The sequence below is a fragment of the Cupressus sempervirens genome, chromosome 3, assembly GCF_028749045.1.
Source record: "Cupressus sempervirens isolate cs-2001-9-10 chromosome 3, ASM2874904v1, whole genome shotgun sequence".
Lineage (NCBI taxonomy): Eukaryota > Viridiplantae > Streptophyta > Pinopsida > Cupressales > Cupressaceae > Cupressus > Cupressus sempervirens.
This window is the reverse complement of record NC_143120.1, coordinates 437602380-437674468: the sequence shown is the minus strand read 5'-3', so window position 1 is coordinate 437674468 and position 72089 is coordinate 437602380. Positions and strand designations below refer to the sequence as shown.

At 35.1% G+C, this 72089-nt stretch overlaps 1 long non-coding RNA gene across 3 annotated transcripts; it reads right to left on the bottom strand.

The window, feature by feature from the left end:
• Window positions 1-14822: 14822 nt before the first annotated feature.
• On the bottom strand, window positions 14823-35867 carry LOC149566929 (uncharacterized). Of its 3 annotated transcripts, XR_016362315.1 has the most exons (4): window positions 35715-35867; window positions 35025-35227; window positions 34085-34165; window positions 33052-33330 (listed from the first exon to the last, which is right to left on the bottom strand). It is a non-coding gene; the product is annotated as an uncharacterized LOC149566929 (long non-coding RNA). The 3 variants fall into 3 exon arrangements; XR_016362314.1 differs by lacking the exons at window positions 33052-33330; window positions 34085-34165 and adding an exon at window positions 14823-15273; XR_016362313.1 differs by lacking the exon at window positions 34085-34165.
• Window positions 35868-72089: the final 36222 nt, after the last annotated feature.

Here is a 72089-nt window from a genome sequence, read left to right as displayed (position 1 = left end):
GCTCTGGAAAACAACTCTTCTTGTTATTGTATTTTTGTTGGTGAACTTGAAGGTTATGAATGGTTTATCCAATGTACCAATGACATGTATGTTAAGGTATGCCATCTTCTTTCATTATTTTACTCGTAGTTCCCTTACAATTAACATTGGGTTCGTGTAGCAATTAATGTTCTTTAAATTAATAAATTATATTTTTGGTCGTAGGTTGATAGGTGAGTGTTTGTTACCACCATCAAGCATTCTACCTCGCTCTTACCAAGAATTATCTGCCATCGTGAAAGATATTGGAATGGAGTATCAAACAATACATGCATGTCTGAATGATCATATTATATATCGTAAACAACATGAATTTACAACACAATGCCCTACTTGTCATATCAGTAGATACCAATCAGATTTATTAACAAAAATGGTGCCTCGCAAGGTTCTTTGGCATATTCCCATTATTCCACGTCTGCAATGATTATTCACGTGCAATAGCTTGGCACAATTTATGGATTACCATGCATGCAATAGAAGTCAAGATGAAATTATGTGAATGCTTGCAAATGGTTTGGCATTTAAGGAAATAGAGAAAAAATAGCCACACTTTAAAGAAGAACCTCGTAATCTCAAGCTTTCATGGGCAATAGTCGGTGTCAATCCTTTTGAAGAGATGAGATCTACTTACTTGGTGTGGCCTATTTTTGTTATCAACAAAAACATAACTCCTCGGTTGTCTATAAAGAGAGAGCACATAATGTTGACACTGATTGTTCTAGGTATTTTTTGATTTAGTGGTCATCTTTAAATTAATTTATTATTACTAATCCATCAAATGGTCATAATAATTATGTAATGTTTGTGTTCATTCCACTAGGTAAGTACCAAGTTAAAGATATCAACATATATACTGAAACCCTTATCGATGAGTTGATGATGTTATGGAATGGGGTTACTATGTATGACATCTGTAGACCAATAGGACAAAGACAATTTCAATTTCATGCAATGCTTGTATGGACAATACACGATGCCCCTGGGCTAACACATTTTTATGGTATGTTCTCTTCTTGACACCTCTTTTTTGGTATGTCAAAGTTAACACATTTAATCCAATTATACACAATCTTGCAGGTCTTCAGACAAAGGGAAAATTCGCATGTCCATTTTTTGGTCCAAAGATGAAATCTCATCATTCAAAAAGTTTAAGAAAGCAAGTGTTCGATGAGAATAGAAACTTTCTGCACTGCAATCATAAGTACCAAATTATTGAAAAACATCTTTTCAATGGTCTAGAAGAGACTATGTCAAAGCCATAGAGAATGACACCTCGCCTATGGAAGTTGGCATACAATAAAATAAATCATCGAGGTAATATCATTCCATTTGATGGTTTTTGTTTCAAATTTATATTTCGATATTGTGTTTTGTTTACTGATGATGTAATTGATGCTTGTGAAGGTCATCAAGGCATCAATGACCAACTTCCAAAAGGACTAAAAATTTATCCTACATAATTTACTAGGTTGCCGTACTATGAGCAACTCCCAATTGTGCATTTTTTTGATCCTATGCATATTGGAAAGAATGTAATAGAGACATTATGGAAAATCTTGGATGGAAGGTGCGACAAAGATCAAATTGTCAAAACTTGTAGTGACATTGAAGAATCCAACCATGCAATGAAAAATGGCATTCAATCAAATAAAAATGGAGACCAGATTGATACAAGTGCGCTTAGTTGGTTATTGTCAGAGGAACAGAGCAATGCTATAAAAGAAGTCATTAAAAAAATATGATTTCCCACAGGATTTGCTGCGAACATAAACAATCTCATATCAAATAAAAGTGAATTTGGGCCAAGGTTGAAAACACATGATTGGCATACATTTATTAAGGTAATTCATGTTAATTTTTATTTACTATATATTTATATACTGCATGTAGTTTCAATTGCATTCTTTTATAAATTATTGACAAATTATTTTACAAATATTGCAGTATGTTCTACCTCTATCTCTCCCACACCACTTTGCCAACAATGTCAAACAGGTTATATATGATCTTGGAAAATACATGAGGTGGTTGTCATCTAAAGAAATGAATAAAGAAGATATAAAATATTGGAGAAAGGAGAAAGGGGAACTTCCAAAAGAAAGTACACCAACAAATTCGAAAAGGTATGCAATAGTATTAACTACTAGTACATTAATGAGCAAATTTAGGGTTCAACTTCAGTATCAACAATTTCAACCAGCTCAATTTAATCTATCTATTGATGAAAGATATGTAATTCATATGCTGACACAATTGCTTTCACCTATTATGAATGCTCTCTTAAATTTGGCCATCTAATAAACTATGGTGGTTGATTGCACATAGAATGCCCATATACAACTGTATATACTTCAATCTGGACATAAATCCTACATAAGATATAAATAGTGTGCTTATAACTTCACATATAGCTATATTATGTCTTGAGAATATAGTAATGCTCAACTACATGTACCATAGTTGTATGTGTTAGCAGTATAAGTGATAAACAATATTTAGTCAATGTAATGACAAGTACAATTTTTTTGAAAAACTTTGCAAGAATTTTACTAATGGTCACTCTCCTATAAGCAATAAGAATCACATTCAATGCTAGAAACACAAGTTAATGACAACTAAGAACTCTCCTGACAGTATGGTATAGTTAAGTTATAGGATGCTAAACTGGTATTGTACCTATAGGTGTCTAAGATGTATTTTATTCGGCTACACTAGTACCTGATATCTACTAAGATGCATACTATCTAATTGATGGTCTACCAATCATATAGTTATGTGTAACAAAGATAAATAATGGGTGAGAGTTAATATCAAATTCATGAAGTTTCCACAGTCCTTATGATTTCAAGATTTTTTCCCCTTTTGTATTAGACCATCTAGATTTTTTATTGCCTACATTTTGGATCAAATTCTACGATTCATCATCAGGGCAAATGGCAAGAGAAGAACTAACATTGTTTGTAATCCATATGGTGGCAAAAATGCTATAAGAAAATAACTGAATATGATTTTGGCATGAATGTTTTGGTTCACTTTTTGGGATCTATCAGATTCATATTTATATGCTTGTTTAGTTTAGTTTATGTTCTCATAAACTATACTGTAAAAACCCTTTGATGAATATTCCTTAATTCAATCAAAATATGTTTTACTTCCCAACCTCTTAGCCCAATTATTTCTTGGACAAATGTACCACATACAAACATCTGCATGTGGCACTAGCATCTTGTGAAAAATCCCCAACTGGGTTGAATGCTGAAACATTCCACTTTCAAGTGTTTTGGTAGTGTAACACCTCTGTCAACCCTCCCAAGCATCATAGATGAATCTAGACCTTCTATATTGATGGTAAAACCTCTATTTTTTTTCTATTCAATCATTGATTGAGACTCTCTAAAACTCCTTCACAATTGCTCTAGCATTTATTTGCATTGTTGCTCCTCTCCCACATGTAGCAGCATATCAGAATTCTTATTGCCACATTGAGATTATTGTTGAAGTTTTGAGATTGCCCTTTCTTTCTTGCAACATTTCTGTGAAGGAAACTCTATCCTTGGACATTTGGTCTTCCTCTTCTAAAGGATTAGTAATTTGCACATTTGAAGCTTTCTTAGGTGATAACACCTTGCCTTTTATTTAATAGTATCTCCATCTATCTTTCTTGTCCATGGAGGTGGGAACACCAAAGTGGTGATTTGACTATGGCAAGATCCTATTCAATCATCACAATACAAACAGAAACCTCCAAAACTTCCTAAATTAAACCACAATCTTATAATTAATTAAAATCAAACAATTATGTTTCTGAGTTTATTGTAGGATTCGAGCTCTCAAAAGATACTTATCCTTTGTAGTGGTTCACTTCCCACAACCTACAAGTCATGTAATTGCAAGAGATTGGATCAGTTTTTTAAATTTTTTTATTATAAATTGTTCCAAAAATTATCCCCTATACGTCACAAACTCCATGGATAAATAGCATGATTGCACATGCCAATTAAAGGTATGATGCTATAATTTCTTTCCCTTTTTCATATTTTTGGTGGAACATGCTACTTTATGCTAAAACCTTCATACTAATATATAATAATCCACTAATTAGTATTGATCTTTATATCTATATCATCTAACATATTTCAAACTTTTCATAGGTTGTAGGACACATCAAAGGCAACAAAGGCAAGGTTGGAAAAGGTTGGCCAGCATAGACTTGGCTCTGGGGGATATTCAAAAATCAAAGCATGCGTTGTAAGTAGCAATAAATGAATTGCAAAGAAAAATTATTTATAAAATGCAAATAATTTTTTTAATTAATAAAAAAATGCAAGACACTAATTTTAATTTGGAGGCCACAAAAGAACACAAAAAAATTGCCTTCAAGCAAGGCTATGTAGTGGTGGTTGAACGCCTACAGCAAGCTTCCATTGCCCTAACCAAACAGTCTCTTGCATCATGTGCATAGGTAAATATGCCAAAAAATATATTAGAAATTGAATACTTGAGGAACAATTTATTTGATAATAATGTGCATGACATTGCAATGTAGCCTATTAATTGTGACACAGATCATACATAGCATCATGAAGCCCCTAATGTGCATCATACTGTTGATGGAGGTGCTCATTTGTTATTTTAAACTAATTATGTAATTATTAATACAATTTAACATCTTTAATTGAACTTAGTGTAACATTTTTGTGTTGAGGATATAGAATCATTTTGTGCTAAACGAGTGCCAGAGGATGTTCAGACTGATCAGCAGGTAGATCATGTTGCACATTCATGTAAAGAAAATCTATGTTTTGTTCTTTTAAATTAATTTTTTGATTTATAGTTCTTTTACTTAAATAAAAACTTGTAATTCACTAATATAAAATGGTGCAAATTTAACTCACGAAGTACTTGTTATTACAGCAGACCCCCCTTTGGTGCAGTGGCCTTATGATGTTCCTGAACGGATGACGAGGAGACATGTGTTAGAACCAATAGAGGAGGGGGATGACGAGGACATTGATATTCCTCTTAGAAATTTTATGAAAAAAAGAAATGGCAAGAAAGCAAAAAAGATGTGATTATTCATGAATGACTTACTCTTGAATGTTGCTTGTTAATGAATTTTGTGTTAATGAATTATTCATGAATGTTGTGTGTTTATGAATTTTATGTGTTAATGAATGTTATTATGTGATTATAATGATTGAATGTTATATTTCAAAAATGGATGAATTGAATGTTATTAAATGTTAATGCAGAATTTAAAGTGATGTTAGGGGGGGGTGGGGGGGGAGGGGCCAAATGAGCTTCCACCTTCACGTGGTTGGCCCTGTTAAGTAGAGAATATTTAACTATTCTTGAAACTAAGTGAAGCTCAAACTTTAAAGATAAGCTTATAGTTAATAGTGACAACCAATTACCAAGTTGAAATGAAGTTCTTCATTATATGTACCTTTTTAGTTTTTAAAGCACAATGTCATGTTTTAATATTGTATAGTTTTTTTTCTTAAGTTAAAGTATTCTTTTACTATAGCAACATAATTTATGACCATTTTAGTAACTATTCTAACATCGCTTTATGAAAAATCCTGTTTTGGCAAAGATGGCAATAAGTGGTGTTGTCTATTCCTTGGGAGATTGGATTGCATAGGTCTGCATCTCAACATCATTTGCATGTGGTAGAAATGCATACTTACAACCATTTCATTCTACATTTAAAAACATTGATGATAATATCGCTTGTTTTAATTTATATTTTTGTCTATAGTCATATAAACGTTGCAACCTTAGTCAACTTTTATAGGCTGTGAAGAACATAATTGAATACTACAATAATTTTGTGGTTAGGTAACGATAGCGATTCTTCTAAGCCAAAAGATGAGACAACTATGTTTCATCTTAAGATGGTAGCAGAGTTATTCATGTATGATTCCTTTCTTTAATGGTGATTTGGATGTTTGACTAGTTCTAAATATGTTGATATAGTGCCTATTCAACCTTGTCTATGTATATTAATTTTTCTGTAGTGTAAAGTATATAATCAACATCTTCTTTTAGCTGAAATGTTCAGAGAAGTTGGGAAATACTCCATCCACATGCATATTCCATAGCATACTGCCTTTGCTTGTCTTTGGTAACCTTGGTTTCTTGAGCTTTTTGTTCTAGTCATGATCCTTCAAACTATTTGGTTATAAAAATATCTTGTGCCAATATAAGTATTGCAAATCTAAAGGTAGTTTGACAATAACTCATAGCCATTGTTTTTGAATAGGATTAGTTGATTTTCATTTTAATTAAATAAATAACCATCTCTAGTAGTTTTGGTCTGAAGCATGCTAATGGTTGTTTCTTTTCTATCCTATATTTTCAGTTTAGAAATGCTTGTTGGTCCTGATGGTGAGCTTCCTAATAAGTTGCATAACTTGGAACCACATCTAATAGAGCATGTTAGCAATGAGATAATGGACTAGAATCCCAACGTTTAGTGGGATGATATTGATAAATTTAATATGGCTGAATGAATTGATGATAATATTATTCATGTTTATTTCTATGTACCCATTAACATTAATATTTATTTTTCCAAAATTATACTGAAGCAGGGCTAGAGCATGCCAAAAAGTGTGTGATGGAAATGGTCATATGGCCTCTATTATGACCTGACATCATTCAAGGTTATTGCTCTCTAGGAAAAGGGCTCCTCTTATTTGGCCCTCTTGTAAGTCAGTTTGATTTATTCTCTATTCTTTATATGTTGGAAATTCATTTTTGTTTCCAATAAAGTACATTTAATTTTCTCTTAGGGTACTGGGAAAATGCTGATTGGATAAGCTATGGTAGGAGAAGCCAAAGCTACTTTCTTTTATATTTTTGGTAGTTCATTGATGAGTAAGTGGCTAAGTTCCTAATAAAATCATGCTTTCAAGTTCTTTTATTGTTTTGATTCTTGAATGCAGAAAGCCTTGTATAATTGTTTTTCAAGGGAAGCACTTGTGCTTAACAGAAGTCTTACATAATAAAGATAACATCAAAAAATATAACAAATGGTTTCTTTTTGTGAGAAATTAGACACATATAAGGATTGCATGTGTAGGTGCAATTTCTAAATCATATACCATGGCAGGAGTTAATGACCAACAAATTTCAATAACAAAAAAAAAATATTTTCCTATGATTGATTGCTAGAATTAAATATTGATTTAAGGGAAGAGCGCAAATTGAAAGAGGGTATTGTGCATCTGTTATCATTTACTTTTCTATTTTGGGTGACAATACAATACTATTAGATAAGGGTATTGGGCATTTGTTATCATGATATTAGAACATGGAAAATGGAGTGAAATTGTGCATTCCTTAGTCGTGGTTGCAAATCTACTGTACTCTTTCATTTGAAAAATGAATAGAAATACCATATCTAGTAGCTTCTCTATGTTGTATTCATTTATTGGTAATGCTTCAATGTCATGCCATTTGATGGTAGCTTCTAGAGTTTCATTTAGTTGTAAGGTGTGTCTTATCTTTTCAAGTTTGTATACCCCATTTGGTAGTTTGGTATTAATTGATGATGTTTGGGATCTTCTACCTTCATTGTAATCTTCATCATCATCCAACTTTTTGTTTGGTATTTTCCATGTTATCCTCTATTTCCATGGTCTTTAGCATGGTTGTGTATTTTATCTATCTAGGTCAAAGACTCTATGTGCCTAAGGTGGAAGCCATTTAGAACTAACAATTGGAGAGATCGTGTTTCCCCTTGTAAAACTAGAAAATGTCACGAGTTTAAGGACAAGAAGGAAGAAGTCATAACATTTTGAGTAGCAAAATATGCTTAAAGATACATATTTAGTTGATTCTTTGGTGAAGTTTCTTATTTCAGTTCAATTGATTTTGGTTGTCAACCAAATTCCTAACTCTAATGTATATTGTATTTTAGTGCTACATTTTCATAGGGATATAAGTAAAATGACAGTTGACTATTATTTATATTTGAGAATTTGTGTTGTGCCTTACTATGATATTACTTAAAACTTGTATCATGCAGATGTATAATGGTTTCACAATTTATTATTGTTTTATATTTGCTTGTTGTATCTGTTGGCACATTATATCAACATTACTTATTGTTATAATTATTGTAATATCCAACAATAACTTCATGAAAGAAGGATTTAGCATACTAAATTTTTTTGTTAGCTAGCATTTGTTAGAGAAAATAAACATATGGTCATATACATGGATATACTATTTTCATAACTTAGGCAAGAACCTACAACACAAGGATAAAATTGCGAGCCTCTTATGATTTTTGGTTCAAATCTACTAGAATTTAATAAATAATAATGATAGTAATTAATAAAAACATATAATAATAATTAATCTTAGCTTCAACCTCTTATAAATCAAAAAATAAACATCAGAATTTACTGATATCTTGTACTTACTATTTACATCTTTCACTACCATAACTAGATCATCCATTTTTAGTTATCAGACTCTTTTATCTAGTTAAGTTCTGAGTAATCTATAACTTGCAAATGATTCTAAAAACCAAAACATGCATTTCTCAACTTCAGCTACCAAATTTGTGCTCTCATTTCTCTACAAATAGATATCAAGATATCTAGAAAGTTAATGATGCTCACATTGATAGTGAGGGATTATGCTTCTATGCTCTTCATTAATCTACAAACTTTCTTATAATACAAGAAACCATAAAATGTTTTTTTTTTTCCAGTTTTATCAATGCATGTTCTTCATCATTAGGTCAGGTAATCTATCCACATATTTCCCCTATGTGGTACTATGATTACCACATGTAATTATTATTTGCTAGAAATTGTCCTAAAAAATATTGTCCAAAAAAATGGATCAAGAAGATTTCATGTCTTTCTCATGGAAACTTTGGTTATTAATAATAGTGTAAAATTGGCCTCATTCTTTTAACAATTATTTTCATGTATTCGTAGAATTTTTTTTATCATTTAAGTTTCTTGTTCTTGCAAGATGAACTATGAGATGCAGTGTTACTAGTGTTTGCAAATAAGTACAATATTCCCAATGCAATGAATGCTGCAGAGATCATGATAAAATTAGGTTGCATTCTCTTAGGTAGTGACACTTATGAGTATTACATTTTTTATAATTTTCAGTATTAAAAATTGTAGATACTAATCATCTATTACGTTGCACTATTTCTACTTTGCATATAGTTTATCATCACTCTTGTAAACGAGAAAAAAAATGGAATGTAAGTGTTGCTTGTGAAATAGCATGTATCATGTCCTAAGGTATATACAAAGCATCTATGATAGTTTGTTAGAAATAAATCCTTTTATTTTGTATTTCAAAAATGTTTTATTTCTTTATTGATATAGATAGATTGAGGAGGTAAAATTTTAGTTTTAATGCATACTCATATGTAGGATGCAAACTTATTTTGATGTGACACTATGTGTGTTCTCTTTCACATTTTACTATCAATTTTCTATCCAATTTAATGACCCAAAACTACTGAGAAAAATTGTGAAGGTCACAATTGCTATTTAAATCTTGTACTACCTTTTTATGTTTATTGCTTACCTATCTGCAACTCCACAATCAATATTGATAGTCTTTTGCCCTCACTATGCAACTAAACTACTTTAGTTTTATTGATGTAGCTAAACTACAAGTGCCTTTTGTGTTCTTGACAAATTGTAAGCTTTCAACTTTTGTGAAGCCATTATGGATGCAAATGAACAACTAGGGAGGTGTCAATTTTAAGGCAATTTTTTGTTTCTATAATGTATAGTTCAATTGCTAGAAATATTTCATCTAGATTGTTCATTGATAGATTGTTAACTTTTCATGTTATTTTCTACTTTGGTTGGGTAGTTCTCCTTGCATTTGTAAATCATAAATCTTGCTATAGTCTTTAGCCTAATGACAATTTGGTATTACATCTAGGGCAATAACATAGTTGACTTAAAACTTTGCATTAAAGAAAACATCAAGGGATGATATTTGAATTGTGGATATGTGTAAATTATGTTGGTTTTAGACATAGTTATAGTTATAGTTATATATGTGCTCTTATGATGATGTGATTGAGACTGTAAGTTTTTTTGTCATGTTTATCTATTTGAAAAATAGATGAAATTATTGGCTTTCATTCTTGATAAATAATTCTTTCCTAATTTTATTCTTCCCTGCAGGAACCAAAATTTAGATGCCTTGTGCCAATTATTGCAAAGGCTTTGCTCTCATAGGAGTCTTCTAAACTACACAAAATTTGAGTTGTAAAGCATAATTGCTCAGTGGAGACTCAGGATATCGTGCACATTTCACTAGTACAAAAATAGCAATATATGATTTTAAAAACTACTAAAATTTGTATATATGTGACTAAAATCAGTCATGTGACTAATAGTAGTTAATATCTAGTAATTTATAATGCTACTAAATATACTACTAAACGATTTTAGTCACTTATTTGATCACTGATTTTGATCATCAATTAAATCACATATTTAGTCCTATATTTGATAGTGGATTTAGTCACATATATAGTGGTATATTTACTCACATATTTGGTAGTGTATTTAGTAGCATATTTAATAGTATATTTAGTCACATATTTAGTAGTATATTCAATAGCATATTTAATCACATATTTGGCACATATTTGATAATGTATTTAGTAGCATATTTAATAGTATATTTGGTCACATATTTAGTAGCATATTCAATAGTATATTTAGTCACATATTTGGTAGTGTACTTGGTCATAATAGGGCACAATGGAATCGAACCACCATCCTCCTACTTGTAAAGCAGGTGCTCTTCCATTGAGCTAGCACCCTTTGAAGAATACATAAAAAATTATTATTTGTTTCATTTCATTCTCAATATAGCACCCAAAAAGGTTATATAACAAAGAGTCAAAGCTAAGAAATTCACATTTCATGTACTAAGAATTTAAGAATAATCAAATGAAATCTTACACCTTAGCAACTATTTGGGGCCACAGAGACATTATAGCAACTATCATTGAATAGAACAAAAAATTATATCCAAAATTCACCTTCAACTAATGAAGAATGAAAAACATAAAAAAATGACCCATCTTGATGCAGAACACCCCTGTAATCTACCTCATCACCCTATACATGTGAAAGTAATTTAGTTAATGATAAGCATGGAAATCATCCGTAGAAAGAGATACAGAAACATAATGTAATTTTCTTTAAAACGTATTGATACCAAGACCATCTCACTTTTACAATTTGAGCCTCCCAGATTAAGTGTCAAGCTTAAATGACTACAAATAATAATGATAAAATTTAATGAATTAATTAAGAAGTTCAAACAACACAAAATTGAATTCCTTTAGTCGAGACATAGGCTGGGTAGAAGTACAAAAAGAAATAATTAAACAAGACTTCCACTGTGGAAAAATAAACACAAATATAATTTGAAATGGAGAATATCAAACAAATGGGAAAAGGGAAGTATAAAGATTCTACAAAAACTAAGCCTACAAGAATAAAGTGTAACACACCTTCTGAATGGGAAGTTGGTTGGTTCTCCTTTGGAAACCAAAGTAGTGGCAGTGCTTCTCCTAAAAAGGAGCCTATCAAAAGAATAGCTTCTAAAATACCAATACTAAATTTAAAAGAAAAATGATGATTTAGAAAAACATCAACACCATAAATGTACAAAAGAGCTAGTTGCAAGCTTACCACTCCTTTCTCGAGCTTGGCAGCTTGCATTCCAAGATTTGCAAGTCTTCTACATGGATCTATCTACTCTTCTGGAGCTTCCATCAAGGAAACTAGAATTTGTCTATATTAAACAATGATTCAACTCTCCTTAAAAAGATTAGTGGAAACTCCCAAATGTTTATAATATATATAAATAATATAATCTAAAAAATGATACTCGAATGGCCTTACAAATGGTGAATGTCCTCCTACAAGTCATGATCTTCCACTGGGAGTTGATGGCCTGCCATATGGATGTTATCCAACTTGTGGGGATGGTATTCTCATATTTGCTACACCCATTGACCACCAATTTCTAGGTGCACTCCATCCTCATGTGTGGCTCGACCACTCATAGTAGGCCTACATGAGCAACACAAATGATTCTACTAAATACATTATTTGAAGCCTCCAACTCAAACATATTAAATTATTGATGGCTTACCTAGATTCAAATGGCCTCTATTGTTCAGCAACAAAGCCTAGTCCTCTGAACATAGGGCCATTTCTAGAGAATATAACAAAAAAATTAATACCTGAAATAAATTAGGAATACATTAGTATTTCAAGATACATATTGATGTAACATGTTTTAGGTGACAAGATAAATAGAAGTCTAAACGTTGCATCTCCGACTTTGGGTCTTTTAAGCTCTGCAAACAATACAGTCAAAGGTTGATTGCATCCCTCAAACAATATATTTGCATAAGGCTAAAATGTAGTTTATATTTGAGAACTATATCAAAAATAAGCACCCACTAAAGGAAATATTAGCAATTGAAAACATAATGTTTACCTTCATTGTGAAAGCTCCATGTAATTTTTTAATAGTTGCCGCATCCATTTCTCTAGATGGATATTTAACAAATGCACATCCTACGCATATAACTTAACAGTTAACAAAGCCAATATCAACCCTGAAACACTTTTATGAATCAAACTATTAAAAATGGTAAAAGTTGCCCCACCTTTGTTCTGTTTCTATTCATCTTTCATGATATATATGTCATCAATAGGACCAAACTTAGCAAAGATCTATCTATCAAAAAATAAAGGATTATGTGAGCATCAGCACTAAACTACAATGCCCAATATTTTAAAATTTCAATTATCCACATTTCTCATTGATCAATGCATTCAGTACTTGTGAAAGACTTTATAAAGATTACCAATACCATATAGGCCTCAAGAATCAGAAAAGGAACCCAAACATTTCAACTTGCCCAACCCATATATTTATTGATAGTACACTTAATTCACAAAAAGGAGGGCACAAAAAGGAGGAGGTGTTGAAAACAAGTAGTGAGAAGGTTAAGGTCAATGCAGTTTGTATTTCAGTTGAACCAGCTTTAAATTCCTCCATGTGCTTAAAAAAACGCTGTGACACTTGAGGCAAAAAAGGAGGAGAAGGAGGTGACTGCCAGTTTTGAAGAAAGCAAGATTGATATTATTCATGTTTCAGATGAACCAACAGTGAAACAAAGAGAAAAAAAGAGTGGAAGGAAGGAAAAGTTAATTGTAACAAACAATATTGAGGCCAAGAACATAGTAACTGGTGTTCCTATTGAAGCCATCATGAATGATTCTGGATCTCCCAAACGAGTGATCACTTGAAAGGGTTGTAAGCCTGAGCACAAGAAGGAGATGTTGCAAACTAGTAGCGAAGAGGATAGTATTGATGTAACTTTTGTCTTAGTTGAGCCTATTACAAGTTCTTTAAAGTCCCCAAGACAAATTGTGACTCGAAGGGGACAAAAGTCGAGCCACAATGAGGAGATGCAAACAAATGCTAGCTCTAAAGAAGACAAGATTGATGTGGTAAATGTTTTAGATGAATTTGCTCTTAATCAAAGAGGACAGAAGGATGGGAGGAAGGGCGAGCTAGTGGTAGCCAACAATGTTGTGGAGGCCAAAAACATTGTACCTAATGTTCCTGTTGAACCCACTGTGCATGTTTCTGAATCTCCCAAAGGAGTGGTCACTCACAAGGGCTGTAAGGGTGACCAGAAGGAGGTGTTGAAAACTGGCAGTAAAGAAGACAAGTTTAATTTAGTTAAACCCACTTCAACTTCTGTGGAGTCCCTGAAAAAAGTTGTCTCAAAGGGGACAAAAATGCGAGGAGAAGCTGATGAATGCTAGCTCTAAAGAATACAAGATTGATGTGATTACTGTTCCAAATGAACCTACTATTAATCAAAGAGGATGAAAGGGTAGCAAGAAGGGAGAGCTATTTGTAACTAATAGTATTGAGGAGGCCAAGAACACTATAACTAATGTTCCTGTTGAAGCCATTGTGGTTTCTGAATTTCCCAAAGGAGTGGTTACTCACAAGGGTCGTAAGGGTGAGCATAAGGAGGATTTGAAAACTAGCAACGAAGAGGATAAATTTAATGCCTTTTGTGTCTCAAATGAACCTCTATCAACTTCTTTGCAATGCCTAAAACAAGTTGTCACTTGAAGGGGACATAAGAGCAATCACAACAAGGAGAAGGTGGTCAATGCTAGCTTCGAGGATGTTTTTGATGTACCTGTTGTTAATCAAAGAGGATGACATGGTGGGTAGAAGAAAGAGTCAATTGTTACTAAAGGTTCTCAAGATATCAAAAACATTAGAACTGATGTTCCTATGGAAGTCACTGTCAATGTTTCCAAATCTACCAAACAAGAGGTTACTCGAAAGGGCTGTAAGGGTGAGAACAAGAAGGGAGAGTTGTTGAAAGCTAATGTTAAACTAACTATGAATTCTTCTAAGCCCGAAACAAGCAATAACTCAAAGGGGTGTAAGATGTGGCAAATTATTGGTAAATGATACTATCAAGGAGTCCAAGAATGACACAACTGAAATTTCTATTTAAGATAATGCGAGCACTTCTGAGTCTCCTGAGAGAGTGGTGCATGAGAAGGTATTGGATGTTGAAGAGAGAAAGGCCTACGCAGTTAGTATCCCAGTAAAACCCACTTTTAAGTGTTTTGAAAATCTCAAGCATGTGGTCACTCGAAGAGGAAGAATCAATAAACAAGACGGGAGTAAAGTAGTCACTATGATTTCTCGTGAGTGTTGGACACTAGCAGTGGTAACTCATTTATCAAAAGAACATTAATAGGTTACAAGAAAGTCTCCTTTTCATATTTGGCCAAACAATGGGTCTCCATATTCGTAATCATAGAATAAAAACTTATCCTATGTGTGTAATTTCAGAAAGGAGAATACACCAAATGTAATTGCAAGAGAAAAATGCTAGAAAGTGGTACATTCTTAACAAAAAAACCTCTAGAGTATTGTCAACGTGACCACTCAATTCAACAAGAGAAATATCCCTCTCCATATTGGAGCAAGGTGCACTTGTGTCCTCAAATAGTGAATCAGACTGATTGTGTGAACTACCAAATACATCTTCATAGTATTCAAATGTGAGATCAACATCTAACATATTAAGACCATCACCATTATCACGCCATCACAGAGGCCAAGATCTTGCATGTGGGAATCCCACAACTGCAGATTCCAACAAACCAGAGCTTTGTTAGACAACACCAAAACATATAAGAGGCTAATCCAAGATAGAATATGTTATATAGCCCTTTTCAAGTGCATATTTAGAAGTATATTATATGGAGAATTGAGGACAAGGAAAAGTAAAAAGAGATGGAAATAAATAAAACTCCTATCTTATCACAATTTTAATTTGTACGACTACTTTATCAAAAACATTAAGCTTTCAACTCCAATGGACATCGAAATAATTTATGCTTTATCAAAAAACATTCAATTTATTTTATTTCTTCAAAGAGAACAAGCTATAATAACATATATACTACCACTTTAGGAATCATATTTCTTCTTAGTTTAAATCAATTTTTCCAAGACTATCATTAAGTTATCTATAGGGTAATGATTCTGAAAGTAATTTTCATCATTCTAAAATATTTGAAGAATTCATAACTAAATCGGTAATATAAATCATCAAGAATATCAAATATCTACTATACTTGTAATACACCTAGTTAGTATCATTTGCAAGATTGCATCGCCAATATGTGTCTCTTTCATTATATGTTCAATATTAGCATCAAGCTGTAGTTGTTGTGTTCCTGGCAAAAATAATGAAACTGATGGACTCTCCTTCCACACTGATGGTAGAAATAATATTGAAACATGACTGGGATCACTGCAACTTCTATGCAATCTTGGTAGCATGAAGCACTATTGAAGTCACTTGTAAATCCTAGCTCAATTAATGAGATGAATTATATCTATAAGACTACAACAAGTCTCTTTACAACTGATTTTTTCCCTTCTATGTTTTTGGGAACAAGAACAATGGCCCTAGAGTTTCAACTTCATTTACTCTTCTCTACAAACTAGAACTACATCCAATGTTTGACTTCAGATAACCAAAATAATTTAGCACTAACATTTTGTATGTTGTAGGAATGTGACACCTACAATGAGAAAACTTTACTTCGAAGTATCTAGATTGTAAGCATTAAAGAGATATGTTATTAATCTCATGTCTACATCAGAAAAATTTGAGAGGGTTACTGTCAATGAGTTTCATTGCTTTGATGACTCCAAGCTCAATCCAATCCAAGAGGCTTTGGAGTGCAAAATAGAAAAATTACCTTTTACAACCCTTAGATGCTTTGCAACAACATCCAAAGTCATTCTTTTTTTAGGATCTTCAAATTCGATAACACAATAATTGCTTACGCCTTATATAATAAACTAGAGCAGGGCATCTATATATATAATACATAAAGCATGCAATTATGGAATCCAAATTTATGATATAAAAGCATGAAATAAAAGAAATGAAATGAATTTTTCAAGAATTACCTTTACAAAGAGGTCCTTGAATTAAATTCTAAAGTTCAAGGTCCATATCCTCCAAATTTAATAAATCATCATTTAGTATTTGAAATCCATATTGAAAGGAAATACATTTGTACTATTTCATGAAATCTTCTTTTCTTGACTAAGAAAGAAACATGGATAGTAAACAAACCAAAAATAGAAAACTCCAAAAAGGAAAAAGTTGTTGAAACTAAAAGAATTACCATACCCCTAATGCCCAAGTCAAATGAAATCCTATGATGAAGCAGTAAAAAGGGTTAACAACAAAGTACACATAACTAACTTGCAACTATTCAAGTTGAAGTGGATCTAAAGTGTTAACCATCGATCATGCACTCTAACATTGTGTAAATCTTCAATAAGCTCCATTATCTTATATAGAAAGAAAGTTATACCAAAATAATATCAACTTACTTTGTGACAACTTGTAATGGGCACCCCTGGATGTCCCAAAAAACTAAACCAAATTGCTGAAAGGAATTATGTCAAACAGTTTGCATTCAACTTCTTAAAACCCCTTATAACTCCGGAAATCAAACGTTTATTTGTTTGTTGTGTTTCATGCATGGAATTGGTATCATACAACATAAACAAGAAAGGAACTACAATAATATGCAAAGTGGAAATGAACTGCTGCTAATAAAATGTTATTTTCAGAATTCATAAAACCAAATACATGGCAGATTTATCAACTCACTAATTACTTCAGCAATATTGTCATAATACTCCAGCCCATGCTTACGAACTTGCTGCTGCAATACTTTGTCCTTCAATCAGTCCACTACTTTCGTAATACCATTCCCTCAAAGCGGCATAAGCGTCGGACAAGTAGTGAAGAAGATATAAGCAAAATACCAAATCTGCCTGTAGCCGGAAATGCAACTAAACTGCCTGATAATGAAGCCAAAAACAAAGAATTCCAAAGGCCAAACCCCAAGGGAATGACGTCTAGAATGTTACAAGAGAGGATAGACGTCCTCAAATGCCAAGAACTGAGCTGCAACTCACATACCAATTTCTTCCCATATTCAACCTTTCTAATGAAGCCACAAATGCTTCCTTTTATTCTATTCCCACGGGTCTGCTCAACTCATATGGGCAATGTGGGATAAAAGATGTGTAATATAAAATATATATTAAAATACCCCTTATGTCTCCCTTGGGTACACATCACCATAAAATAAATATTAAAGTAACACTTTAATATTTTACAATTAAATTAGACGTTACTTTAATAAAACTTCAGGCATTAAAATGTATTAGCAATCGGACTCCGAATAATGCGAGTGATAGCTCATCGGAAAGCTCTCACCGAGGAGTATCGAATCCAATCACCAAAATTGACCTGCACTGTGTCCTGCCGACTTACTAAAGATAGTAAGTATGCTTGAAACTGAGTAAATCAACTTCGTTTTGGCCCAAACTGGAAATGACTAGGCCAAAACACTCCAAGATCCCATTAAACCCTTCGTTAGCCCTCGGGACCATGTAGAACAAGGCTAACGCACACACACTTGGTCAACTGCTAAAAGATGGGATCATTACAAATCCGCCCTCCTTGAAATTGCTTGTCCTCAAGCAATTAAGCAACATAATGAACTCCAACCTCCACCTGGATCCCAATTGAAGTAATGTGTGATATCCATATAGACATTAAACAAACTGCAAATGAGCATCATTAGGACCAACCACATGTCCTGCAAGTTAGCTCCCAAAACTTGTGCTGATGAAGTATAAGTCTGGATGTCACCAGAAGACGGCTCCATAGAAGATCTCTGAAACCTCTTCCTCCCAACTGCTGCAACACAAAACTGAATCTTTGTAGATAGTGAAAACTGAGCCCATCTCCACTCAGGTGAATGATTAACATCAGCCTCAAACATCAGATTGTCATAAGACAATGTTGCATCCATGTTGAACATAGTACTATCCCAAGAGTGAACATTAACACTTTGTTGATCGATAGTATAATATGACTCTGTCACTATATTGCTCACCTCATTAGCAATAACAAGTGTACTATCATCAGAGCACAAATCTACAACCGCATGCTTATTACCAAACTCCTCATTGGATGGTTCAACTGACATAGAAGTGGTTGTTGATATGACAGTTCCCTTGCATTCTCCTAATTCCACTATTGCTACATCATCATCCCCTGACAAGGCTTCATATGTGGTCTCCTGACTTTGCACGCATGTCTCTATAGACTCTGTCAAAATACCCATATCACCAACATCATAACTGGCTGGCTCTATACGTGTCTCGATCCCACCTGAGGAATCAACTACCTTCTGCTCTGGAGCAACATACAAATCATCAATGTTGATGCCCATTTGTCTAGCCATAAGCTGCAACATCATATCCATTTGCCTATTCTGCTCATGTTGCATACGTTGCCCCTTCTCTAATGTACCCAATAACTGTCTGAACAGTACCTCCCCCTGATCTGGACCAGCATTTCTGCCTCCGCCTAATCCTGTATTCCTGTCATCTCGATCACCCATATTATTGTCCTGATCACAGAATATCTCCTCTGTGTCTGTATGGTTGGATTCAATGTCCCCCTGCACGGATGTACTAGACTGTTTGCTTTGCAAGTCTGAAATCCTATTTTGTCTTGCTCTGGTATCGCGGAAATTATAAGACCCCTGTCGCATGCTCAAACATAAATGCTTAGCCTGTGTTTTTTATTTATTTCTGATTTTAGTGTTTTGACATTTCGTCAAACACTTTTTCCCTCTATCCGGCTATTCCAAATTCCCTATAAGACCTCCACAGGATGGCAGGACTTATAGCTCTGATACCACTGTAATGAGCACCCCTGGATGTCCCAAAAAACTAAACCAAATTGCTGAAAGGAATTATGTCAAACAGTTTGCATTCAACTTCTTAAAACCCCTTATAACTCCGAAAATCAAACGTTTATTTGTTTGTTGTGTTTCATGCATGGAATTGGTATCATACAACATAAACAAGAAAGGAACTACAATAATATGCAAAGTGGAAATTAACTGCTGCTAATAAAATGTTATTTTCAGAATTCATAAAACCAAATACATGGCAAATTTATCAACTCACTAATTACTTCAGCAATATTGTCATAATACTCCAGCCCATGCTTACGAACTTGCTGCTGCAATACTTTGTCCTTCAATCAGTCCACTACTTTCGTAATACCATTCCCTCAAAGCGGCATAAGCGTCGGACAAGTAGTGAAGAAGATATGAGCAAAATACCAAATCTGCCTGTAGCCGGAAATGCAACTAAACTGCCTGATAATGAAGCCAAAAACAAAGAATTCCAAAGGCCAAACCCCAAGGGAATGACGTCTAGAATGTTACAAGAGAGGATAGACGTCCTCAAATGCCAAGAACTGAGCTGCAACTCACATACCAATTTCTTCCCATATTCAACCTTTCTAATGAAGCCACAAATGCTTCCTTTTATTCTATTCCCACGGGTCTGCTCAACTCATATGGGCAATGTGGGATAAAAGATGTGTAATATAAAATATATATTAAAATACCCCTTATGTCTCCCTTGGGTACACATCACCATAAAATAAATATTAAAGTAACACTTTAATATTTTACAATTAAATTAGACGTTACTTTAATAAAACTTCAGGCATTAAAATGTATTAGCAATCAGACTCCGAATAATGCGAGTGATAGCTAATCGGAAAGCTCTCACCGAGGAGTATCGAATCCAATCACCAAAATTGACCTGCACTGTGTCCTGCCGACTTACTAAAGATAGTAAGTATGCCTGAAACTGAGTAAATCAACTTCGTTTTGGCCCAAACTGGAAATGACTAGGCCAAAACACTTCAAGATCCCATTAAACCCTTCGTTAGCCCTCGGGACCATGTAGAACAAGGCTAACGCACACACACTTGGTCAACTGCTAAAAGATGGGATCATTACACAACTTCACAAAACATTATATTAAAAATGATAATCGAACTTGCCAAATTAAGAAGAGAGATTTCTAAAAGTGATGGTAATGAGAATTATCTATTGGAGAAGCTTGATGTTGCTTTTGGAGTCATATTGTCCCTCCTTGGTTTCACTATCTATAGCACAACAATGTAGTCTATTATTGTTTCCAAAACTATACCATTTTCTCAGGCAGAGAGGAAAATAATGAAGGCCGAGAAATGGTTGTTGGGCTCTAACAAGGTCTTGATAACCTTCTCTGGGAACCCATGGAGGTTTGAGAACTCTATCAAATTTCAAATAATCATTAAAATGAATGTATTACTTAGCTTAGCCATCATATTCATTATTGTTCAAAAAGGCTTGTCAAACTCTGATAAGGATAATAATCTAAAATGGCATAATTCAAACTATTACTAATTCTCATCTCATCTTTTGGAGTTTTACACTTTCAAGCACTTCTCTAATTGGCAACTCGGGCTGCATGGCTTCATTCCATCTATCAAAGACAATATTATCATTGTTACCAGAATACATAATCAGAGTAGTATAGAAATTCAGAGGTGGATTTAATCCCTTAAAGTAACTTCTAAGCGTCCCATCATTTAAATTTTTCAATCCTATTTCTAACGAACCATAACACTGGGCTATCTAATAAATATATTTAATTAAAATGACAAAAGGAAAAAATTAAGCATAGCTCAATAATACACCCAATTAGAAACAATGACCGAAGTACATCAAAATTGAAATCTAACTACATAGGAGTGAACTTGATAATGAAAGATGATAAATGAACCTAAGTGCACAACTTAATAAAAATTTCATAGCGTTAGCCGTTGATCATAGCATGAGAATACATGTAATTTCACAAAACTATTTTGAAACCCTCTGTAACAGAGTTGCTCACAAGGGTTCGATATTATCTCAAGTTTTAACCAGTAAAAATTTATGCTTCCTGACTATTTGAAAGTAAACACGACTCTCCATTGTGCAAAAGGTTCAGTATCAAAAGGTTCAAGCATGTGAGAAAATTAAAGCCCTATCGGGTGTAACAGTAAATTCCTGTGGGCTGACAACAGTACTAACAAATTCTTGTTTCTTATTGTTATGATATGAACTAAAACAATGATTGGGAAACATTTAAGGGAATGTGATTAACCCTCACCAATTCATAGATGAAAGATTTGTATTAGGGTTCAATTTTTGTTCATGCAAACTGCCATTCACCTTTAGCAATGACAGTTTCAACAAAAACAGTAATCTATTTTGTTTTGATCAATGGAATGTATATATAGGGGACAAGATAGAAAACAAATTCATGCTTTCCTCTAACATGGTAGTCAAAGGATTCTTTTATGTATCTTGGTAGATGGGCTTTGAAAGAATATTTTTTACTATCATAGTATTAACAGTCATAGTAATGTTCATTGCTTTAATGCTACAGTCCCGTTACCTTGATTGGTATGGTGTCATGGGATAATAGGTTGCCTAAAAAAAAGAAATATGTTTGAATTTTAAATTGAATGAAAGTGGATTGATATTGAGACTTGACTAAATGTGGAAGAACAGATGGGCCTATTGTACTGCAGTCACAAGTGTTGAGCATAGTTTCTTTTATGACTGATTTTAGTGAAGCACATATTCCCATGAATGAAAGGTCATTAGAACTAGTGGATATCATTTCAAATAAGGATGCTTGTAAAAGACTAATGCAAGAAACAAGATGTGACAAGAACCAATGTTTTGAGAAGAACTAACAATTGAAATAAGGCAGGAACAAATACTACGGTTGTAGGACAAAGAATATGGATTCAGATTGGATTAATCATAAATGGAATACCTAAGGATGGGTAAGCAGGACTATTGGAGAGTGGAAGTAAGGCATGGTGGGCCAGCATGGTAAGAGGGATAAACCCAACCTCAATATGGAATCAGTCATAACATTTTGAATCAGGATTTGGGTACGCATGTAGATTGTGACCTTATGTGAACCATTGTTGCTTTGTTTGAAGGCTAAGGAGTTATGTTGTTAAAGAACAATTGTGAATATTGTGATTGTACCTAAGTGAGTAAAGGGTTTGGTTGAATTCAAGAACCAGAAATATACCTTGTTACATGGTTTAAATATTGATTGTTGCATTGATGGGATTGAGGAACCTATCAAGGTTCCATATTAATCTGATTATAATGATGAAGACATTGATTGAATGCCTCGGGCCCTCTAATAAACTATCTGATTGCTGCAATCAAGATTGGATCATCAAGATCCTAATGAAAAGAATTCATTTAAGGATTCTCTGAATTAATCAGGCTTTGTATATTTTGTTTGAAATATATGATGTAATCATATTCATGAGTCTATAAAAATTAGACATCAAATGTGTAAATGTAGAAAGAGGGAAATGTTGAAAATGAGACTAGTGCAATACAACACTGTCTTAATGGAAATGAAGTTAAGAAGCCAAAAAAAACACATTAACGGAAGACAGCCTTTATCCATCATATCAACTGCAATTTCTCATACTCTTTATAACTGCCTCTATAGTTAGTCAGAATGCTCAGTGCATGTGGTCATCATATTTCTTACTGTGCAAATAATTGCTAAATCAAAGCAGACCTGAATATTTCACTCATGTGGTTGAGGCCAGTTACATGTTGGAGGCTCTTCTATAGAATGTTTGAGATTAAAAAACATGTTTAAATATTAGAAAACTCAGGCAAGTTTATGGCCTGGAGACCTTGAGTAGCCAGAAAAGAGGAGGCATACAAGTTTCCAACACCAATTGTCTTAAAATCTTGAAGTAAAAGCCCGCAGAGGAATGTGAAATTTTTTTAATAACAGTCATGAACAGAAAAATATGTTTTATTAATATGAAGTCAACAAAGAGCTTATATTTCTTTACAACTAAACTCAAAATAACTTTGGACAGCAGACTTGTTTACAACTTTACACACAATACACAACTATGCTCTCCCTTTTTGGAGTCATTAGAAAACAAAAGGATCAATTTTTTCTTCGTTTACTACAACCTTCTTACATAAAAGCTTCAACTCAATTCATCAAAAATAAAACTAAAAATAGAGTATATCAAATCTTTTATAAACTACTCATTCTTTAATACAAGCTACACAGCTGCTATCATCGTGCATACAAAGACTGTCACAAAAAGTTGAAAATTGTTCTATAAAATAAGGGCTGCAAAATCTGCCTAAACCCATGCAATGGAGAAGGAAGACCAAGAGATCTTAAAAATACTAGAATCAAGAGATTTTAGAGGTACTGCTTATGCTTTTGCTTGGCAATCAGTAGCATCACAAATGAATTGAACAATTCAGTTTTTCCAGATTATTAGTTTGTGTTGAGATTGGACAGCTACTATCAAAAATGATCAAGCTTTACTCCCAGTGGGAAGCCTAGGAGCAGATTATCCTCTATGAGTATTTACTCCAAATGGGGAGTTTAGGGGACGGTTATCCACTGTGAATCTTCCTTGCAGATTCACTCACACATAGGCCTTTGAGTAGGGATTTTCCCAACTCATGCCAAGATTTCAGAGATAAGCTCCATATTCAGTCCAAAAAGTTCTCCTAAGAACTCGGTGATTACTGTTGAAGGAAATAATTTGGGCCTCTCTACCATCTTTTGGTTCATAATCCTTCTTTGAATTTAGGTAAGAGTTTGAACCTTGAAGTTTTGGATTATGTAAGGATGTGAGGGGAGCCAACATTAATAATAAAAATATTCATATGCTTCTCCTAGGAAATTCAAAGTTAGCTGTAATTCAGTTTTCAATTCCATAATTAGTGTTTTATTTTATTTTATTATATTCATAGAGTTTTAGATGTTACAGCAGTCTTTGTGTCTTGATTTCTTTACTATAAAGATACTAATATTTTTTGTTCCATTTTTTTAACTCCGACTCATTCTCTACCTAATTTTAACTAATGATGTCTGCAAACATTAAATCTCAGAACTTCAGCATTAGAATACAAACCAATTTTTTAATTAATAATGTTTACAATTGGACAAGTTCCTTAAAGTATGTGCTATATAGATATGCAAAACTCTTAATGTTTGGTAGCATTATGAGCTCTCATGCATACTTGTTCTGGTTGAGTTTATTGAGAGACATTACTTCTCCTGAATTACTAATTGAGCCTGTTCATTTGTGGATTGTGCATTCAATTCAATGTTAACTGAAATGGTTATGCTGAACCATGATATCATGTTTTGTGACCAATAAAGGATATACTGTGTGTTCCTATTATCCTCTGTGACTCTTCAATCATGTTATTGGAGACATGATGATGTATTGCATTCAGCGTTCATCTTTCTCATATCTTTCATCCTTGTTTTTGCCTGCCATGGTTAAGATTATGGTGCAATTGAGTTATTGTTGCCAGCACATATATGTTTCCATGCTTATGATGCAAATGTAATCACATGTTTTGGTGGTTATCATATTTGTGGCATTGGATGTTTTCTACCATTCATGTCATTCATTATCACTACTGTTCATGCCATTCATTGTCACTAACATTCATGTCATTTATAGAGGAAGATTAAGCATCGCCAGTTCATAGTGACATGTAGCTTGTATGTTCAGTGAAATGCAAAATGGAAAGTCTAACTACCATCAACCCTTCCTGTAACATGGGGTTGTGTTTAGCTAGCACCTAATTCTTTTGGTTGTTGCATCTGAAGTATCCGATAATGATTTTGGGTGTCAAGTGATTGATATCATTTAATCATTGTGATTCTATGTAGCTTCCAGGTCAGAGATAGTATTGTAAAGACATCACTTAGGGATATAACATTCTGAGTATTATTATCTTGTGATTATTTTTATATATGTGCTTTGTGATTCGAAAAGGAGAAGAATATGCATTGTAGATGTCTAGTCCTATAAGGACATACTCCTAGTGACTATTATGTAATAAGTTAATAACAGTCAGTTGAAGAAGTCATTCTTCCATATAAGATTGTGAAGCTTTGTATTGAATCTCCCGATTTTCAATAAAGGAACTATTTTGAGTGTGGTTAATTTTTTTCCTCGGGCTGGCAAGTTTTCCCAGGATAAATATCTTGCACTGATTATTCTTGTGCTTTTAAATTTCTGATTGTTACATTTATCATACTCAAGTTCTAAATTTAACAAAAACTCCCACGGACTCCTCACAAAATGCAATATTTCATAATGCCCACCTATAAGCCTAAATATTTGCAATGCTATTAGATCTTGTACCAACCTAATGACCTATTATGACTTAGATGAGACATCTGCTTCTCAGAAAGCATTTGTGTATTGCTATCTCAGATTATTTCATTAATTCTTACATGAGAGTCTATCAGATGGTTATTAGAAAACTACTGGCTTACCACATCTCTTTGATTTTGCTACAGGTGCTCCCTCTCTAGCAAGTTATTTATAAATATCAATGATCTTGGATATTTTCTTTGGTACTAGACACACATATTCATAATGGTTTTCTAGCTTATTTTTGCACACAAAATAACTCCACAATAATATGATTATGTATCCATGCTATATGCAATAATATGACATACCTCATGACTAGTAGTGTAATTGGTTATGAATTAGCTTTTATTGCCAATCGCCTTTCAGCTTGTAAGCATTTTAGAGACAAGACAAACCATAACAATGTGTGAGCATAAAGCTCTCTTCAAATTGTGAGGTGGAGCTCCTTAAGATCTAAAATAGACCTAAACACTAAACCAAACTAAAGGCACCAAACTATAGACAAGATATAAAAATGTCAATGCTATACAGATCTTCCTTGGGGTTCTATATAGATGAAATCAATAACTGACTATATTATTTCCCAATATGCATAAACTGGACTAGTAACAGTTGTATCTCACATGAAATATTATATAGAAATTATGAATTGTAAGTGAATGTATATTTATCTAAAATCACAAACAAGAACTTCCTACAGGCTAAAATACAGACCAGCAATTAGATGCAAACAAGATTGAAAGGATTAAAGACTACTTCAAAATGACACATAATGTGATTTCAAAGACTAGATAAAGAGATTGCATGCAAAGTTGCAACTTAGATGAGTAAAGGATGTCAACGCAGCTTAACGCTTTTAGCCATTTTTCAAACTAATCAATAAAATTAGAAACAAAATGAACCAACCTCAATAAAAAAAATTGGCAATTATGATATTCAATGTCTTTTGTTCAAAGACATTTTCATTGATATTTTTTATCATTAGTTTTCATACTTTCATAGAAAAATAAAAAAGAAACATGGCTTAAAATATCAACGTAGGTCAAATAGTGGTTAAAATGTGTTTTTCAAAATTCACATGTTTTTTCTATTAAACATCTTGTAAGAAGACTAATGATGCCAGTCAAGTGGCCCAATTTTTCTTTAAAGAAATTGTGTGTTTATATGGTCTTCCAAAAATTATAACTACTAATAGGGACATTGAATTCTTAAGCTACTATTGGAGAGTTTTGTGGAAAAAGTTGAATAGTAGTTGCAATTCAGTTCAACGCACAATCCCCAAATCGATAGTCAAACAGAGGTCGTAAATAGGAGACTGAGTAACTTATTGAGGTGTTTAGATGGGAATAATCCTCGACAAAGGGATTTGGTGGTTCCTCAAGCTAAATTTACCCATAATCCCAACATTAATAGACTTACCAGTAAGTATGCATCTCATGTTGCATGTGGAGCAAATCCTGAGGGAGTTATGGACTTCATTGATTTTCCAGTAAGCTCACAAAAAAACTGAGAAACTATAGATTTTTAAAATTATTTCCAAGAGATGCATCAGGGAGTTAGATATGAATTGCAGTTGATGAATGAACAATGTAAGATGAGAGTTGATTCGCATCAAAGAGAAAAAGTCTTTCAAGAGAGAAATTGGTCATGGTTCATCTACGCAAGGAAAGGCATCCTAAAGGTACCTACAATAAATTGAAGCCCAAGTAGATTGGAACCTGCAAAACTATAAAGAAGATAAATGCAAGGCCTAACAATTGGATTGCTTGAGGATCTAGACATCAATCTCATCTTTGAAGTTGCTGATCTTTATTAATATTCCCTTATAACTATTGAAGATCAGATGGAATATGAGTACAATGAGAAGGATGACAATATCTGAAGTAAGCAATTGCCGAAGAATAAAAGAGAGGGGGTTGAACAACTACTAGATACCATATTTGGTGGCAACAAAATTCTAGGTCATATAAGCTTTATTTCATTACATGATCTAAAAATCTGCTAGATGGTGGATTCTTTCATCTTGTGGATCACTGAAGTTTTTTAATTTTTGTTTTACAGAACGGTCTAAGAATAGAGATAGGCAGTGGTTTGAAATGCTCATCTCACCTGCTTCAATCAACACTCTAAACACACATACAAATCTGAAATATATAATAGAAAAATAGAAGGCAATTGAGAACAAAATTATGCAGCAATATTCAGAAATTCTTATTGAAATACAAAACAGATTTGCATTACAAAATAGTGAGCTTATTGGCTTCACTTTAGAGCAGTTTGTCTGATTTGGTCTCTCACAGACCTACAAGAGTGGTGTTTTTAACAGCAAGCAATGACTTGATAATAGGAGATATTTTTAACAAGAAGACAAATTGTAATATTGCTATCAAGATTTGACTGTGTAGTTTTTGAGCCAAACTTATTGACCCATGTTTCATGAGTAGTGGGTTGCAAGAACCCATATCTGATATTTTTCTTCTATCAGAGAAAACCTACACAAAAATCCCCCAAAACAAAACTTCACCCCAAAATCTTATACAACCAAAACCCCAAAAATGCTACGCAAAGCCTTGAGAAGGCACCCCAACACAAAATCAATATAACTTAAAAGCTAACCCCCTCTTTCATATGTAACTGACCAAACCATTACATATTTAGTCAACTTACAATATTCTTCCCACATGGTCATTCAAATCCCTAATGCACCAAGAAAGGGAAATTTATGATTCAAATTTAATTTTCCTTTGCCACGTTGATGCTCTGCATCAGGTCGAAGGATGAAACAGAGGTCAAGGCTTGAAGGCTCTGGAGATGATTTCTATTTCTTTTTTGTTGTGTAGTTTTTGGTAGTGGTTCAATGAAATGATCATAACACATCTAATCTATTCAGATTCTTGTATCTAAATTTCTCATCATTTATGTTGGTTATTTGTTGTGTATGTTACAGATTGGTCTCTCGCCTCTTGATTTGAGCTGCATCAAGAAGCAAACGCATAACAAAGGCTCTATAAAAAAAAAGAGAAAATAGAATAGAGAAGGGTAAGAAAACCCATACTGATAATTGAGAATATGTAGATACAACAGGACAGCTAATAAACAATGGTAGTTCGGATAGCAATTCCAGCGCATCTGAAATAGTTTAGGGAGGGACTAAATAACAATTGCCATACTCTAGAGATTTTACCTAAAAAAATCTCTTTCCAAAAATGTTACATATAGAGATCTGAAAAACTGGGAGGTGAGCATAAATTTGTATCTTATGAGTGTACACTACCCACTTCAAAAGAAAAATCAGAAACAATATTATGAGAAAGTTAGTAATTATAATTGCCTAGATGCTATGACTAGTTGAGTATGCCATTTAAATTATGGAGCACCATATGTGTATCATGTAAAATTAAACACGATCAACATGACAATAACTAGATTCTTCATCATACATAAATTGGACACGATCTCAGGACGTTATGAGTGCTGCGTGCATTAATAAATATTTAGTTATCTGAAGCCTACTGGCACGTTTCGCCAAACTTCATGTTTCTGTTCTCTATGGGGAGAGTTGTCAAGAACAATATATCTGCCCAGTCTAGTGTTTGATCATCAAAGGCTACAAAGAGCTGATCATGGCCTTCAGCATCTTGCATTTCATGCTTGAGCTTTTCTTCCAAAGGTAGTTGAACAAATTCCCTTACAATTTTCTTCATTCTTTCCATCATAGACAAAGGAATCCCATGATTTGTAGCTTGTCATAAGGACATACATACCTCCGAACAAAGTAAGAGAATTCAGAAGAAAAACAATATTAGTCTAACATTTAATTTATAATCAATTTTGAAGGTTCCCACTTGGAAAAATCCCCATTGCTCACATGCAATATGCAATTTTTCTATTTCCTTTTGCCTACAGCGCTCCAAATCACTAAAAAACATTTCCACATCAATTATGGGGATGTAAATTTGATGAAGAAAGAAGTCATTTGGGTGCTCTTTCTTTGATCTAATATACCTTTGAGGGAGGCTTTGAAGGTTCTGAGATGCTAATTCCTGAACAACAGGAACTGAAAACCTTTTTGAAGTGCCCTTGGATGGATCAGACACCATAGCTGAATTAAACATGACATTATGATTGATGTAAACAAATGCATGCGTGCTTCTTTGCCCTAAATAGAATAAACATAATGCGCTAGATATGGTAGACATCCTTCAATGGTTTTTAGTAACTCCAGTATGCTGAATCCCATGTGCATCGACATTTTATCAAAGAAGTTTTTTAAAATGGACATGGCTATCCTCCCACAAAAATGTACAGTTGAATAATTTTCAAAAGATCTAAAAAATCATGGATTTTTTGAAAATTTCACCATTTGATCTTTTCATGATCTGCATAGTTTGTAGTCAAAAACAACAAAAAATTTGGAGAAAAATCACTATGTTTTCGTGAATCTGCCAAAAAAGAAAGTTTGACTTTCTTTTGTCTTTGCTACTTTTTTGTGGGAGATTAGCCTGTGCTATTGGGATTCCTATGGGATTTTTGTACTGGGAGTAGTACTCGGATTCCTGTGGGTTTTTTGTCATTCTGTCAAAAAACTATTGCAATTGTATCAAGAGTCAAACTGAAGGGCTATTCTATTTTATCAAGCAGGTGATCCTATTAATATTTTTATTATTATTTAAAAATCTTTTGTTATAGAATATTAAAGAGATATCTAAAGTTTTATAGGGATATTAAAGAGATGTCTATATTATCACTATAGTTATAGAATATGATTGTGCAAGGCTTTTTATAATCAATATTTTGCATCATGTTTTTTGATCTATTAGAGGATGGTAGAAAGTACATTTATTCTTCTTGAGCTCCCCAACATTCTAATTATAGACCATGAGTGATATAATGTAATTTTTGAAAGATGAATAAAACACCATATCTGAACTATTACTGCACTTACATATTTCACAATATTTGGAGATATCTACCCTAAAAAAAACTCTCTTCTTGCAGGTGAAAACCACATATAAAAGAAGTGATGATTTAACAAAGAGAGTAAAGGAGCTACAAGTGAGAGAAAGGGTGGAGAATTGAGAAAAGAAACTCTGGTGAAGAGAGTTGAGTGTGGGACACAATCTACACCCAACGTTCATAATTACATCTCCGATATTACTGTCTACCAATTGTCAGTCCAATCAAAGACAGATGCTACCTTTCATTACAAGCTAGGAAGGGCATTATCGCCATTAAAGCATGAGAATGTTGTTATTCTTAGCCTTTCCAATAATAATGGACTTGACCATTTATAGTCAAGCTGCCCCCTAAACATATGGGCCGAGGCATTTGATAAGTGGATCAACTATTGTCTGCTTAATAAAAGGTATGAAGTTCTAGTTAAAAACATAATGAAAAAACATATGATATCAGATTTTCTTCTCAAGTTGCAAAGTATTACTTTTGATGATCATGTTGGAATGTTGGTGCAGGTTTGAAGAGATCGTCTAATTTGAAAAAAAGATATCCTCTTGCAAGTATTGTCTACTGGGATGCTGAAAGGTTGTATCCGTTGCTTGTGGCTTAGGGTGCGACAGAGGAAGGAGCCTTTACAGATTGTCTCCATGATGGATGGTCATTCATTTCACATTCTTATACAAGGGAAAATTCATTCTTTGTTTGTATTCTCCAGTGTATTGGTTTGATTGTTCTTCTGAAGAACTGAGATGGAATTAAATAATATGAAGGAATTAGTTAAAGGCTTTGTGATTCTAAAGTCAATAGAGATCAAATTTTGAAGTGGGTGGAACAAATTTTTAGATGCATAGAATCCTATTTGAAATAGCCTGCATGAATGGTGGAGTTGGGCTGGGCAGTGAGTTTTCTACCCATTGGTTTTGGGTTCAGCTTTGAGGCTTGAATTTACTTGATATACATGATTTGTGGTAGATTGGAATAAAAGAAACAAATAGTTCTTGGGCACATTTTATTGTGCTGTTAACAAATTTCAAAGAAGTAAACAAAAGGATTGTATAATTGTTGATGCATGGCAAAGAAAAAGTGTAAATGAGAAGTATTTACCCCTGTTTAAATTGGTAAAAAGAAGACAGATAAATATTGCCGAGTTTTCATAAAATATGAGAAAATTGAAAATGTGAACTATTTTTTTATTATATGCTTAATATAGTGCTCAAAAAGGAAATCATAAGACAAAAATAAATAATTTTTTCAACATTTGCTAATTAGTCTGAACCTTGTGGAAAATATACATAGTGTGACCTAAACGTTTCTGAGGATTGAATGCCTTCAATTTGAGAGAGCATAATCTTGTTCCTATGACAGGTGTTATGCTTTTGTTTGAAAAATGTTTTAAAAGTGTGATGGCCCTTGTGGATGTGTCTTTTGGTGGTTAAGCATTTAAGATCTAGTGTGAAATCAATAATGAAGTGGGTGTCTTTGTACAAATAATTAAAAGCAGGATAAGTTATAGTTTGATAATTTCCAGATAGAGTGTGTTGCATACATAATTGTGGTCTAGAAAATATTAGGGTCACACGTGTAGAAGAGAAGATTAATGTAGCATTATCTGTTAACAAAATAGGGCTTAACATCTTTTGAGTTGAGTACATAAATGTTTCAACTATTAAAGGAGATAACCCTGATACACTAACAACATCACAGTTGGAAACTGGTTGATTTGGTTGATGCAACTTAGTGCAAAAATTCAATTTTAAAAACTATAAATAAACAATGGGGACAGTGATAAAGATTAACAACACTTATGTGATATGAAAGTAGGGGAAGAGAACTTAAAACAAATTGAGGAGATGCAATAAGGTAGCCAAAACCAACCACAACTTTTACAAAGAAGGTCAACACTGGAATTCTTACCCGACAAGATAATGATTTCTACCTATAGGCAACACAAGAAGGTTTGATGGCATGTAATATCCCCAAATGGGATATTGAAAATGTGACAATAAAATCTGTAAACTAGGGCACAACATGAGAGAGAAAAAAACCTCTACAACTAGGGCATAGATATGGAAATGAACTTGCATCAGAGATTGTTATTGCATCTCAAATTTGAGAAAAAATTTAGGACCATAAATAGAATGCTCTAAGTTCTCTTAATAGAGCACTGAAGAACCAAGCAAGTATAGAAGGTCACGATAGAAATGGAAATCGTTTTGGAAAAAGCAGTTTCAGGGGAAATTATTTCTAACATGTCTGAATTGCCTTGTCAAGTAGATCTAAGGATTACGTGCTCATCCATAAATTTCAAAAGAGATCTTACACAAGTTTTCAATCAGTATAGGAGCTTTATACAAATGCCAAAATATCCCATTAATTTCTTACAAGTCTCACGAACCAATATATCAAAAAACAAGAATTGAATGATAACTAGTGCTTGCACCAGGACAGGGTGCAAGTATAAGCCGATAGGTTTGGAAGGTTTTAGGGTCAACACTCTGTTTTGGCTGATTGTCTTCGTGTGCATTGAATCTTGAAATCTGTATAAAAAATTCAAACATTGTCGTCATAGATATTCATTGAATCTTGAAATCATATATATTCATTGAATCTTGAAATCTTGAAATCTGTATATAAAATATTCAAAATCTGTATATACAATACTTAAACACTTTTGTCATTGACATTCTTTGAAAGATACAAAGTTTGAAACATACAAAGACCATTACAGACAGTAAACAGGTATAGCACAATTTTAAGGGCTTTCCTTCCATCCTGCAATCTGCTCCCAAAGAGAAAGAAAATTTTCACTACTATTTTCCTTTGATAGATGAAAAGCTATAAGAGAACAAAATACAATCAATCCTTGAGGACAAAGAAGAACACATTGGATCAAAATCATGAATAATAGTAAAGTATTTTCATGATAAACAGTTTTCCAAAGAGAGGGCCTGTGGCTATATTCTGAAGGCATGTGGCTATATTCTGAATTGAAGGAGGATATGCTGAATTTGGATTTGGACTTCTTGACACACGGGAATCTTATTTTGTGTTTAGAATGTCGAGTCTGGATTTAGAATCAGATTTCTTCCATGATAATTTTGCCAATTTGATTTAAAATCCTCTGCTAAAAATCATTTTGTAGCTATTTTAATATACAAGAAAACTATGCATCTTGAAACTTCTCTATAAAATCTTCATTTTTTATTTCATGTACCGTTGAAAAATATGACTGAAGTAACAGGAAACTTGCAAGAAATTGTAAAAGCTTCATAAAGCTTTGATTTCACACACCTCTAATGCAAATTTGGAGAGCTGGAGAGCCCCATATGGAATCAAGTACCATCATTTCAGAAATGATCCACTTTCAGGAATCTAAAACAATCAAGAACCGATAAAAAAATTCATCATCTGACTAAAATTTATGAACAAAGTCATTCTCTCAAGAGAAATTTTGAACAATGTCTGCTAAAATGCTTAGCACGATTAAAAGACTCATGACCAACCAATTGTCATTTCACATCGTTACTGCAAAGTTCAATAATCTAGCAAGTGTTCATATTTGCTTCTATTTTGAATATCTCCTAGAAATCTATCCTAAGTGTTTTAGAAAAAATGAAAAAATACAAAATAAGCTTAAAATAACGGGGCAATCTAAAGTCTGTAAATTTCATTGCAACATGCTATAAAAATTCAAATTTTTGTTTATCATCTACAGTCTTCCATCTGGTGAATGCCCTCCAATCTGGATGATCATAGGCCATAAAGTGGTAAATAGGTCATGAACTTGATCTACCATTTCCTTCCTATGCTGCCAGTAATAAAACTACTAATTCACAACTTGTTAAACATTTTGGAAATGATTTGACATTGGCATAGTTTTCAAAGCTGGGGTAGGTTTAATCTTCTTGTCCAAGCTGTAAGTATTATACAATAAAATTTGGTGACTAACTTTTTTAAATATTTCACTTGTTCAAAACATCTGCATATTTCAATAAATTCACAGATGATTAGATGATTTATATTAGTGAATTCCATAGAGAAGATGATAGAAAGAAAAGCTTACTTGGTTCACCTTCTATCTAATTTATCATACAATAAACTGTCCTGATACACCTTCTCTTTATTTACACCAGAATTTTACGATTGATTCTGCAAATTAATTAAAGCACCAATTTGATGGATATACTCTACTATCTACAGTTCGACACACACTCAGAATAATGAATATTACCTTCAGCAAGGCTTTCCTGGGCTTGGAGAGATTTTCCGCCATTACCAGCAGGCACAACAATGTCTCCCCCATGGGCTTTCTGCTCCAATTTGCTTCCATCTTGTCATGACACAAATATTTCTCTTCTCTTCTCTTCTCGTACTATTTATTCTTTTTCCTCTCTTACTCTTAAATCTTTTATTTGATTCTTTTTTCTGCTGCACCTTTTATAACGCAAGAAATGAATTAACAATTATTGAGCAAGACAGGTATCATTCTCATGGGGATCATGCCTTAGCTGGCAACTGTAAAAAATGAGAACCTTACAGAAAGCATATTAGTTGACATTCACATTTAGGGATAGTAATTTTGCAAGCTGCGGGGGGAAATCCCACTCACAAATGGAAGACTTCTAGATGCTTACTCTGACGAAACAACAGCTCTCTGTCAAGCGTTGGTTAGGGTAATACAGATTTCAAAGACGAGAAATCAGGGACACAAACCAAATTTTTTGTTTGGCATAACTAGCAGCCTGAGGAATTGTCGGTGGGCTTTCACCCAAGCGATAGGCAATTAAAAATTATTGCTAATAAAGTTTGATATATCAATATTGATCAGAAGATGGTTGATTCAAGTTCATGCAAAACAGTAAGAAAATTTGTGCAAAACCCTGAGAAAACCATAAGAGGATATAACATAGATGAAATGTACCTGATAAAGAGGATGTAATAATCTTGTCTCTCATTTAATCACTCCAACTTGTCATGAATCGAAGGAACAATCTGGATAAATATAAGAATAGCGGTGAATGCATTTTCCTGCATGAAAGAATTTTAGTTTGGCGCGATTTTTGGCCCGCGTGAATGATTATTAGTTTGGGAGTTTTGATTTAAATACGCTGAAACTTATGTTTTCACCTGATTTTAGGCTATTAGTTTTTAAAAGTTGTGCCTTTGCTCTGAAAATTACAAAAAAATTGTCTAATCAACTAAAAGTTTTTTTTTAAAGTAAATTTAAGTCTCCATATCTCTAGACTCTCTTTATATATTATATACTATATAATATATATAACTAGTAGTATGGAAAAAGGAAAGGACTAAGAATTAAATTATAAAATTTATTATAGAAGTTAATTAAATTTTATAAATGTTATTAAATTTTATTTTATACTTTATTTTATATAATATATATATATATATATATATATATATATATATAATCCCTAATCTCCTTCATTATTATAATTTTAAAATGAGATTTAAGTTTAGCATTCAAATTAGTTTTACAAGTAAAGTTAGAGTTTAGTATGGGAATTCAATTAAGATTAGATTTACTATTACGTTAGGTTAAGGTCAATAATAGAATTGCATTTAGAGATAAGCACCACAACATTTACCCATTTAATGTTTATATTGAAAATAAAATTTGAGTAATTTTTTATTTTAGTAGATAGTAATGAAATACATATTATTTAAATAGATTGATAGTAAATATGCTAGAATAGATTCATAAATTATGAAGAAAATTTGAAGTCATCATATAAATGAAATTATTAAGTCAATTGATTTAAAATAATATTGTACCTATTGATTTAAAATAAAATATATATGTTCAAACAACACTTTCCTCTAATTTTCTATTTCATTATTCTATGTTTTTATATTATAAAAGAATTAAATTTTATTTTAAAACTTATAAAATTAATTTACTTGATTTACTCTTTAATAATTATTACTTTATATTACTTTATTTTATTTTTTTCTTATAATTGTTTACAATCATTTACTTATGCCAATGTTTGTTCAATCTATTCAAACAATATTTATTTTTTTACTATTAGGCTGGACTCTTGCTGTAACACAGCTCTTGTTTATTTATTTTTTACCTAGCCAAACACTCCAAACATCCTATGGCCATGCATTAATATCTAAATATGAAACATCTTAAGTTTCTAAAACAAGGATAATATCTCTTTTTTAAATTCTATAAAATGTTGATTATTAATAATTTTGGGTGTAATTTTTTATATCTCATGTATGGATAAAACAATCTTATATCTCTTTTTTTAAAATTTCTATAAAATGTTGATTATTAATAATTTTGGGTGTAATTTTTTTGTGATAGCTTTTTTTTATTTAATTTAAATTATTTTATTAAATGAATGTATATTTATTAGAGTTAATTAAATTTTCTGAAATTTTTATAATTAAAGTATGGAAGTAACCCATCAAAATATGAAAGAAACTTTATCAAATGATTAAAATATGTATTTATAAACAATAAATTAGGGGGTTTTTTTTATTGCAAAGTATTGACACCGTCCATTCAAATTAATATACTTGAGATTAAAATGTTCTTTCAAATTCAATTTATAAATATTTGATTTTAATTTTTTATAAATTAAATTTTGACTAATTAATAAGTATAATTTCATATTGGGATGACCCCACAACATGATGGTGAGTCATAAGAATCATATATACAAGGTCTTAAATTTGATTCTAGCCATGTTCAAAATGATTAGTGCTCACTGATTAACTATTATTTAATGTTTCACACCCACATGATAGTTATGGCATACAAGTTGAAATGATACTTGTCACTATAGATTGAAAAGTGTGTGATTGGTGCTCTCAATGGTTATGTCCAATGATTGTGATGCATGTAGTTGATATTGTTGCTTAGATGTGTCACGATGATACTAATTATCTGATCACTCATTTAGTCATTTTTTGGGTAGTTTATTTAGTTGTTTGTGTTTAGGTGACTAATTATTAGTGACTATATATCCAATCACTTATTTAATCATCTATTTGGTGTAGAACAAGAATTAGTATGCAAAGAACATTTACAAATAAAGTAAACATTCACAAACCAAAAACTAAATTCACATATATGCTTAGACAAAGAAAGAAAACAAGAAGTGCAAACCTCACAAGAAAAAGCACTCCATGCTTTCTTGATTCTGTAGATGTGTCTTTTTGCTGTGGATGTATGCTCAAGATGCTCAAAAGCTGCTTCAATGGAGATGGGTAATGGCAAATTGGTAGCTTTGTGAGCTCTCAATTTGGCATTATAAGGGTATGGTTGATGGCTTTGGTTCTCAAAATAGCATGGTAACTTTAGCTCAAAGATTGTTGATGAAATGGCTTGGGATGGAATTCAATTTATAGGCTAAGGGGTAGAGGGATGGAGGGCTTAGATGCAAGGATGGATGAAGGCTTAAGGAGGGCTAGGATGCACTCAAAGGAGAGCACATGGATTGTGCTTGTTTAGCACCAATGGGAAGGTGACACTTGTCACAAGGAGGATGAGTGTGAGAGGGTAGGGTAAAGGGTTGGTTAAAGGCATGATGAGTGGGGTTGAGTATGTAAGAGGGATGTAAGAGGAATGAGTGTGGAAGAGGGAAGAGTGTGGAAGATGGGTGTAAGAGTCATGAGTGGGCTTGTAAGAGTCTTTTATGTTTTGTAAGAGCACTCATGACTTAGTGGTTGGGCTTTTTTGAGGGGAGACTTTGGTTTGGATTAGGAAAGTCTTAAACTTGTTTAAGGAATGTGACAACATTAGGGGATGGATTAGGCTTGGGTTTAGGATTAGATTAGGGATGTTAGAGATGTGCAAGTGGATGGCATTAATGAGGGTGGGTGAGTTAGTGGCTAAGCTTGGTTAGTATGGGTGGATGGGGTGGATTAGGCTAAATGGAGGATTAGAGATAGGTTAGGGGTTTTTGAATTTGAGGATTTCATTTATCAAATAGATCTATTTAATAAATGGGGATTTTTGGGATTAGATAGGAGAAAAGGATTTAATTGATAAATAATAGATTATTTGATTTATCAATTAGGACTATAGATGATTAATTAAATTAATCAACTAGGGATGGCAAAGGATTAATTAAATAAGAATTTAATTAATGATGCCTTTAGAGATGGCTAAATTAGATTACCAAAGCAGTGTAATCAAATTTAGGTGTCTACATTTTGCCCCTCTTTGACATAGTGTTGAGACAACACTATTTCAAAGAAGTTCGAATGAAGACGACATGAGGAAGATGTTTTAGCAACAAGGTTGCCCCAGTCTCGGATAAGAAGAGGAGAGACTAGACTTAGATGATGCCCCCTCAAGAAGGCGACGGGGAGAGAAATGAGGCTTGACGACTTCTTGAAAAGTATAAGAAATTGAGATGAGTTGAGATGCAGGTTGGCGAAGAGAAGGGGCTGAATTAGCTCAAACTCTCACTACGGGAGAATGATAAAGGGAAATCAGAGGCACAATAGTAAAGCAAGCTTAAGACTTTCCAGGATTGGGGGGGGAGATGGAGGAGCGGAGCGCTATAAAAGGAATCCATGGTAGGGAGATGGATGATGGGATGGAAAAAGTTGATGCAACAGGATTTCAAAGAGTCAGATTGGCGGAAGATGGGTTTCGAAGATCCTTAGGACTAGGATTGTGGATCTCGAAAGATGAGGCTTGGTGGATTGATTGGATTGATGGATCCCTAAGACTAGGATTGTGGATCCCTAAAGCTAAGAGTGATGATTGATTCTGAGAGATACGGTTGCACAACCTGGGGTAGGAGAGATGGATGCTGGATATGGATGGGGGATAATGGAGATGAAGAGAATCCATCGAAGCTTTTTGAGCAAGGGAATACTTCAAAGAGAAGTACCACCATGTAGTTGAGCACTAGATTTGCTATAGGACTGTTGGTTAATTGCCAAGGTTACCAAGAACATCAAGGCCTTTTCACCAACTGTCTAGAGGACTGACGAACTGACTCAAAACAAACACACAAGGATTGCCTCAGTATCACACATGAATCCCAGAGGAAGCAGCGTGGAAACGACACTAGGTAACCCACAAACAGAAAAAGAAAACAAGCAAAAGACCTGATCAAGACCTTACGCTCTAATTGCCCCATTCGCAGCATACCATGATATGGAAGATCGTGGCAACCTTGAGGAGGGAACAAGGAGATTGCTTGGAAAAGATATTTCAAGACCCAAAAGGGAAGATCCCAAATCAAAAGAAAGTGTAAATCCAAAAGAGAACTATTTGTCAACGAGATGGGTAGGACGAGGTACTAACGGACCAAGATCAGACATGAGGAAAGCTATATCCTGCAAGGATCTATCAGAGAGCACCTAAGCTGATGGATCTGGATGAGTGATGCGTCTAGCAAGCTGAACTAAGAAGGATAACACTTTGGTGACAGGAGATCTAGCTAAAGGATGCATTGGAATATCTAACCAAGGTTTAGGGTTTAGGATAGATAAAATGATACTAAGCTAAAGAGGATATACAAGCTGATAGACCAAGATATGTTACAAATGTACAAGTTTGTTCATGTTTTGTTTTTTTTGTGAGATGGAAATGTTTGTGAAGGATGGGATGTCTATAATAGTTGATAGGTGGATAGGTAGATGGTTTGTAAAAAGCTTAAGGAAAATGGGATTCTGTGTGTGCATGTGATAGGATACAGGCTAGGATACAAGATTATTTACAAGCTAGAATATGGTACAAGCTTTGGACAAGATTCAGATATATACAAGGTATGGTACAAGATTTACAAGGTATAATACAAGCTTTGGTACAAGATTTACAAGCTGTACAGGAGGTATTGACAAGCTCCATCAGATTTTGGATATTTGATTGGAACACCAAGGGAACAAGCAGGTGTTTTATGGGATGGTGGGTGGATGGATGAGGGATAGGATAGTGATAGATAATGGATTAGTCTTTAGCACGCAAGGCGCCTGAATTACCAGGTTTTCACCAAGGTACCTATCCAAGGCGCTTGAATTGCCAAGTTTTCACCATTGGACGCTTATTTCTCTTTACTATTTTTTTTTTGTATTTTTCAAAAGCTGGGTATACCAAGGATCTTCAAGCATAGAACTTCTTGAGATGAATGATGTTAGTGGGATCATTTAAGAGTTCTCCTTCTGGTGTAGATAATTGATAGGCTTCGGAGCCAAAGGAGGCAGTAACCACATAGGGACCAAGCCATGTAGGTTCAAACTTGCCTTTCTTTTCTCGATCTACTTGGACTTTCATATTTTCTTTGAGGACCATGTCACCTGGCTGAAAGTGTCGTGGGAGCACCTTCTTATTGAAATTCCTTTTGAGACGAGTTTGATAGACTGTGAGATGGTCATAGGCTTGTTGTCTCTTCTCGTCTAAGAGATCTAGTTGGGTGAGTCGAGCTACTCTGTATTCTTCATCTGATATTTTCCCTTGCAAAGATATGCGTAGTGAGGGAAGTTCAACTTCTATAGGTAATACCGCTTCGGCACCATAGACTAGGGAGTATGGAGTTGTTCCTATGGATGTACGGAAGGAAGTTCGATAGGCCCATAGAGCCGAATTTATTTGAAGGTGCCAATCATGGTCGGAATCATTGACAACTTTCTTTAGGATTTTGAGGAGGGTTTTATTAGTTGCCTCTGCCTGGCCGTTACCTTGTGGGAAATATGGGCTAGAAAAGCGGTGATGGATGCGGAGGGAAGTGCATAATTCTCCCATGTTGAGATTTTCAAAGTTACCTCCGTGGTCAGTGAAGATGGTGGATGGGATGTCGAAGTGGCAAACAATGTGGTACAAGATGAACTTGGAGACTTGAACTCCTGTAGCTGAGACTAGGGGGACTGCTTCCACCCACTTAGTGAAATAGTCTGTAGCTGTTATTATCCATTTATGTCCATCAGATGAGAGAGGGGTGATAGTTCCAACTAGATCAAGGCCCCAACAAGCGAAAGGCCAAGGTGGTGCAATAGGCTGTAGATCCTGTGCTGGAGCGTGCACAAGATTTGCATGCTGCTGACATGGGAGACACTTTCTGACAAAGTCACAAGAGTCTTCTTCAATGGTAGGCCAATAGTAGCCTGCTCTAAGGATTTGTCGTGCTAGGACAATACCACTCGTGTGGGCACCGCAAAGTCCAGAATGTACTTCTTTTAATGCCATCGCGGCCTCATTTTCATCTAAACATCGAGAGAGAGTATCGTGATAACCCTGACGATATAGGGTATTGGCTATGATAACATAGCTGGATGATTTTCGGATGAGGTTCTAGCGTTGGGTACGTGTGAGGTGAGGGGATATGATACCATCGTTAAGGTAAGCGTGGATTTCATGGTACCAAGGGGATTGGGGACCAACCAAGATACAAACACGGTTTGAATCCTCATTCGCATAGGCAGGTGTGAGGAGCTGCTCAACTAAAAACTCATACTGCGTAGCTTCTTGGGGAATTTCCAAGAGCGAGCTGATAGTGGCCATGGCATCTGCTGCCTTGTTCTGTATTCGAGGCACTTGTGTAAACTGAAGCTTTGTAAAATGCTGGGTCAGCTGATCAACTAGCTCTTTGTAGGGTAATAGCTTTTCATCTTTGGTTTGATATTCATTTAAGACTTGTTTGATGATGAGCTGGGAATCACCAAAGACTTTTAACTCAGTGATATTCCATTCTGTAGCTATCTTTAATCCTGCTACAAGAGCTTCATATTCTGCTACATTGTTGGTGCTAGGGAATTGTAGCTTGAAGGCTTTTGGAATGTAATCTCCTTGAGGTGTAACTAATAATATTCCTGCCCCTGATCCATGAGAGGTGTATGAGCCATCAAAATAAAGCTTCCATGGGGGTTGTTCTTCAATTAGGCAGATATGCTCGTTTGGGAATTCTATGAGCAAAGGATATGCATCTACTAGAGGTGCATCAGCTAGGTGATCTGCTATAGCTTGCCCTTTGATTGCCTTTCTATCCACATACTGGATGTCAAACTCACTTAGTAGTATAACCCATTTTGCTAGCCGACCTATGAGTGTTGTTCTAGAGAGCATATACTTGAGAGGATCAATCTTAGAGACTAGTTGGATGGTATGACTTAGCATGTAGTGGCAAAGCTTTTGAGTTGAGAAAACAACTGCCAAACAAGCTTTTTCCATAGGAGTGTAATTGAGTTCATAACCAACTAGGGTTCTACTGATATAGTAGTTGGCTCTCTCTCTGCTATAATCATCATGTTGTGCTAGAAGTGCCCCTAGAGCAGTAGGTGTTGCTGATATATACAAGATCAAGGGATGACCAGGAACTGGTGGAACCAAGATAGGGGGATTGGTGAGATACTGCTTGAGCTGATCGAAGCTGCGCTGACATAAAAGATCCCACTTGAAGTTCTCATTCTTCTTTAGCAAGTGTGAAAATGGTGTACACTTATCTGCAAGTTGGGAGATGAAGCGCCAGACAGATTGAAGTTTTCCCTGAAGAGAGCGAAGATGTCGTAGTGTCTGGGGAGGAGGCATGTCTAAGATAGCCTTGACCTTTTTGGGGTCAATCTCTATACCTCGTTTAGAAACTATGAAGCCTAGAAGCTTGCCAGATGTGACCCCAAAGACACACTTCTTGGGATTTAGCATGAGATGATATTGGGCCAACCTATCAAAGACTTTTTCCAGGTCAGCAAGATGATCCATGAAGGTGTGAGATTTGACCAGGATATCGTCCACATAATCTTCCAAAATGCTATGGATAAGATCATGGAAAATGGCTTTCATAGCTCTTTGATAAGTAGCCCCAGCATTCTTTAGGCCAAAAGGCATCATGGTGTAGCAAAAGGTTCCCCAGGGGGTAGTGAATTTTGTCTTATGCTGATCCTCTTCTGCAATCTTGATCTGATTATACCCAAAAATCCATCCATAAGGGACAGGATTTCATGTCCAGCTGTAAGATCTACAATCATATCTATGTTGGGCAAGGGAAAATCATCCTTTGGACAAGCTTTGTTAAGATCTCTAAAATTAGTACAGATTATGATGTCACCGGAAGGCTTAGTGATAGGGACCATGTTGGAGATCCATTCTGAGTAGTCGATAGGTCGGATAACCTTAGCAGCTAACATTCTTTCTAGTTCAGCTTTGACTAGTAATGCCACCTTGGGGTGCATTTTTCTAAGCTTTTGTCTGACGGGCTTGATCTTTGGATCGATTGCAAGATGATGAACTACAAGCTTTGGATCAAGTCCTGGCATGTCCTGATATGACCATGCAAATCGGCCAATGTTCTCTTGTAAAACCTCAAAGAAGAGGTCAACTTGGTCTTGTGATAGGGATGCAGCAATGTGAACAATTCTAGGGATCTCTAAAGAACCAATGTTGACTTCTCTAGTATCCTCTATTAGAATAGAAGACACCTCTGGTCGATTATCTTGAGGAGGCAATACTAAATCCTCATGTTCTGCTTGTGGCTCTGGATTTTCTTGCTGAGGGGTTCTCTTCGCTGCCTTAGCTAGTCCCAGATTTACCTTAATTCCAGTTTTGGGTGTATCGAAACTAGGTTGGGGATTTTCTCCAAAATACCCCTTGGGATCTAGCTTGTAGATGTAGGCAGAATCTGGCTTTGTCTTCTTATGAGGAGTTTTAGCTCCCATGAATCTTAGAAGCGCTTCCTCTGATGCGAACTCATCAATATGTATGACACTTGGTTGGTCCCAATCTATGAGTTGTGGATGAGCAATTGGTAGGTCAATGAGATGGATGGATAGTTCTCGGAGAATAGAGTCTCCTAGGAAGATTTGGTCTGGGATATCATCGTAGGCTCTCTTTTCAACTTCCTCAGGAATGTCTTTGATTTCGACAAGGTCGCGGTGGATGTTCGAAAAAGCGTGATCGTTCTCATTGGTGCCCCCAGTTGTGGGTATGCCAAAGCCAAGACCTGACTTTATTTCCCAATTATGTGCTTCGATGGGACATTGCATGCCCCTTTCTTCTGGTCCTAGTCCACCTCCTTGATAGTTCCATTTTTTAGTGATGAGCTTATGTTGTTGGGGATACTTCTGGCTGAAGTGATCAAGGCGTGCTTGATTTCTTGGAGGTGCATCCTTATGTAACCAATTGTTGATATCTGGAGTGAGCTCCTCATGAAGAGGGGTTTTTGAGGACACAAAGGTGGTTGGGCCAAACTGTTTGTATCGAGGAGGTGGAATCTCCTTAGCTTTGTGATATGTTGGCCGTCCATGGGTATGTGGATCAAGTGGGATTGCTCCGACAGCAAATGCATCTGATAGACTATATTCTCCACAACCTTTGTTGTTGATCTTTACAGTAGATAGGGTGGAGGCAAGGATGGTTTCTGCGTCATTACAAGTGTGGGATGAGCTGGCGATGGCTGTGTCGATGTCTATTCCAGGGCAATGGTTTGTATATGAAGCTTCAACCGCATTGCAGTAAGCAAAGGGTTCTGGATCGGCATGGATGTTTACCTCAGTGCCTTGATGCGGAAATTTGATGCACTGATGGTAGGTGGATGGAACGGCCTTTATAGCATGAATCCATGGGCGACTGAGGAGGATGTTAAATGGTAGGTTTAGATCAACAACATGGAAAACTATCTCTTGGATGACCGGCCCAACCTTGATTGGTAGCAAAATAGTCCCTTCTGTGGTCCTTTCCAAGTTGTCATAAGCTTTGATGGTGATAACCTCACTGATCATATCTGCCTCAGTATACCTAGCTTGTTTTATGAATTTTAGGGTGCAAATGTTTAAGTCTGATCCATTATCTATCATTACTCTTTTCACGGCAAAATTGGATACCATGATGGCTATGCGAAGCGGAAGAGTGTGATCTGGCTCAACCGCGGGTATGTCAGTGGGTTTGAAAGATAGGACACATGAGGATGAAAGGTGTCCAACAAGATTACGAAAATTAGTAGCATTGATATCAGAAGGGACATGGGATTCTATGAGAGCATTGTCAAGGATGTCTTTGTACACAAGACTAGTGCGGAGAAGGTCTAAAATGGAGATTTGGGTTGGCATGTTCCCAAGGTGTTCCAAGATATTGTACCGGCTTTTTGATGGAGCTGATGGTGCTGACGAAACTGGTGGGCCTGCGATGTTAAATTGCGCTCTTCGAGTGGTGACCGCACACTCATTGTCTGGTCCTCGGATATTGATAACATTGACAGAAGGCTCTTTCTCAGATATACAACCTATAAGGCTACCATAGTCTATATAGGATGAAGTGTGGTCATTGTTCTTCCCATGCTGTTGGTTTGGCTGGCGGTTGTTGGTGTTGTTTTGGATAGGTGCTTTTCCAAGATTTTGGTTGTTGTGTGGAGGAAAAGCATTTTGATAAATTTGTAAGCCTGCATTGGGAGAGGTTTGGGCACCAACAGTGATTTCCTTTCGATCAATGAGGTCCTGCACATAGTCTTTTAGTTTCATGCATCTGAGGGTGGTGTGACCGTTTACCCTATGGAACTTGCAATACTCATTGTCCTTGTACCATGCAGCTTTGGATTGGCTTGGATCAATTTGTTGGGTAGGAGGAAATTTGATGAGGTTTTCCTTAGCCAATTTCTCAAAAATAACATCCAATGGCTCACCAAGGGGTGTATAGTTTCTAGGTGCAAGTTGGAATCTGGGCTTTTGCCCTGCAGCTACATTGATGGCATTAGCTTGATTGTTAGACCCTTGAAAGTTGGGTCTTGTATTGTGGTTTTGATAGCTTTGGTTATTTTGTTGTTGGTAATTGATAGCTTGTTGGTTGTTTGTTTGATATGGTGGGTTACACTAGTTTTGAGAAGGACCAACAATATTCACATGTTTAGTGTCAGTAACCCCATCTGTTGCAACATGCTTGTTTTTGTTCCAATACCTAGACTTGTCATTGGAATGTGATTTATTTTGGTTGGCCTCTTTGTAAATCTTTACCACACCATCTTTGATGAGTCCTTGCTCAAGAATCATTCCTTTCTCTTTGATATCCTTATAGGTCTGCAAACAGTTCATGGTCATGTGGTGAGCCAAGCTGGGATGTGCATTATCAATAAACATTTTCACCACATGTCGTTCTGGCAAGGTGCAGGATATGCGGGTAGTAAGGGTTTGCCATCTTTGCAGGTATTCGGCAAGGCTTTCTCCACCTTTTTGCTTGGTGTGGACAAGATCAACTATTGATAGCTCTATTTCAACAAGATGGGCATATTGGGCTACAAATGCCTCAGATAATTCAACAAAGTTTTTAATTGTGCCATAGGGGATTCTATAAAACCATTCAAGAGCTAGTCCAGCCAAGCTTTTGGGAAAAAGGTGCAAGAGGAAGACATCATTGTATGCCACGTCCTGGCAATGCATGTAAAATTCTTTGATATGTGTGCGGGGTCTCCTTTTCCTCTAAATTTGTCAAATTTAGGTACCTCAAAGTGTTTGGAAAATGGTGTCGTGGTAATGGCTCTGTCAAATGGGTAAGGACACACATTCTCAAACTTGAATGTCTTTGGATCATTCCCTTCTTGGATGGCTTTCAGAGCTGTCTTCATTTGCTCCCACTTTGAATTGATAGGTGATGGTTGGGGTGCCCCCAATGTAGGAGTGCCTTGAGGTGGGTATGTGCTGGATGGGGCCACTGAATATGGATGGCTGTGAGGGATTTGCTGATAGGGATTGTACATTGTTTGGGCAGCTACATGGTGGATGACGGGTTGTTGAGGGGGAGGTGGCGCATATTTCTACATGTGCTGCGAGGCTTGCTGTTGATATGGGATTTGAGGTTGGGATTGAGGAACATAAGCTGGCTGTGGGATAAATGGATTGCTTTGTGGAGGTAAGGTATAAGATGGTTGTGAGGCTTGGGGAAAGGATCAGAGGGCTTGTGGGGTTTGACCAATATACGTGGGTTGTGCCCCCATTTGGGATGGTATCTGCAAATAATTGGTGGTTGGTTGGGGTGGTGGATTACCTCCTAGAAGTGGCATTGAAAAGTAGTTGGTAATTGGAGGTAATGGATTAGTTGGTGGTGGAGGTGGTGGGAATTGAAACCTTGGGAATGGAACTGATGGGGTTTGATAGCTTTGTGGCTGGATTTGGAAGCTTGGTAGAGTGGTGGTGGGAGCTGGGGTCACTTGGGAGCTTGGTAGAACAAGAATTAGTATGCAAAGAACATTTACAAATAAAGTAAACATTCACAAACCAAAAACTAAATTCACATATATGCTTAGACAAAGAAAGAAAACAAGAAGTGCAAACCTCACAAGAAAAAGCACTCCATGCTTTCTTGATTCTGTAGATGTGTCCTTTTGCTGTGGATGTATGCTCAAGATGCTCAAAAGCTGCTTCAATGGAGATGGGTAATGGCAAATTGGTAGCTTTGTGAGCTCTCAATTTGGCATTATAAGGGTATGGTTGATGGCTTTGGTTCTCAAAATAGCATGGTAACTTTAGCTCAAAGATTGTTGATGAAATGGCTTGGGATGGAATTCAATTTATAGGCTAAGGGGTAGAGGGATGGAGGGCTTAGATGCAAGGATGGATGAAGGCTTAAGGAGGGCTAGGATGCACTCAAAGGAGAGCACATGGATTGTGCTTGTTTAGCACCAATGGGAAGGTGACACTTGTCACAAGGAGGATGAGTGTGAGAGGGTAGGGTAAAGGGTTGGTTAAAGGCATGATGAGTGGGGTTGAGTATGTAAGAGGGATGTAAGAGGAATGAGTGTGGAAGAGGGAAGAGTGTGGAAGATGGGTGTAAGAGTCATGAGTGGGCTTGTAAGAGTCTTTTATGTTTTGTAAGAGCACTCATGACTTAGTGGTTGGGCTTTTTTGAGGGGAGACTTTGGTTTGGATTAGGAAAGTCTTAAACTTGTTTAAGGAATGTGACAACATTAGGGGATGGATTAGGCTTGGGTTTAGGATTAGATTAGGGATGTTAGAGATGTGCAAGTGGATGGAATTAATGAGGGTGGGTGAGTTAGTGGCTAAGCTTGGTTAGTATGGGTGGATGGGGTGGATTAGGCTAAATGGAGGATTAGAGATAGGTTAGGGGTTTTTGAATTTGAGGATTTCATTTATCAAATAGATCTATTTAATAAATGGGGATTTTTGGGATTAGATAGGAGAAAAGGATTTAATTGATAAATAATAGATTATTTGATTTATCAATTAGGACTATAGATGATTAATTAAATTAATCAACTAGGGATGGCAAAGGATTAATTAAATAAGAATTTAATTAATGATGCCTTTAGAGATGGCTAAATTAGATTACCAAAGCAGTGTAATCAAATTTAGGTGTCTACATTTGGTAGTTCGTTTAGTCACTTCTATTTGGTTGATCTTGTGATTTTACCCAATGACCAGACTAGTCACTTATTTAGTCACCTATAGTTATAAATTACAAATAAATATTAGAGTGTGATCAATTTTAGTCATGTGACTAAAAATTTTAGTCACATAGTCACATATTTGCAAAAATGTACTAGTGTTTCTTCCTCCTTCCCATTGTTTTGTATGAAATAAATCATGTGACAAATGAAACAATAGTGTGGAGGTAGAAATGTGCACAATACCCTAACTCTCATGCACTGAGCAATTACACTTTAGAATCAAGTTTTGTGTAGTTTAGAAGGCTCTTATGAGAGCAAAGCTTTTACAATGACTGGGATAGCTCATAAAAAATTATACATATCTTGGTCTCAATTTTGATGAAAATGCATAGAAAGGTAAGGTTGATCAAGTTGGCACTGGAAAAATACAAAAATAATAAAATTCTTCGGTATTTTTCTATGTCTCAGTAAACTGAATTTTTGAAGGCCTTCGGAGCATTTCTGGGACAATCTTGGTCGGTTTGATGTCCCAATTTTGGTTCTAGAGTTTTTGACCAGCTTTCCAACGAAGTAAACAATTTACAAATCAGAGCTAGGACTAGAAAGTTATGCCTTATCCAAGTGGACCTTTTTTTTTATATAGTTTTTTTGATAATCTTGGTAGTTTGAATAAGTTTATTTGTATTAAACATTCAATGACTCTTCATTTTCATTTTCGAAGGGATTCTAGTGACCCTTGAGATCCTCCATATTTGTATAAACTCATATTTCAAATAGAATGGAGTTTTTCAGTTTTTGGTTGGCAATCTTATTGTTCATTATTATTGTTTTTCAATACCACAGGTTTCACACTAGGTATTATAATCTGAATCTTTAATTCAGATCAAAGGTGTTTTGGTTGCAATTTTGACACCAAACTGGTTGCCTTTGATGTCGCTTGTAAGGCACTAGTGTAGAAAAGTAATGGATTTTGGTCGCAATTTAGATGCCAAATTGGTGTAGGTTTACTTCAAAATTTTTACCAGCAGCACCTGCAAATGAGGAAATAATAGTTTAGGTTGGACTAGGGAAATCAATGAAATTTGCATCAATAAGTCCACCTTTATAAAGTCAAAATTTTGACACAAAATGTATGTGGCGAAAAATTGACCAAAAAAGACCAACAATAAGCTTGGTCACCTTATCGACCTACTCTTGTATAGATTTTGACCTTTTCATGTCAAAATACAGGCCTAAATTTACTAGTCTCTCTCTCTCTCTCTCTCTCTCTCTCTCTCTCTCTCTCTCTCTCTCTCTCTCTCTCTCTCTCTCTCTCTCTCTCTCTCTCTCTCTCTCTCTCTGTGATGGGGTCAAGCCAAATAACATAATGGACACAACAAGAAAAGGAAACTTTATTAACTTTGAAATTATGCTATTACATTCAGAACAGAGGAAAACAGTCTTCATAACATGCCCTATGGGCTTACAACAATAAAATTTGGAGATAATTTCTCCTTCCAGTACCTCCTCTCAAACTCCACTCCAAACTCCTTTTACAATGCTCGAAATGTCCTTAAATAGACCCTAAAGGGTTAAGGACTAGGAATACATTCTAGAAAGTGCTAGTTGGCATCCATTTCCCAAATAGAAGGTTCCAAAAGTTGCATTAGAAGTCGGTGCAAAAATTAGAAGTCTCCAGAAATGGTAGCTGAACTTTCAAAAGGCATAACTTTTGAATCGTAGCTCTGATTGACAAACTGTTTACATTTCTAGAAAGCTCTCGAAGTGCTCTATAGCCCTATGGACCAACTTTTATCATCCCCCATTTTTTGGCCCTATTCAAGATCATTTAATGACCCTAACTTGACTTTGAAGCATTCTTAGGAGGTCCCCCAGAAGCTGAAAATTTGCAATATCTCTCAAACCATGGGGCCGTTTGACCTAATTTTTTTTTTGGAATGCTCTAAATTAAAATTACAATTATCTGCCTAGTTTACACCTTCTAACTCATAAAAATTATGTCTCAATTACATACTCCTATTTTTTTGACATTTACACGTATCCCAAGGTGATTAAAAACACTAAAATACTCTAACCCACAACACTAAAAGTGGAACTGTGAGAGTTGGAACCTTTATTTGACCCAAATGGGTATCAAAAAATGAAAACACATGAAACATAAACTATATCTAGGTATTTTTTTGGGTTGACATAGGATTGCCCTTATACCTCTGGATGCTCCTACATCACTCTCTCTCTCTCTCTCTCTCTCTCTCTCTCCCCCCCTCTCTCTCCCCCTTTCCCATCCCTCTCTCTCTCTCTCTCTCCCTTTCCCATCCCCTACTCTCTCTTTCTCTACATTTCTCCATCCCTCTCCCTATTCCACCTTCTCCCATCCCCTACTCTCTCTCTCTCTCTCTCTCTCTCTCTCTCTCTCTCTCTCTCTCCATTAATTCTGCCCCACTCTTTCCCTATCCCACCCTCTCCCATCTCCTACTCTCTCCCCATCCTCTAAACTCTCTCACTCTCTACCCTCTTTCCCTCTCTCCTTCCCTCTCTATTGAAATTTAGGCTTACAAGGTGTGTGTGCACTATACCATGTATGCACTATGTATGCTTAAATCTAAAAATGCTTTAAATAGCATGCACACACTTTTTAGAGTAAATAATTAATTATTAATTATTTATTCTATTACTTAAGCTTACTTAGGTAAATGCATTTATTTAATATTTAGTATTTAATGCATGTAGTGGTTAGTTGTTGACAACACGGGAGTTTGTTCCCTTCTAGCATGTTCCACCTTTTGTGGATATGTGTTGAGTTGTCATCCTTATCTTCTACCACCTTCCAGCTTGTTCTACAAGCTTCCATGAGCTCTTTATAAGCAGGCTCTCTCATTGTATTTTCATAAGGCATTGTGCATATTGTAAATACATTTTCTTCTTGTGTTTGCACATATTGTCTCTCATGTCCATTTAGGGTTTTTCCCTTGCTCCATGCTCTTCCTCTCCTTGACTTCTCTTTAACAGGTTCTCACATGCAGGTGATCTTGGGTATCTTCGAAGTTGGCTTTCCTCAACTCCAACATGGTATTAGAGCCTTCCTGTTGTTGCTTTGTTGAAGGATTTTTGAAGCCATGATTTGAAGTCACAAATACTAGTTTGTTTGTGCATTTTTTCTTCAAATCAGGGGATCAGCAAATTTTTGGAGCACATTCAGCCCAAACAGACATGACCATTAGATCTGGAAGGCCATTTGCAGTCAGGATTCATATAAAGCTTTTCGATTTTGGAGACAGAGCTCCAGGAGGCAAAAAGATTTTGTTGCAGGCCATTTCCGTACAGATCGTATGGATTTCTGAGCAATTTTTTTTTTTTTTTAAAGGTTTTTTGGCACACTGCTAGGCGGCCACCACCACGCCACCCAGTAGCCACCACCGCGCAGCTCGCCGACCGCTGCCGTGGGCAGAGCCGTTGCGGCTTGGCCATCACCGGCGGGTCCACCCTTCCTGTCTCTCCACCAGCGCAACACTTCTTTTCACCGCCTCCGTCGGTGGAGCTTCTTTCCACTCTGCTCTGCTAAGTCACCATCTCCAGTGCCTGCATGTCTACTCCATTAGCAACAAACAGTTAGTTTTTTTGCATAGTCAGCGCCAATCTATGCCTGACATGTGGCATGGGTGCCATGTGGCACATCGACACGTGGCCCTTGCCATGCGGTGTCCACATGGCATTGCCACATGGCTGCCACGTGGCCTCTTTTTTGTGTTAATAGTCACGTGGCCATCAATTTTAATCACACAAAATGCTGACATCAGCATGATGTCATTAGCCTACCTTGCACATCTCCAGGGTCACTTTTGGACCTACCTTTGGTTTTTTGGCCATAACTTGAGCATACGAAGGTATTTTTCCGATCTGAAAGAAATGTTGAAAAGATGGTTCTAAGACGGAGACATTGGTGCAGGTATTTTTAGGTTTTGATGCTTTTTTTATTGCCCATTTTTTAGTCAAAGTCTGAAGTTCTATTTTTGACTCCGACAAGCATGTCTTTTGCATCCCATGCCTTTTTTTGAAAACTTTATATTTTTGGAAAGCTAGTTCTGTCATCAGGGATAACTTTAAGGAACCCCCACTTCCAAAATTTATAAAATTGTGGCGAATCACATGTCATTTGGGTGAAAAAAAAATTAATAGTGTTGGCGAATTATGCATCAATGGATGGATATTTGGTGGCGATTTTTTAATAGTTTAGACAATTTTTATAAAATAATGGCGATTATAATTTTTGTTTTTAATAAAATTATTAATATTGATGGAAAATTATGTTTTGAAATATGGATATTGGTTGGCGAATATTTTAATAACCGATACCTTTTTTTATAAAAAGGTGGCGAAATTATTTTCCAAATAATTCAATTAATTTATTTGTTGTGGCGAATGGTTTTCAGAAAGTTATAGTTGGTATGGCTATTTTCAAAAGATGGGAAATAAGTAGCCTAACCTATCATACCGTTTGATGATCCAAGATCAATGGTTGAGGTTTAATTTTGGCCAACATTTGTTGAAGGAAGAAGAATTGTCGAGGTAGTCATCGGAATGTTGACACGTATCAAGGTAAGTTGTATGTGGAGTACAGTGCACCCAGAAAGAATTAAATGCCATGTTAGTGATAGCGACATTTTCTCGCTAGTATGTGAAGCGTCAACCTTGTTCAAGTGTCTGGAATGGTGACACGTTTCTGTCCAACGTGTATCACTTAAGTTGCAGGAGATAGTATATTGATGTCTTGTCACTATTAATTACAATTTACAATTGGCCTTTTTCATCGGCGAAGCGGCTTCACACGCATTACAGGACATGCCACAGTTCACTAGCAGTAGTACTATTACTATTAGTCTTAATTACAATTGGCCTTTTCCATCAGTTAAGTGGCTTCACATGCATTACATGACAATGGATGGTATTAGTGTTTAATTACAATTGGCCTTTTCGGCACGTACTTGCAATTATGTTCAAGATTTGAGAATATTTGCTAATTTAATGTAATTGAATTGGCAGTTAGATGGAAACAAACAAATAATCCCTGGCACCCTGCCCGTCAAGCTTATTTATAGGCGTTTGAGCTAATTCTTTCATCATTGCTCATCTCATTTTTGGTAGTCGATAGGTCTAGTTTGTTAATTGTTTGTTAATTGTTTGGTGTTAGTTTGAACTTTTCAGTAAAGATGGACAACCCTATTCACCTGAGATGCATTTTGGAAGAGGAGCAGAAGGCCTTTCTAGGTCGCGTTCCTGAGGAAAACCTCTTGTCAATTTGCAATGAGGTTGTTCCATGCTCTGGTGTGAAGTTTGTTATTGTTGCTGTCAAAATGGTTTTGGGGCATGAGTTTTTGAAGAATGAGAATCAATATCGTGTCAACAGTGACATTACGTCACAATTTCTAGCCTCCCTGCTTGACCTCAGAGAAGCAAGAGCCGAAATTATGCTATTCTTGAGGAAGATTTTTAAAGTTCTATATTTGGGCGATGACATTGAAATTGTCGCACATGCAGTTTTAGGAGTGGGGATCCCTTGGGTGGGTGAAGTCCACAGCTTCTGGAACTTGGCTAGAATGTGGTCTTGCAACCATTTTTACTGGGCTTGACTGCTGGGCAGTTGTAGCACCATAGGAAATGTGCAAGAATTGGGTTGAATTTTTTTCAAAAATGGTTTTTCCTGGATGAAGTGGAAGATGGCAACAACTGGCTACAAGAATTCGCAACCATGGTCAATTCTGGTGGTTTCTACAATGAATAGTACAGTACTTCTAGAGTCTAGGGTTTTCCCCCGATTTTGTAAATTTGTAAATTTCAAGAAATATCAATGAAATTTCTCGAGTTTTAGTTCCATATAAAATTGTATTTCATTGTTTTAACTTCTTATGCTTACTTATGCAACATTGCAATATTTTGCATTTTTTAATTTTCTATTGAATTGTTTATAAAAGCCTATGTGAATATAAAATATTATTAGTAAACTAATGGAATCACCTAGTTCCATATTAGTTCTATAATCTAAAAATTTCATTGATATACCAATGTTTGCAAAAGGTTTATTAATTTGCATATCAAATATTGGTTAAAATAAATACAAAAATTTACTAATTTTAACTTCAATTAAAATAAATTCTAATTAGGTACAAAATAATTTAAATATTTTATTAGAATATATATAATTATACAAAAATACATTTAAAATAGTTTACTAAATTATTTAATTTTAATTTTTAATAACCAAGTTAGTGAAGAAGGTTCTAACCAATCCTTCTCTAGATTTAAAATTGTATAATTTACAGATTATTGCATATCAAAATGTTATCAGAATCACCTAGCTTAGGATTAACCCAATAAACTCTTTTTTCTTGAATTATTAACTTTTTTAATAATATAATTATTTCTTATTCAATTTACAAATTGTGATTTTGAAATCTATGTAAAAGAAAATTTATGTCAAAAAGTATGCGAGAATCTAGCCGAAAATAAATGCACATGGAGGTAGCCTCTGAAAAAAGAGGTCTTATAACACTAAATAAAAAGAACCAATTATCATTCAGATAAATAGTATAGATAATATATGAGAATAATAAATTTATATAAAAACTTTAAAAATATTTGATAAAAAGAAAAATAGTTCATTTTCATTAGTTGGTTGATTCTAAACTAATTCACTTATTGTGCAAACTGAATGCAATAGTACTAGCCTACCAGCAAGTAAAATAATATACTAACTATACTCGTAATTTAATGGGAGTGGGACCCACAACCCACAGGGCCATTACACCATTCACCGGTGTCGTTGGATGTTTATAGATCAATGACTAAAGTTGAGTTTTGGGATGAAAGGAAAAAGAAACCCTATCATTTCAAACGCGTCCCAGAAACATGACACGTGTCACTAAACTCCTCGGTCAACCAACAAATAACAATGTAGTTTCAATTTGGTGATGACATGACACTGACACGTTTGACTCATGATGTGAGTCATCCTGATAGCTGACTACCTTAGTTAATGGGAGTGGGACCCATGACCCACCGGGCCACCACACCATTCACCGGTGCCGTTGGATGTTTATAGATCAACGATCGAAGTTGAGTTTCGGGATGAAAGAAAAAAGAAACCCTGCCATTTCAAATGCATCCCAAAAACATGACATGTGTCACTAAACTCCTCGGTCGACCAACAAATAACAATGTAGTTTCAATTTGGTGATGACATGACACTGACACGTCTAACTCGTGATGTGAGTTATCCTAATACTTGACTACCATAGTTAATGGGAGTGGGACCCATGACCCACGGGGCCACCACACCATTCACCAGTGCCATTGGATGTTAATAGATCAACGACCGAAGTTGAGTTTCAGGATGAACAGGAAAAAGAAACCCTATCATTTCAAACACATCTCAAAAACATGACACGTGTCACTGCTTAGTTAACACATTGACATAATCGCATTCCACTTGTAGTTAACAGTGACGTTATGAATGACATTAATACATTATGACGGGTTAGGTAACACTAGTGGTCCATGATTCCACTCACATTTATATTGAAAGTGTACTGTGTGACAAGTGTATCGACTATAGAATATAGAGTACAGATTGTACAATTTTGGCGCATTAAGTTTCTTTAATTTTGTAGTTATACGTTGTCTGCAGATTTAGAAATTAGAAAGGGGTTACAAATTACAATTTACAAAGTTATGGCTCAACAAAGTTACAAATTCTTAATTTCTGGGTTGAGGATTGTGATCTGAGGAAAGCAACAAACTACAGTCTCTAGACTCTCAGTTCTTTGCAAAAGTCGAAACTAAGGGCAACATGAACGTGAATGGGTAAGTGTAGCTACTAAAATCCTGAAAAATTACGTCCCGCATTTTAAATTTTACAACTTTACTGTTTATATTATATAAAAAAATTGAGTCTGTATAAGGTTTTAATTTTGAATCACCCCTATAGGCTTGTAGCTGTGTTTAAATATTTACCACGATGGGAAAAACAAATACCAAGAATAACATGGGCAAAATAACAGAATTCCAAAATATGCTTAAAACACCAGGTTTCAGTGATTTATTCCATGATATACATGATCCTATTATTCATGGAAATAAGGGTATAATGGAGATAAGATTTGCACTTGAAAACAAGTGGAACGATCCAAATAAGGCTTCAAAATTTTGTTCATTTAGCCCTAGTGTAAATGCAACTGCAAATAAAATTGCACCGTGGCTAGTTGGTTTGGCACACATGGCGTTACCTCAAGTATTCCCTTGCCTAGAAATTGTTATGCTCTGCACCGAAAATTATGATGAAAATAGAAAAGCAATTGTGAATAAAATTACTCAGGAGAAAATTTTGTCCATAACTAAGAGTGAATTTGCTAATCTTTTGAACCTAGGGTTTCAACAACAACATTGAAATGTACATATTGACCTGAGAAAGCTGGCAGATTATTATGAAAAATTAGATGCAGAACAGAGAGATTCTTATATCAGAGGAATAACAAGCGGTTGTAGGTTGAGCCCAAATCACATGCCTCCTTATGATTTTGAATTTTTTGTGCCATGGGCATAGGACAGTATTTCCTTGCTAGCATTTTGTTTGGGATTAGATAGTAACAAACAAGTGGATGCCAGCATTCTTGAAATGTTTTATCATATTCATTTTAAAAAAGAACCAGTAAGATATCGTTTTATTGAGCACATTTTTCGTTGCATGCAAGATCAATTACTAATGATTCAAAGAGGTTCAGAGAATACATTTAGATTCACAACCTACTTGTGCTATCTTCTCCTAGCAAAGCATTGTGCATTATTTGAGGCAAACAAGCTTTGCAGTCAGACTGAAGGCCAAAATCCAATATATGAGTGGACACCTCATATAAGGATGATTGATAACAGAAGGAACTACAACAATTTTGTAGACTTCTTTTTGGCACCAGTGTACCATAAAATTATAGGCACTCCAATGCCTAGATTGCCTGTTACTTGTAGAAATTACATTCAACTCGAAAGTGAACTACAATTGGCTAACTAGTACTTAATGGAAGAGTACACTGTGTTAAGGTTTTACGGTTCATGGGTAGAACCCTACAAACTTCCAATACATGTAACAGAGAGGGTATTTGCATTGGAATATGTACAAAAAATGGAGAGCACAGATGTACTCTTTCATGGTGTGCAAAAGAAAATGATATTTCCCTCCTTGCCATTCTCCTTTGGAGGGTTCGCATTTGAGAGAAGAGGATTCAAAGTGGCAGAAGCCTTTTTTTCAATTTTTTGATTTGATGTTGATAGTCACTGGCAGTATGATCCACTGAACATAATTAGAGCAAGGCTTAAGGGCATTGGGACTTCTGCAAGCAAATATCAACATGAAAGTATGCATTTGATTGAAAATTTTAAAAACATGGACTCCTGGGAGGAGGTCAAAAACAGATGGAGAAATATGCTGCTGAAAATAATATGTCAATACAGGAATTGTCATTACAAATAATGGCATTGCACAAAAAGAAAGGAAAAGTATAGGGCATGACATCATCCAATTTCTACAAGAAAGCTGATAAACCATCTACAAAACCTATTCCAAAAGAGCTAATGAATGATTGTATAGATCCTAGATGGAGTTGAAGAAAAATTTATCAATTTTGGGAAATGAGGAAGAATCTCGGTGAGCCAAAGACCTCTTTAGATCATGATGAGGCTGAAGAGGATAGAATATTTGACGAATTGTGGAATAAGGAGCATCCAACTGAAGCACATCACAGTGATATTGATGATGATTACGATGACCAAGATTCTTTGAATCCCTCATCCAGTACACAAATTCAGAGAGGAGTTGATGCATCCACCAAACTTCTATATAGCAAAGGGGCAAAAATTGTAGAAAAAATGGGCTAACAAGGTTTTGGTGGTCTGGGTCCCAGTGGAGAAGGGGTTTGGTTACCACCTCAACCACTAGCTGTAGCACCAAAACATGGTCAGAAACCAGGCCTTGGGCATGGAGATCAATCATCAACTCAGACAATTCCATCCACATTGGATTCATCTCAGTTAATTAAATTTGTTCCTACTTCATTTACAATTCCACTTCCAAGCACTCAGATTCAATCGGAATCAACTGTCACTCCCACAGCTGTAGATATCATGGGTACAACTACAACTAGTGGTCTGAAAAGGAAATTGTATATAGATGCAAAAAAAATTGGTCCCGGAGATCAAGAAAGTGTAGAGAAGTAGAAGGTTATGACAAGTATTAGTAGTACTACTAGTACAACAACGCCAATGGTGACTGTGAGTCCAACAATTGCCCATCCTTCAGGACAAAACCCTCAAAACAGTCCACAAACCCCACTAATGGGTCTAGGTGTTGGTTATCCTCATGGTATTGGTGGAAGCTCATACATCAGAGCAAGTGCTACTTCTATTTCACCATTCAAACATTCAATTGTCTCACAAAATCCTGATTTTCGTTACAATGAATTTGTAACTAACTATGAAAAATCAAAAAACAAGAATAGACAAAATAGTAAGACAATGAAGATGGAAGCAATTGCTATAGTTCATGATGCAAAACTTGCAACCAATAGGCTATTTCTCACATATGACCTAGATAAAGATATGATGGAATTCATGGTTGTTATGCCCCTAGCTAGAGATAACAATCCACCAGAGAGTCAGTTAGATCCATCTGAATTTCAAGTTAGCACCCTCCAAATGGATTTATCCAAAATTAAAAATGTGGACAAGATAAATGTGTCCAAAATGACCAACCAAGTGGTCTACAGTTCAGTGATGAAGTTGGAGAGAGAGAAAGGAAAGCTTCAGGGCACAATAGATAAGTTAAAGAGCAGACCTGGCAAATGTAAAGGCAAGTGAGAAAGCAATAGTAAACAAATGCAAAGAATTAGATAAAAGGATAAAAAATTCATCCTCTGGCTCTAAAAAAGCAATTGAACAACAAGAAAAAATGGATGCAGAACTGAAAACTCTGAGGGAAAATTTGGAAAAAATGGGAAAAAAACTCCAGGATTCAAAAGAATCTTCAACAAAGTTGTACAGAAACTTGGCGAATGCTGCAAATGTAAACAATAAGTTAAATAAAGAATTAGAAAATAAGAGGGTAAAAACAAAAGAGTGGGAAGAGAAAGAAAAAGGGTGGGAAAATAAAGCAGAGCAAATAAGAAAACATAGTGAACACCAGTACTCAGAAATGAAAGAACACCTAAAGAAGGCAAATGATACTATTAAAAAATATGAAAATGGCTTGAATGACCATGTAAATAATACAATAAAGCAAATAAAAAATTACTTCTGGGGGCACATAAAGAGTTCTGCTGATAGGTTGTGTGATTGGTTTGAACTCTACGAAGCTCTTATAGATGTTTTTCGGACACTGAAAGAGCAACTTGAGGAGAACAAAAGTTTTGGTCAGAGACAGAAAACTGCAAAGTGGATTATGGAAGAAATCAACAGCACTGCTAACAGGCATTTGGCAAGCAAGGGAATTCAGGACCACATTGGTTCAATAATAAAGGCGACCTCTGTATTTCATAAATGTCAAAAACTAACAGAAGCAAAAGAAGTTGTTGCTTTATTTGGGCCAAAGCTCACCAAGATGAACAATAAAACAACAAAATTGATATCTCTTGGTTTACCAAGTCCTGGACCTGATTTCTCAACAACGGGTTTCATTGGAAGAGAAGTTTACAAAAAAAAGTTGGAGGACCAAATAACCTCTGATTTAGGCATCCTTCCTCAGGACAGAACTCATGAACACATTGCAAAGTGCATCAAAACATTCACAAATTTGCATGCACTAGTGGAACAAACATTACTTGAAACTCGCTCTTCCAAGTATGGAATGCTGACAAGAATGCAGGTCATTTACCATAACATCAAAAAATTTGCCCTTCCAACCGAAGAAGAATGGAGCATACTACAGAAACTTATAGTCTGTATTGGAAAGTACTTTCAGTTTCAATCATCTCTATATCTTTACTATATATGAATATCTTTCATATTATCCTACATACTACAGTCTAGATTCTAGAATTGAGTTTAAAGTAACAAGTTTGAACTTTTTTTTAAAAAACAGGATCAATGTTGCAGTCTTGCAGATGCTATTTCCTATGCTAAAATTGCTAATTTACTAAACTGGCCTGTCAAATGCAGAAATGTCCAACTAAAGTTGTAGAGATGTTTTAGACTTGTAGATGTCTTACTGATTTAGATTTTGAGACTTCACATTAGGCAAATCGAACTGAAGCTGTTGTTGCTCCCTTTTTTCTATAAAAGGGAATTCAGGGTCATTGGCTTACAAGAATTGTACCATATTAGCTGAATATTGCAAATGAAAACCATTAATAATTATTAATTGTGGAATTGAATCTATGATTCTATCTAATTTTCATGTTTTCCAATTCAATGTGTCTTGAATAAATGAATAAAATAGAAAGCAAAATTTTATTTAGGAATTTCAAATTCAAATATGAATGATCATTGATGACATGATATAAACTACACTCTACAATAATAATACTCTTTGTTCTCAAATTTTAATGATGAAACATAATACATTCTAATTTCTTGCTTTTCTAAAATGAACATTGAATGATAGGATATCATACAGTAGTTAATAAGTTCAAAAAATACCTATTGGTTGCCACTGCTAATTTAGTAGAAATTTCCTAAATTTTCCAATTCATCTCTATGTTGTCATCATCATCCAGTTCTAGTAGTCCAGTTGCTTCATTGTTCTCTTCATTTTCGTTTGTGTCTTCTTCAACTTCAAGTTCACTCTGACCTCTGCTTCTATGACTCGAACTCCCAATCCTATGGCCAATGCCACTACCAACTGTACTTGTCCCACTTGGAGTCACTGTAGGAGATTGGTTAATGGTGTTTCCCATTCCCACCCTTCTTCTTTTGCATCTTTTCTTCCAGATTTCCATTGCTTTTTGAAAAGGAAAAGTATTGACATTATACCTAGATGTGTATGCCCTCAAGCATGATTCAAAATTATTGTCTAGTTTATTTCTTAGCTTTGATTTTAGGAAGCCCAAAGCACTGAAAACTCTCTCATCCTCCACTGAACCCAATATCATGGTTTGACATAGATCAGCAAGCTTGAAGTACTCTGAAATTTCTTCACGCAACAATGTGCTCTATTTTAGTTCTGTCCAAAGCTTTTTTGTCGAGCCCTCTTTATGTGGGTTACGCATTAATTGATATTGATGCTTCATGGTCCTTGCAAAGGTGCTTGATTGCTGTCTAAGAAGACCCTCATCTAATATTCTATTGATAGTCACTCCATTGAATTCTATAGATTTGCAAAATTCCTTTATCAAAATCAACAACCTTCTACAATAATCTTCCTTATTGTTGAAGGACCAATATTGAGGAAACACAATTGCCATGGCCTCAAGTAGTCGATCATATGGGAATCATGATATTATTTTAGAGGAAACTCTATAGGCTATGTCCCTTGCAGTAGATACTATAGACTCGACGATCTTGGTAAACTCTTCCCTTGTAACTCTTGTAGCTCGCTTCTTTGGGGCACTGTAGTACATTCGTATCTGAAATCCCCTTACACAAACACATAAATCTCCATTTTCAACGATCTTTAAATAATTATTAGGATCATCCAAATCTATTAGTTTTCGCCAGTGATTAAATCTATCATTAAATAAATTTAGGTCAGTACGATAGAGACTATCGAGGGCTTGGCATGACATTTTATGCAACTGAGCATATTCTGCAATATACATGGCTCTTTGCTGGGCTTTTTTCATAATTAACCTCATTTCTTCTAGCATGGGAAGAAGAGATGCCAAAGTCAAAAGTGTCTCTATATTGCTTAACCTCCGAAGCAGGTTGCCACATCTCTGATTTTCTGCATTGTCCCGATTTTCATACATCAGTCCAATCAAAGATTGATATTTGGAAAATACTCGATGCGCTGGTCCATCCAAAGAGATCCATCTAGTATCAACATCTTTTAGAAGCTTGTTTCCATTGGTAATCCCATCAGCAAAGTGTTGAAATTCCCTGAAACGCTTGGGACTTTGACAAAAATATGCATACAACTCTCTTACTAAATCTTCAACCTTGTTTACTGTAGGAAACTTCTTCACAACTCTAAAAGCAAGATTCATCCTATGGGCCATACAGTGAATGGCAACAACATATGGTGAACAAGAAGCCTACATCTTTGTGCAAAGACCATTCCTTTGACCTTGCATTACTGAAGCTCCATCTGCTCCAAAACAAACCAACTTCTTCGCTATTGTCAATTCATCCATAGCTCCATATTCAATTAAATTGCTCTTTACTAACTGAAATAAAGTTTCTGCTGTCGCATTGTCTCTCAATTTAGCAAAAAATAGTAGATGTGGTTGGCAGACATTATTCTGTACAGTAGAAACATGCATGCATACCCATGACATATTATCTATTGCCATAACTTCATCTAAGGACAATGCAATAAAGCTTGACTCTTTTATTTTTCTTTGTACATCCTCTATTTCAACCTGCGCAATACAACTTGCCCATTCCCATCCATTGTTTATCGACCAATGACTGACAGGATAGTTAGGAACTTTTAGAAAGTGTAAAAAGCCACTCATTTATGGATAGTTTGTCATTGGACGCTCTCTGCTCAAAATATAGAAAACATTATTTAATTGAATAGCTTTTCCACATTCTTCTACTTCACTTGCTTTTGCAAAAATAGCATTAATAGAACCTTGAACTTCACCAGGCTTCGTCTGAAATTTTTGAAAAATATAATACTCTTCAGCATTCCTTTTATGTTGACATTGCTCCTTTGTTTTCTATCTTACCACTTTTATTTCCTTACCATCTATAGTTGAGGTTTCATAAATCTTACCAACATGTTTCTCTATGGTGTCTAGTTTAAGCTACAACCACTTTTCCTTTTTATACTTCCAACTACAAATTGCACATCTGCATTCTATTGGTGGCTCACCTACAATTGGATTGTCCACGGGTTCAATGAATGGATACTTTACTGCCCAATCAAATTTAAATCTCCTGGCCATCTCCCACTGAGGATCAATTTTTTCTTTCGATTTTCCTCTCCCTTTAGTGTCACTGTTATTGTTAATTGCACCATCATCATCACTGAAGTTGATTGATTCGTCCTAGTACTGGTTATTTACTAGATATTCTTCTTCAAGGTCATCTTCATTAGAGATATCAGGTTCTGCAACTCTGTCACCAGATTTATTAGGCTCCCCAATTTGTTGAATGGACTCCTATGTAGGTTGAGATTGTACAGGCTCCTCTGATGATGTACCTTCCTTACTTTGACCAACATTGTTGCGTCTACCCTCACCAAAGTATGAAGATATATTTTTGCATTTCGTTGGCCTCTCTTGGACATCTCCACCTTCATTAGTCCCACTCCTCTTCCTATTTAAATTTGACCGTGACATCTCCATCAAATTACGGCTACAATAAAATACTATGGACTCGTAGTCGTAGTCGTTCCGATTCTCTACTGATCACAATACTATGAAGAGGGCTCCTTTCGGCATGTTTCAATAATGAAACTCATGTCTTAAATAGACAACTACAAATAAACCGTTTTCATTTTGGCGAATGGGCTGACCATTACATATGATAAGAACTAATATTTGACGAAGCCAGCGTAATTTCAAGTAATCGAGTGGGCGAATATGGCAGGAATTTGGAATCCCATTGTGTGTGATGCATGGTGAATTGGGTCCTAGGACAAATAAAAATTTCACATAAGAAAATGGGAATTTGGTGAATGATGATCATCAAAAGAGACACTCAATCAATTTTGTGAAAAATAAGAGTAAACATTAAAGAGAAATATGGGCGAAGAACTCGACTACCAAACTGAAATTACATAATAATAGTGGCGAACGTTCCGACCACTATATGAGTATTTTATAAAATCTAGGCGAACCGGTCAACTAGTATATGTTGTTTTTTTTTGCCAATTTCTATAGCCCGATCGGGACATATTCACCATTTGGCGACTAATTGCCACTAAAAAAATCCCTGTCTATCACTTTTTCAGCAATGTGTTCATTTTTCTAAGTTTTTGGCCCATGCTCTTTCTATCATAGTTTTGGCATTTTTCCTATATGGTAGATATTTTGAGTGTTTTAGGCCCAAGGATTGTTTTCCTGGCATGGTTTCCTTTGTTTTAGGCTGTACTTTCTTTTGTATCAAATTTTTTTTAGTTTTGATCATTATAGCTATCATTTTGAAGCACTTTTTATGTATCGCACTGAGATAAATTGTCACTTTTGCATTCTGGGGGCCATGAACGTTTTTTTGAGTCATTTGTACTTGCACTATTTTCATAAAGCACCATGGGGGGGATTTTTGTTTCCTATTTTAGGCATTCTCCCTTTGTAAGTGAGTGTCCCTTCCATGACATTAGCCCCATGGAAAGTCAGTTTGACCATGTCTTTATAGGTGTCTGTACCTCTTTTCCTCTCTCCTCATTCTTGGTTCGTTTGCAGGAGACTTTGGCCTACCTTCTTAGTTGCCTGTCATCACACCTCATCTGCATTAAGGGGGGGTTATGCTATTGTTCTAATGCATTCATGGTTTGATGGTTCGATAGTGTGAACTATGTATTCAGTGGTTGATCCTATATACAAGGCAATTGCAGTGGCTGGCTACCTATGCATTTCGGTGAGATGGATCATCTACCATATAGACATGCTCGGTTCATGCCTTCTTTTTCCATGGAGGTTTTTTAGATCAGCAGTTTAGCAATTTGTGGCTTCTTCATGCTTTAGTGATGCTCTTCATGCTCACTCCTTGTTCCTATTTTAGGGGACATTTCCCTAGTTGGAGGCTTCTTCAGTTCTTCACTAGGTTACCTCTTTTTGGGGGAGGGTTTTTCCCACATGGTTTTCTCTCTTTCCCTGTTTACAAAGGTTGCGTCTTTTGTTGCATTGTACTTGGGTACCTAAAATGGCCTTGTTGTCAGGACCCATTCTGCATTCATCTTAGTTTTGTGAGCTTAAGGCATTTCCTTAAGTTGCACTTAAGGGGGGGTGTTAGAATAAATAATTAATTATTAATTATTTATTCTATTACTTAAGCTTACTTAGGTAAATGCATTTATTTAATATTTAGTATTTAATGCATGTAGTGGTTAGTTGTTGACAACACAAAAGTTTGTTCCCTTCTAGCATGTTCCACCTTTTGTGGATATGTGCTGAGTTGTCATCCTTATCTTCTACCACCTTCCAGCTTGTTCTACAAGCTTCCATGAGCTCTTTATAAGCAGGCTCTCTCATTGTATTTTCATAAGGCATTGTGCATATTGTAAATACATTTTCTTCTTGTGTTTGCACATATTGTCTCTCATGTTCGTTTAGGGTTTTTCCCTTGCTCTATGCTCTTCCTCTCCTTGGCTTCTCTTTGACAGGTTCTTGCATGCAGGTGATCTTGGGCGTCTTTGAAGTTGGCTTTCGTCAACTCCAACAATAATTAATTAATTATTTACTCTAACACCCCCCCCCTTAAGTGCAACTTAGGTTAATGCATTTATTTAATATTTAGTATTTAATAGTTGTAGTGGTTAGTTGTTGCCAACACGAGAGTTTGTTCCCTTCTAGCATGTTCCACTTTTTTGTGGATGCTTAGTTGTCAACCTTATCTTCTACTTCCTTCCAAATTGTTCTACAAGCTTTCTTGAGGCCTTTATAAGTGGTCTCTCTCTTATTGTAAATTCATCCATTCTTATAGCAATTTTATTTTTCCTATTGTGAAATATTTTCTCTTGCATTGTTTGCTTCAAGCTCTTGCTCCTTCGGTTTCTCTTCAGCAAGCTATTTGCATGTAGGTGATCTTGGTGACTGTGGAGTTGGATTTCATCAACTCCTACATGGTATCTGAGCTAATTAAAGATTTGGATTCTACCAAGCCTAAGGCTTTGCTTTTCCTTAGGGATTGAACCAAAAGGTTTGTAGTCTCCAAACTAGTCTGAGACATGTTTTGTAGCAAACATACAAAAAATTATTGATTTTTCTTGTGTGCTCTCCTTCAAGTTTCCTTGTGGTTGAGCATTGATAAAATTAGGTTACGTTATATTGTAGATCTCTATGTTAGCTATATAACCATATAATTTATTTTGAATTTGAACTATTTCAATCTTTTCAACTATAATTTATTTTGAATGTTTGTCCATTTTCTCTCAAAATCCAACATGTACTAATTGGGGTGTAGATTTTAGCTTGTTCATCAAATTTTGTAGCAACTTAGTTTTTTAGAAACTAGACTCCATTATACACACTTTGCAAAAAAAAAGTTTTGATTTTAGATTAGTTTTCAATCATTTATAGGGGAAGCACACAACTATTTCACATTTTTTAGATGTTTCCAATTAAAATAGTCATTAAACAAATATACATTATTAAATTACCCAAAAAACCTAGGATAAACTACAAAGTGTTAGGTAATTTTTGACCAAAGCGATTAAAGAATTAAAAACAAAAGGTTAAAATTTTAGGGGGTCCATACTTTGCACTAGATTATATTTTTTTGAAAAAATAATACCACTTTCTCTAGCCCCCTTTTTTGAGGACCTAAAACTAACCATTTTGAAAAAAAATGAGTAGTTTAGAAACTAGATTAAAAGGACTACTACTTTTTTTTTGTCATATCTTAAAATTTTGAGCATAACTATCTTCAAATTCTTGTTGAAGTTAAGAAATTGTTGATTTTAGATTTTAAAAAAAGAAAAAAAAGAAATTGGCCACTTATACCTCCCTTTTGGCACTACAACTTGGTTCACTTACCCATAGATTCAATTGCAAACTAGGCTTCCTATCACTAACTAACACTTGGGAAAATGCAGATTTGAATCATGCTTGAAATGAAACTTCATGGAATGACTCTGAATGACAATTTATCATCACAAGAGACATGCATATATTGAATGAATGGTGTTAAACAAAAGAAATAAATTATATGCCTCAAAATGATAATTGGGTACATATGCATGAAAAGCTCTTATAGGAGATTAATTTGTCTCAATTTTTAGAATGGTGCTCAAAATTAGTGCTTCAATTTGAGTCCCAACATTTTCTACATCAGCTTGTTTTTTCTTGAAGAAGTCATCATTTCTTTCTTTTCCATGTTGTGCATGATTATCATCATGGCAATGACCTACCCTAGATCCTTTTTCTACATGCACAAATTCTTCTGTTCTTTACTTCTTGAGTTTTGTTTCATTCTTTGCGGTCTTGCTTTCTTGTTGTTTTCACCTTGTGTAGTTTGTTGTACCATTTAGTGTGGTTTCTATTGATTGTGTGACATCTTACATAGTTAAAAATGAATCCTAACACACATGTGGACCTACCTTCAAGTGCACATCATTTCATATTGTTGCTTGCTTGGATTTTTGTTTATTCTTCCAAGTATGGACCTATATTGTAATTAAATGTTTGACTAGCCAAATTGTAGCTTAGTTGGTTATCAAAGAAACTTGATTAGATATAGGAATGGAGCATTCTTAGATAAGAAAAAATATAAGATGTGAACTAAGGCAATGAGATTGTATAATTCCTATTTTGTATGAGACCACAACCTAGAAGGCCTCATAGGTGGGCATGTTGTGATTTCTTTATATATGAAGTGAAACAATTTTACATATGAAAAATATGTTTCATTTGGTCTCATGTTTTCTATGGTTTTGTTAATCTATGTGTAGCTTCCATGTGCATCTCTGAGTGGGGAATGCTAGATGGTTGAAGTTGAGTTTATTCCACATAATGTTCTTCAATTTTCTTGGCCCCCTAGATCACTTTGTGTCCTTTTCATGCTCTTTTTCTACTATTATGGTGGTATCCTTTCTTATAGAGTTAGAATAAGTTTTCTAGGAGAGTATTATAATGGGTGGAGGGATCCTTTTGTTGATGGTGGTTTTCTAGTTATGGAAACCAAGTCAAAAACCATAGAGGATTAGGGATCCTTCCAAAACCCCACTTTTTTTTATTGGTTCTTCTATGAAATAGTTTGACTCTAGTTATTTTAATGCTTAGGGAAACCTATCAAAACCCCATTGAATCCCTTTCTTGGGAAATTTGGTTTGGTGGTCTATGGAGCCTCACAAAACCTCTTAGAATAGCTTGCTTTGATTATTTATTCCTTGAGGTTGTTTGTGTTGTTGATTTTAAAAGCTATCTTAACAATCCAATGGTAAGGGTCATACAACCCTTCAATACCCCATGGATATTCTTGTTTGGGAGATTTCTTCTTTGGTGTAAAGATTTTGGCCTTATATTATGTGATTTAGAGAAGTTGATTCTTTGTTTGACTTTGATTATTTAGCTATTGGTTGGCTACTAGTTATAGATAACCTATGTAGGTAGTCATTTCACTTGGACTCTAGATACTTATCAAAATCAATGTATAAATAATTATAAGACCCCTTCAAAACATCTTTCCCTAATCAATTTTTAAACAAATAATCTTAACCTTAACTTTCTTAATAAAATAAAAGTTTTGTAATACTATTAATTACTATAATATTAAAATTATAATTAATAATTTGATTATAATCAATAATTGTATTACAATTAGAAATACTAATCATAACCTTAACATTAATTAATAATTTTGAATTTAAGATGTTTGAAAGAAACATTAACTATGATAATGTTACAATTTATTAATACTCCAAACTTAAGACTATTTTATTTTTTGTACCTCAATATACATGTTGTTATTGAAAATAAAAAATCATTATTAAATATTAAATATTATTTATTGAAATATTTTTCTTTTGTTTGGACATGTATATCAATGTAAAAATATACGAATATGAGTTTTATAATAAAATTATGCTAAATAATAATTATGGAATTTTATATGAAAATTTCTGTTTAAAACCCCTTTTAAAAATGTAAAGAAACATTCATACATGCAAATTATTTTAGCACACTATAAAATTTCACATACTAGCAATGCAAAATTGATTTATTATTAAGGTAGTTAATAATTGATCAATAATCTAATTTATTTATTTATAGCTCCAAAAATTATATGTTTGTTTCTTTAAGACTTTGTCTGAACATTTAACAAATTGTATTCTCAAAATGATCTAAATCTACATGAAACATGTTTCTTTATATTTTTCTTGTAGTATATTAAATGATTGATAAAAAGTATAAATAATAAAAATATTTTATTAGTTTTTCTATGGTAAAAAATGGAAGAATCCTACCACACACAAATAAGAAGACGATAGACCAAAATCCACCCCTTATGATTGTAGTGGATTAACATTAAGGGAAGTCTCAATCCAAATGTAATGTAAAGAGGAATAAGTCAATCGGGTTGATTTCTCACTCACCCCCACCTTAAGAGGATTTAAATGAAGTAATGCTATAATGGAAATAGAAATGACAACATGATATACCTTGTAAGGTACAAACCTAAAAATCTACTTTTGAAAGTGTCAAAAGTTGTAACCCAAAATATAGGCTTAAATATGTGAGGCATACAAAACCAAGAAATCTTTCCATGATTGTTTAGGGGTGAAGTGCATATTTAGGGGTGAAATGAATCATTAGGGGTGTAGTGTGCCCCTGATTGACTAAGTGCAATAGTGATTCTACTTTCATATTTTTGAAGAAAACAAAAAATGGTATCTGTAACATTTTTGTCAATCCAAGGTTGAGAGGTTTTAAAATAAAGACTTTTTTTTTGTGGGGGTGGGGGTGCGGGGGGGGTTGGCGGGGGGGCGGGGGGGGGGGGGGGGGGGGGGGGGGTGGGTGTTATGGGTGGGTGGGTTGGGGGAGGGATGGCTCACCTTGATCAAACTCTAATTAGCCTTGAGTTGAAATAGAATGATAGCAAGTTGTAATGATAGATCTAACATGAAAAAAATGTAAATCTATGAATGGTGTCTTGAATTTATAATTTAATTAAGTATGTAGGTGTAATAGCTTTGAGTATAATTCAAACCCCTTGAAAGGAAATCAAGGTGAAACAAAAACCTTCACAAATGTATGTGCTTGAAATCTGCCTTGTAAAGGAATGTGGATTTTGAAAGAGATAGATGTAGAAGTGCAACAAAGGATCTTGAATATATGTGTAGGAGTTGATGAAATCCAACTCCGCAGTCGCCAAGATCACCTACATGCAAATAGCTTGCTGAAGAGAAACCGAAAGAGCAAGAGCATGAAGCAAACAATGCAAGAGGAAATATTTCACAATAGAAAAATGAGATTGCTATGTGAATGGAATAATTTATAATGAGAGAGAGACTATTTAAAAAGGCCTCATGGAAGCTTGTAGAACAAGCTGGAAGGAGGTAGAGGACAAAAATGACAACTCAACACATATCCTCAAAAAGTGGAATATGCTAAAAAAGGAGAAAACTCCCGAGTTGTCAACAACAACCACTACATGCATTAAATACTAAATATGCATTAACCTAAGTAAGCTTAAGTAATAGAATAAATAATTAATAATTAATTATTTACTCTAACACCCCCCCTTAAGTGCAACTTAGGGAAATATCTTAAGCTCACAAAACTAAGATGAAATGCAAAATGGGTCCCGGCAACGAGGCCATGTTAGGTACCCATGTACAATGCAACCTCTGTAAAACGGAGAAAGAGGGAAAACCCTGTGGGAAAAACCCTCCTCCAAAAAGAGGTAAAAACAACATGATAAAAAACATGAAGTGAAGGAAGGAAGGCCTCAACCAATCCCCCCAAGGACAACTTCCGCCAGAAATGTTTCAAGAGACTCTCTCAAAACCATAAGTACAACCAGCCCCCCCATGAGAATAGACACCAAGCCCCCCCCATAATGATGGAGCTCCTGTAGAAATGATCGAACCAATGAAACTCCAATTCGGAAGGAACAAAGGCACGAAACAAGGAAATCCCTGTGTGAGAGGAGCAATTGGAAAGCCTAGCTGATGTCCAGAA